This window comes from Geotrypetes seraphini, chromosome 9 (assembly GCF_902459505.1).
Source record: "Geotrypetes seraphini chromosome 9, aGeoSer1.1, whole genome shotgun sequence".
NCBI lineage: Eukaryota > Metazoa > Chordata > Amphibia > Gymnophiona > Dermophiidae > Geotrypetes > Geotrypetes seraphini.
In genome coordinates this window covers 21,924,984-21,985,494 of record NC_047092.1, presented here as the reverse complement: position 1 = coordinate 21,985,494, position 60,511 = coordinate 21,924,984, and the positions used below count along the sequence as shown (strand labels likewise).

At 43.8% G+C, this 60,511-nt stretch overlaps 1 protein-coding gene across 2 annotated transcripts; it reads left to right on the top strand.

Moving 5' to 3' along the window:
* The first annotated feature begins 8,171 nt into the window (after positions 1 to 8,171).
* Positions 8,172 to 55,716, top strand: ODF3B (outer dense fiber of sperm tails 3B). 2 transcript variants are annotated; one of them, XM_033957641.1, is made up of 8 exons: positions 8,172 to 8,304; positions 30,001 to 30,117; positions 32,582 to 32,759; positions 38,010 to 38,213; positions 42,200 to 42,301; positions 46,394 to 46,515; positions 52,621 to 52,761; positions 54,167 to 55,716. In XM_033957641.1, the coding sequence occupies exons 3-8, from the start codon at positions 32,651 to 32,653 to the stop codon at positions 54,257 to 54,259; spliced, it is 771 nt and encodes a 256-aa protein (XP_033813532.1). In that variant the 5' UTR covers positions 8,172 to 8,304; positions 30,001 to 30,117; positions 32,582 to 32,650; the 3' UTR covers positions 54,260 to 55,716. The 2 variants fall into 2 exon arrangements, with proteins under 2 accessions (XP_033813532.1, XP_033813533.1); XM_033957642.1 differs by lacking the exons at positions 8,172 to 8,304; positions 30,001 to 30,117 and having other exon boundaries at positions 31,189 to 32,759.
* The last annotated feature ends 4,795 nt before the right edge of the window (positions 55,717 to 60,511 follow it).

Sequence of the window (60,511 nt, the reverse complement as noted above, 5' to 3'; positions counted from 1 at the left end):
ACAGATATCAATATATCAATCAATTTTGGTTGACAGGTACAGGTTTTAAAGCAAGGATGAAGAGATCTCATAATTATGATGTCAAAAGATAAATCAGCAGTACAGTTAGTTACAAAGCTAATTAAGGACCAAATTTGCGTCCAAAAAGGTAATATCTTAGGGCAGTTGTACAGCATATGTGCTAAAGTACCTGGGGATTGTAGGCAGTGCCAACAGAGATCGTCATTTTTTAGATGTGCTAGTTTCATTCTGTGTGGAGTCCACACTACTCTTCTCATAAGAAAATATAAGGATTGTGTCATATTTGCTGAGAGAAGAGGTTTATTCACTTTCGTCCAAAACCTAATCCACTCCCTGTCAGAAATTTGTACATTAAGATCTTTTGACCATTTACGTTGGACTTCTATGTCAGATAAGGGTCGTTCCCCTTGTAAAATTTTATAGAAGTATGATATTTCTTTTCCTTGTGTCTCAAGCAGAGAACTCCATTTACTAATACAGGAATTATCTGAGTAATGTATGGAAGAAAGTACAGAGGACAATAGCATCCATTGAGCTTGTTTGCCAAAAAGGGTTGGATAAATTGCTATGAGATCTGGGAAAGTATATAAAGTGGTATTATGATAGAGCTGTTGGACCTGCCAGATACCCAGCTTACTCCAGGATGTCCAATTAAAAACTTTTTTGTTGTGTTTAATAGCTGGGTTATTCCAGAGGGCCATGTTCTTCTGTGTAAAAATAGATTGGGTGGCCTTACGATCTAGCATACGGAGTGCTGTGGTAGTAGCTGAGAGGAGTGAGAAGGGTTTAAGTCTGGAGGGAATAGACATTGTAGGAATGATATTAATAGGAATTGGATTGCAGACTGAGATTTCTAGTTCTAGCCAGGTGGGTAAAATTGAGACAATTTGGGAATGAGTATGTGTGATCCATTTTGATCCGTATTTAGCAAGTGATGCAAGTTGATAGCTACGAAAATCAGGGATATTTACTCCTCCATACATCCTGGGTGCCTTTAACTGATTTAAAGCTATCCTAGGTTTTTTATTATCCCATATAAATTCAGTAATTCGTTTATCAAGCCATTTATAGAAGGAGGGTTTACCTAGTTCGGGTAGCATAGTTAAGATGTAAGTAATTTGTGGTGTTAAGGTCATTTTGAGGGAGGATATGCGTCCCCACCAGGACAAATAAAGAGGTTTCCATTTAGATGTGGAGGCTATAACAAGGTCTTTTAATTTGGCGATGTTAGTGTTCATTATAATGTCTCGATCTTTGTGTATATGAATGCCTAAATACTTGATTGAAGAGGAGGACCATGCAAATGGAAATGAGGATAGTTCCGTTTGGGATATTTGATTATTGAGCGGTATTATAACTGATTTTTCCCAGTTGACTCTGTATCCTGAGTATGTGGAGTAGGTGTCCGTAAGTTGTATAAAGGAGGGGAGGGATGTTAAAGGGTTCCTGACGAAAAGCATTATGTCATCAGCATATGCTGCAACTTTGAGTTCTCTTGTAGCTAAGGGAATTCCCTGCATAGAAGAAGTTTGTTTAATTGCTAAAAGGAGAGGTTCCAGGGATAAATTAAAAAGGAGAGGGGAAAGAGGGCAACCTTGTCTAGTTCCTCTTTCTAGTGTAATAGGTGTAGAAAAAGATCCATTAATGGAGATCTTGGAGAGTGGTTTCCAGTAAAGGGCCCGAATCCATGAAATAAAAGATTCACCTAAATTAAACCATCTCAGAACCTGCAACAAGAACCTCCATTCTACCCGATCAAAGGCTTTTTCCGCATCGATAGCGAGGCCTATTGCAGGTTCCGAGATGGTCTTGGCGTAATCATTAACAGTGTGAAAAATGCGTAAGTTATCTCCAATATATCTATGTTTAATAAATCCTACTTGGTCGGGGGAGATTATATAATCTATAACGTTACTTAACCTGATTGATAAAATTTTTGCTAATATCTTATAATCAGAATTAAGCAATGAAATGGGTCTATAATTTTTGGGTTGTGTACTATCTCTGCCTGGTTTAGGAAATATTACAATATGGGCTTCTGAAAAATTTCTTTGGAGATCAGGATGTGCTTGAACAAAATTAAAGTAGGACAGTAAATGAGGAGAGATAATTGAGGAAAATGTCTGATAAAATTCGCTGGTTATGCCATCTGGGCCTGGGGATTTATTATTGGCCAGCGTTTTTATAATATTTCGGATTTCCTGAATTGTCAAAGGTTCGTCTAAGATATTTTTGAAGTTGGAGGATAATTTTGGATGACTAATGGATTCAAGATAATTTGAAATGTCCTCAGTTGTGGAGGAAATTTCAGATTGAAACAGTTTAAGGTAAAAATTTTCGAATTCAGTTGTTATATTTTGTTTATCTGTGGTTGGAGTGCCATTAGGGGTAGTGATAGAAGTAATATGGGATCGTTTTTTATTTTTCCCTTTGAGGTATTGAGCCAGAGCTCGTCCCATTTTGTTACCCCCTATATAGTGTCCAGATTTCATTAGGAAAATATCGTGATTGGCTAGTTTGGACGCTAGAGAATTATATTCATATTTTATAAGTTGGGAGTGTATGATGGTGTTGGACAAGTCAGAGGTATATTGTGGTTCTAGTAATTTGATGTCAGTTTCTAATGTAGTGAGACGTTGAGTTAATTGTTTTTTTTTCCAAGCCATTAGACTAATTATTTGCCCTCTCAATGTAGCTTTATAGGCTTCCCATAGCGTAGTCGGGGAAATATCAGGTGAAGAATTATGCAGGAAAAATTCTTCTGTGAAAGTATGAAGTTTTCGTTTCGCATCTTCATCAGCTAAGATGCTATTGTTCAATCTCCAGCTAGATGAGGATCTATTCGGGCCTTTCAGATTGATAGAAATAGATACTGGTGCGTGATCCGATATGAGAATGGGATGTATAGTAGCTTGAGTTATATCTGAAGCTAGGGAAGAAGAAAGTAGGAAATAGTCCAGTCTTGTGTAGGAATTATGAGGAGCTGAGAAATAAGTGTAATCTCTTTGTGTGGGATTCAGGAGTCTCCAGGGGTCTACTAAGGTATAGTTAGTAATTAGAGAATTAATTTCTGCCAGAGTTTTGGATTTTGTAGGTCTGCAGGAGGAGGTTCTGTCTAAGATATAATCAAGTGGTTGGTTGTGATCACCTCCAATAATGAGTGGATGTTGCGAGAAAGGTAGCAGGACAGATTGTAGAGAACGGTAGAACTCCGGGGAGTCAGATACCGGGGCGTAGACATTCAGCAATGTGAAACGGGAATCATAGAGTGAGACATGTAGTAAACACCATCTCCCTTCTAAATCTGTAGTTTGTGAATGTATAACTATAGGTAGAGAGGTTTTAATATAGATGGAAACTCCATTTTTTTTTTTCAGTGCTGGTGAAAAAATTGGAGCATTGTAACCTTGCAGGTTGGTTTTTATATTATCAGCATGGGAAAGGTGGGTTTCCTGAATGAATATAATGTCAGGATTCAATGATCTAATATAATTCGACACTTTTTTCCGTTTAATACAGTGGTTAAGACCATTGACATTGAAAGTTAGAATATGTAGATTAATCATAAGGAAAAATCAGTGCAGTTGCTATAATGATAATGGAAAAAGAGTATATATGTATATTAGCAATCATCAGCATGTACAGTGTCAAGGAGAAAAACCAATTCTGAACCTGTAAACAACAACAAAATGTCAGACCTATAAGAGGCAAACAGTGCCAGAGGAATGACAAGTGAAAGAAGAAAGAAGAGAACGGGAGGGCTTGAAACCTCATGAGCAGCCTGCAGCAGACTACTGTCTCCCTGCCACAGCGCATGTGTAAGAGAGACTAATGACATTAACACACCAGGGCGGTGAAATAACAATATCTTTGAATGTTAGAACATATTATGGAATAATAGAACAATCTAACAGAATCAGTGCATCTTAATAGACTCAATATATATCTGAAGCTCAGCTGGATCCATGTACGTTACTGTTTTGTTGTTGTGAGTTACAAGCATTTTCGCTGGGTAGAGCAAGCCGAATCGGGCTCCTATGTCCTTTAAGTCCTGTCTCAATTGCAGAAATAGCTTCCTTTTAGCCGCAGTGGTTTTTGCCAGATCAGGAACGAAGAGAATCTTCTTGCCTTGATAGAGAATCTGTTTCTTTTCTTTTGCAGAAGTCAGAATCTGCAAGGTGTGTTGATAGCGCAGCAGCTTGGCTACAATAGGCCGAGGCGTTTTTTGATTCGGGGAAGGTCTGGATGGAACCCTATGTGCGCGTTCCAGTTCCAGCGGTGGATCAAAGGTTATACCCAGCAAAGATGGTATTAAGGATTGTAAGAAGGTGATGGTATCCGATCCTTCAGAGGATTCTGGGATTCCCAGGATGCGTACATTTCCTCGGCGACTTCTATTAGCCAGATCCTCCAGATCCGCTTGCATTGTAGAAATGGCTTTATTGCATTGCGGTATGAGCAAAATGTTTGCCACGTGTTGGGTTTTGAAGTCTTCCAGTGCGTCGATTCTATGCCGAACATCAATGAACTGTGCGTTTAAAGCCTCAATTTCTGTTTTAATAAGTTGGGATTCCTCAACTTGTTGGGACATAAGGCTTTTAAACGCTCGCATCTCAGTTAGGATAAGCTCGAGCTGTGATTCCACTGAGTTCGGCGGCTGTTTTACGGGCGATGCGACCTCGTGCTTAGGCCTCTTACCACTAGTGGGTCCCGTGCCGGATTGCTCAGTCTTAGTGGGTTTATTTGAAGACATGTCGCTCAGCTATGATATAGTAAATAATGAGGATGCAATCTGGAGCGTTTCAAATCTCAAAGCGTGTTAGATATTTTTCGATTAAACGCAGCGCTGTGAGGAGAGTTCAGTCGGCACGTCTGGCGGCCATGATCGTCAAGCCACGCCCCTACATATAGCCATTCCAATGGATCCAAAGTCAGTGTATATACCGGTAAAAGTACCCTTATTTGTACACATCCGTTATAAAAAAAGGGCTCTCTTGTAAGCTTTCTTAATAATAGGGGCTGGATAGCCCCTTTGTCTAAACCAGGGATCTCAAAGTCCCTCCTTGAGGGCCGCAATCCAGTCAGGTTTTCAGGACTTCCCCAATGAATATGCATTGAAAGCAGTGCATGCAAATAGATCTCATGCATATTCATTGGGGAAGTCCTGAAAACCTGACTGGATTGCGGCCCTCAAGAAGGGACTTTGAGATCCCTGGTTTAGACAAAGGGGCTATCCAGCCCCTATTATTAAGAAAGCTTACAAGAGAGCCCTTTGATCTGGCTCTAAACCGATCCTTCATCTCTTCAGCTTTGTCAACAAATTCACACACATGCTGTTATTTTGTCTTATTTATAGCTATCTGGTGTGAATGGCATTCGGAATGTATCCCATTAAGCCATTCCTTAAAGTCTTTATCTGATAGTTGCCCCTTTGAAATGAGTTTGTGGCCCCATGCTGTATGCCAACAAATACTATAAAACAGGAAATGCCCTGATAGCCGCCATCTTGAAGGGAAGCGAGTGGGTGCAGCCTGAGCAGTTATTGTATTACTTCTTGTGATACCACCAAAAGGGGTGGGGTTAAGGCAGATACTCAATTCTGATTGGCTGACAACCCAGAAGTGGGCGTGGCAACTATTAAAGACAATTATGCAAATTAGGTTTGACAGAAGTTGGTGAACTACAGTGTATTACTAAAGTGTGTTTAGATTTCTTCCTACTGGTGGGTCCACTTAGCTTTTTTTTCTCTTAGGCTTGTCTCTCATGACAACAGTGATCATAATCAGTTCACTTGTACTGAGGCTCTATTGAATGAGCAAAGATGCACACAGAGTGAGATAGCCTTCATTTGATTATTTAACACTGCAAATGAGTGACACTTAGCATCTCTGCCCCTCCAACAGCATGCGTTGGATTGGATTGGATTTGTTTTCTTGATATAACACATATACCAAACTATTAAGCTGTTTACAAAGTTACAAACTTCAAATACACCAAAATATATCTATAAAGGTATCTTATACAATAAAGCTCAAAATCTAAAACAAAAAAATTGCAATAAAATCAATAATATTACTAAAATAGAAGACTTCAATCGTTTCAATAAAAAGTTTAACATTTTCAAAAAATCAGTAATATTACTAAAAATCAAAGATTTCAGTCATTTCAATGAAAGGTTAGCAACAAAATCTATAATGTTGTTTAAATAAAACTGAGTTCAGTTATCTAAATTTTCAAAAAATCTGTAATATTACTAAAATAAAAGACTTGTCATTTCAATGAAATGGTATCCATAGTGTTGCTGAAATAAAGCTGACTTCAGTTGTTTTTGAAATGCACAATATGACAGATCCTCAGAAAACACAGTATTTCAGAGAGTTGGCCCCACGTAGGAGAAAGTTCTCTTGTAATCTCTAGTTTAATTTGTCTTAATCCAGGTACCATAAATTGTTCGCCTTGTGAGGATCTTAAAGAGAGAAGGATGTTTAGAGAGATAGCTCTGATTTACAGTTTTTTCCTCCTGGATGTGCTTCAGTTTGGATTTGTTTATTTGTAAAAGTACAGTCTCTCTCTGTGAAAGCTTGAGATACAGTGGCCCCTGATACAGGCGTTTGTGTTTGCCGAAACATAGTATTATGTCGGGTCCTTATTACTGTTCAGACCCACAGAAATGGCAAAAATGTAACTTAGAAAATTAATAGTCCACTTATACCCAAGTTTCTAAGGTACTAATGTGCTATACATTAGCTTCCCCTTCTTACTCCAATATTCCGTATAGTTATTTTCTTTTTCTTTAAGACCTCAGAACCACCACTCCTTCGTCCCACACTAGGTGTTTTAACGGGGAGAATCATATGGTGAACTCCTCGCCGGTCTTACTTATTCATAATTTAAATTAGTGCATAAAGCTTCTTGTTCATTGTTTTTTTGTGTAATTTATGTTACTTATCTTTAGTAATGGAGGTGTGTCTGTATCTCACGATAAGTTAAGCGGTAGGACTCGACATGTTTCATCGAAGTTTCGTCAGGGATCCACACATAACCGCTGTCATCCAACCTACATATCCATTAAAACACCTAGTGAGGGACGGAGGAGTGGTGGTTCTGAGGTCTTAAAGAAAAAGAAAATAATTATACGGAATATTGGAGTAAGAAGGGTCCTTATTACTGTACATCCTAGATTGAAATAAAGAAGGCTTGACTTTATCCTCCTGGCTGTGGTGGATTGTTCATTGTCCATTCCCACTGTCTTCTCTGTTGCAAGAGAGATAGCTGTCATACAGTCAGAAGGTGTACTAGGCTAAGGATTTGAATCAATGTGACTTGCCAGTGCTCCAGAGCTTATAGAGGAGAAGGACCAGTTTTAGACATACAGGGGGCTCCAAAACCCACTTGCCCACAATCCCCTTCAGTAGTCAATTACCCTAGTTGTTGCCCTCTAATGCCAGTCCTGAAGTGGGGCATCATCTTGGTGGATCTCTGCAGGCCAGCTGTGTCGCTGTAGAGGTTCCTAACCCCAGAACAGCCCCAATTCTCTCCAATGCAGGTGGTCAGACAGTGGAACCTAGGGTTGACTTGACAGTAAATTTTGCTATTACATCCTCTGAGAAAAGCAAGATTATAAATGTATGTGTGACAGATCAACCCTAATGACTAAACCTGGAGCTAGTTGGCATTCTTATATAACCTTTAGCATGCCCCCCCCCGGGCCGTCCCCCTATTAATACACCTTAATCTCAAGGTGACCAGAATTCAAACGTTCCGTGGTATGTATTGGAGGAACTTATGTTGCTTTTTCAATGATTGGCAGTGTCTAAAAATAAATGGGAGTCCTCGAAAATAATGGACCTCTGGTAGACAGAAAACTAAAGGAAGGCAGTGTAGGGAAACAGAGGGACCTAACAAAGCATGAGGATGGCGAGAAAGAGCTGACGGTAACTAACGGATCGCATCGGGGAAATGAATGAACTTGGGAATTCACTTAAGAAGTCACCGCGGGAACACGTTTCGTTTTTTCTCCCTTCTGCCGATTGGCGGCGCCCGAGCACGCGTAAGAGTCGAGAGCGCATGCGTGGTTGCCAAGCTCCGGCGCAGCGTGCTTCACGGTTGCCTAGGTCACGGTTGACAGGGGCCGGAAAGATGGTTGCTAGGAGAGGTGTAAACAATGGTGCGGGTAAATCTCAGCTGGCCCGCTCTGCAGGGACAGTGCAGCGTCCGCAGCCGCGCGCACATCCGGGGCTCGAGACCCTGTATGGAAGAGCATCCCGCGGACACTGCAGACAGGTGAGTTCCCGAGGCGACCTCTGCCGCCTCCATGCTCTCACCCCAACTCCTGCTGTCCATGTGCAGGAATCTCTGTTCTCCTCTTTGCCATACCCTGCCCGTGGGTACCATAGAGAAATTGCAAAGAATGAAGTGCTAGGACTGACTTCTGCATAAACTCCATGTAACGTTCACATTTTAAAAACTATCCTGTTTCAAGGTACAGAAATATAACCAGTTTTCAGTTAGATCTGACTACAAAGTAACTATATATATATATATATATCTCAGCATTTTCATACTGCAACAAAGTAAGGTTTCGCAGCAGACACAGTGTTTGCAAATATGAATAATGACTCCTGCTGATTCTATGCATTCATTAGAAATTCAGTTTTCTTTATTAATGTTCCCAAAGACAGGCAGGACTCCATGCATGCAGTGCAGTAATGCCAGGGCTAGATATGCCTGCCCTGAGAAAATGGAGCAAGGTTGACAGCCCAGCAAAAATAATGGTTACTTAGACAACTGTCAGCATATATCGCTACAACTTCATATGGGCCTGATTCTATATATGGCACCTAAAAAAAAATTGGTGCTGATTAGAGCAGTGCTTAAGGTGCATGTACCTTTTATTGAATCACACTTAGCATATAAGTTAGGTGTATCCATTTAGTCTAGCTAAAAGCAGTCCTAAATGCCTGCATCTAGGTTGTGCATGCATCAGGTGTATTCTATAACAATGTGCATAGCTTTTAGGAACACCCATGAGATGCCCTGGCCACACTCCCTTTCAAATTTGCACACTGCAGTTGGCATATATACTTTTTATAGAATCGTGCTTTCTGAGTTCTATTCATAACTTTTAATTAGCATCAGTTGCACTACCTTAGGCACCATATACAGAATTTGGAGGTGTGTGAATAGAAAAAAAAATATTTATGTATAGCAAATATTGCATTCATATAGGAGAGGCCACTGAAAAGTTCTCAGCCCAACCAACAAAGTTAGGGCAGTCTCCATCAAGGGTGATACACTTAGTCCAGTGATTTTCCACTTTTTTCATTCCATCAGAAAAATACTGCCCAAAATGTGGAAAGTCACTGGATTAAGTGTATCACCCTTGATGGAGACTGCCCTAACTTTGTTGGTTGGGATGAGAAATTTTCAGCAGCCCCTTGTATTTTTACTGAAATCATAGAAATTTTTATGAACAGTTTTCAACTAGCACACATAATAGGTATCATATTGTGCAACTTGAGAATATTTTACTAAAACTGAGTTAAGCAGTTAGGGGTTGATTCTATAAATGGGCGTCCCAATTGTAGGCAGTGGTAGGTGTCCTACCGCCATCTGGCAGCCAATTGGGACACACGTTTTTAAAAAGATAAACCCTGAGGCAGGTCTCCTACACCAGTGATTCCCAACCTTGTCCTGGAGGAACACCAGGCCAATCGGGTTTTCAGGCTAGCCCTAATGAATATGCATGAGAGAGATTTGCATATGATGGAAGTGATAGGCATGCAAATTTGTTTCATGCATATTCATTATTAGGGCTAGCCTAAAAACCCAATTGGCCTGGTGTTCCTCCAGGACAGGGTTGGGAACCACTGTCCTACACTGTAGGCATTTGTCATGGGTCTAGGACAGACATGGGCAACTCCGGTCCTCGAAGGCTGGAATCCAATCGGGTTTTCAGGATTGCCCCAATGAATATGCATTGAAAGCAGTGCACCCAAGCCTGGGGATGGGGATGGTTTAGCCTGGAAGTGGCTTTGAGTGAGCTTAAGCGGCCATAGGCATCTCCCTAGAGCCATGAAAGATGCCTGAAATGTAGGCCAGCAAAATGCTGGCCTACATTTCAAAAGCTAAAAGTAGACATGGTCGGCTGAGTTGATTGTGGCAAGGGAATCCCTGATCATCTGAGCTGGCAGGTTTCCCCGAAGCTGCAGCTTCAGGGAGTCCTGCAGCTCAGCTGATTAGGGGGAAAATATCCCTGCCACAATCAGCTGAGTGGCTGCAGCAGGAGACTCCCAGTAGCCACCACCAAAATTGGCAGGAGGAATGCCCACTCCCTCCTGCCACCACCACCCCAGAACCCCCAACATTCCCCCTCTAAAGTAGCCCGGCAGGAGAGATGCCCACTCCCTCCTGCTGCCATGCCCACGGAACTCCCTCCACCTCCCCAACCCCCCAAACCTCCAGACCCTCACCTCGCACCCCTAAGCCCACCACAACATCCTCCCCATACCTTTGATGAAGAAAAGCTAGCTGGAGGGATGTTTACTTCCTCTGGCCGGCCAGCCCGCCTCTTCAAAATGGCAGGCCTTCCTTCCCCTTCCTGGTGCATTCTGAGATGCACCAGGAAGGTATGTAAGACCCTGATTGGCTCAGATGCCATAGGAGGGGCCTTATACACCTGGGTCAATCAGGATACACCGGGAAGGGGAAGACCCACCATTATGAAGAAGCGGTCTTCCAGCCAGAGGGAGCAAACATCCCTTAGGCCAGCCTTTCTTCATCAAAGATATGGGGCTTAGGGCTGTGGGATGGGGGTCTGAAGGTTTGAGGGGTATCAGGGGTTGAGGTTTTGGGGGTGTCACTGGTTGGGGGATTCCGTGAGTTCCGAGGGGGTGGCAACATCCCTCCTGCTGGGCTACTTCGGGGGGTGTCTGGGGTTTGGAGGTGTGGCAGCAGGAGGGAGTGTGCATCCCTCCTGCTGGGCTACTTCAGTGGGGGTAGCGGATTTCATGGGGATGGTGGCAGGAGGGAGTGGGCATCCCTCCTGCCGTGCAACATCGGGGGGGGGCTTGCGGGGGTGGCAGGAGGGAGTGGGCATCCCTCCTGCTGAGCTACTTCAGTGGGGATAGCGGATTTCATGGGGATGGTGGCAGGAGGGAGTGGGCATCCCTCCTGCCGTGCAACTTCGGGGGGGGGGTGCGGGGGTGGCAGGAGGGAGGGGGCATCCCTCCTGCTGAGCTACTTCGGGGAGGAGGGGGGTAGCGGGTTTCATGGGGGGTGGATTCTGTCCTCTCCTGGTTTTCTTCCTATCTCTCCCATCGCACTTTCAGTGTATGCAATGGTGGTTCCTCCTCCACAGCCCTCCTGCTATCGATTGGTGTACCTCAAGGCTCTGTCCTGGGACCACGCCTTTTTTCAATCTACACTTGCTCACTTGGAGCGCTGATCTCCTCCCACAGCTTCCAGTATCACCTCTATGCTGATGACTCCCAGATCTACCCCTCTGCTCCAAATATCTCTACTGAAATCCAGGCCAGAGTCTCAGCCTGCCTGTCCGACACTGACGTCTGGATGTCTCACCGCCATCTAAAATTGAATATGGCTTAAACAGAGCTGGTCATTTTATTTTATTTATTTAATTATTTATATACCACTTATATCCTAAGTGGTCTACATTCAGGTACTTTATCATATTTCCCTATCTGTCCCAGCGGGCTCAAACTCTATCTAGTGTACCTGGAACAATGAGGGGATTAAGTGACCTGCCCAGGGTCACAAGGAGCAGTAAGGGATTTGAACCCACAACCTAAACCTACCTCTCCGCTTCACTCCTTCTCCATCTCTGTGGACAATATTCCCATCCTTTCTGTTTTGTCTGCTTATAATCTTGGGGGTCATCTTTGACTCCTCTTTTTCCTTCACCGCCCAGATACAACATATCGCTAAAACCTGCCACTTCTTCCTCTATAATTTTACCAAAATTCTACCCTTCCTCTCTAAGCACACTAGCAAAACACTTATCCACGCCCTCATCACCTCACGCTTAGACTACTGCAACTCGCTACCTTCAGGCTTTCTGTTTAGCCATCTCGCTTCCCTCCAATATGTCCAGAATTCGGCTGCACGACTCATATTCCGGGAGAGCTGCTTTACTCACATTACCCCTCGCCTAAAGTCACTTCATTGGCTTCCCATCCGTTTCCAAATACAATTCAAACTCTTTGTACTTACTGAGGTCAGGATTAATTCATCAAGGGCCTGTAGGCACACAAGTACACTGGGCCCCATTCCCTGCCCCGCCCCCATTTATTTACTTACTTCTTTATTTTTTCTTTTATTTTAAAATTCAAAGCAAACAACAAAGATTACCATACCAGTGCTAGTGTACAGTTTTTCTTCTATGCAACCTCCAAACATCTCTGAACAAATCTCCCCTTCCTTCCTAGAGGAAGAGATCTTCAGCTGGGAGGGCTTTGGGAAGCCCACCAATTTATATTTTGCAAATGGGTAGGAGGCATGGGGCATGATGGGAAGAAAATTTAGTGCCTGTCATTTTATTGGACTAATACATTTCTCACTTAGCTTTCAGAAGTTAAAACCTCTTTCTTCAGGTCAGTAAACTATACTGCTATTACAGTTTCCCTGTCCTGACCTGAGGAAAGGAGTTACGGTCTCTGAATTAGTAAAAAATGTATTAAAATTAGTCCAATAAACAGGATCACCTTATTTCCAGTTTCTATTAATAAACGATTATCAACACAGCTACAATAATACTTTATCCTAAAGCAAAAAGAAATAAATAAAACAAATAGAAATATTTTTCTACCTTTGTTGTCTGATTCTGCTTTCCTCATCTTCTCATCATTCTCTTCCTTCCATCCACTGTCTGCCCTCTTTCTGCCTCTTCCATATGGCCTCTGCTCTCTTTCTATGCCTCTTCCAGAAATTATCTCCTTCTCCCTTCCATCTTTTCCTCACCCCCCCCCCCCCATTGTTGTGGCATCCATCTTCTTCCCTTCCCTCTCCCATACCCCCATGGTCTGGCATTTCACTCTTTCCTCTCCCATCCTCCCACTTCTATCAGTGTCTGTCCCCTTTCTTTCCCTTCAACCCAATTCCATCCAGTATCCTTCCCTCTTATCTCTTTCCCCTTTCCCTGCACACCAATTCCATCAGCATCTGCCCCCTTTCTCTCCCTCCACTACCCTTCTACGTCGGAAGGGGCCCGCTGAAGAAACAGAGGACTCAGGTGGTTTTTTTTTCCTTTGGCAGCACAGGTCCCCTGGGAAAGATCAGCAGCACTGCCCCCCCCCCCAGGAGATCGACATTGTAGGGTCCTCCCCCCCCCTCCCCGGGAGATCGACAACTCTGCCCTTCCCCAGCATCAACAGCAATGAATCGGCATAAGTGACGTTGGAGGGGGTGGACCGGCAGACACGGGGAGTTGCTGCAAGGTTCCACGATGACTGCACAGGCCGGTCCACCCCCTCCAACATCACTTCTTCCCTGAGCAGAGCTGGAAGACACAGTCATTGCGGGACCTTGCAGCAACTCCCCATGTCTGCCGTTCCACGCCCTCCGTAGTCACTTATTCTGGTTCGTTGCTGTTGATGCCAGGGGTGGAGGGCGGTGTTGTCGATCTCCCTGGAGGGGGAGCCCAGCACTGCCAATCTTGCCCAGGGGGCCCACATTGCCAAAGGAAAAAAAAACAAACACCTGAGTCCTCTGTTTCTTCAACAGGCCCCCCTGACAACTTCGGCCCTAGGCACATGCCTACTGGGCCTACCCATTAATCCGGCCCTGTACTTACCTACAAATGCACTCACTCAGCTGCCCCTCACTATCTCTTCCTATGATCCCCCCCCAATGAGCCCCGCTCAGCTGGTAAGATCCTCCTTTCTGTGCCCTTCTCTTCGGCTGCCAACTCCAGACTCTGTCCCTTCTGCCTTGCAGCGCCGCATGCGTAGAACAAGCTACCCGAATCCCTGCCTGTTTGAGCTTCTCATGCCTGCTTCTCATGCTAGCCTGGTTCCCCTCTGAAATCACTTCCAGGAAATGACATCAGAGAGAAAGCCAACGCCGGCACGAGCAGCAGGCTGGAGAATCTGCTTGCACTGGTGAAGATTTAATGAGGTAATGGAGAGCATGAGTGTGGCGGGGATGGAACGGAGTGTCAGAAAGCATGGTGCAGGGGGGGAGTGCCACCACTCCGACTGCTTCCCATCCTCACTATGCCACCGATGAAGACTAACCATTTTAGTAGCTGCCCTCCATCCTGTTTATATGTTATTCTATAAATGGCACCTAAATGGTGCCTTGTTTGAAATTGCGTGTACATATGGGCAGAATCTGAGCGCAACATAGACAGGGCACACAGTTATGCACATAAATTATAGAATACTGTACTAGAATTTACATATGTGTTTTTTAAACAATTCATTCTAGATGCAAACATTTACACTAGCTCTATGGCTATTGTAAGTTGTGCTTCAAATTTGCTCTGCTACACTAGTATTCTATTAAAAGAAAAAGTAGGCATCTATTCTAGTGCACAGGGTATAGTAGGCTTGACAAGTAGGTTTCTTCCCTTCACTCGTGAGGTTTGCAAAAGGCATCGATTACATTTTTCGGCTCCGCTTTTTTATGTCACTGGGCAGTGCCTCCGTTCCTCAGTTCTTTCTTTTGCAAGCGAGAAGAGATGCTCTGCATCTGTTTTATTATTTTGTGGGTTTTATCCGACCTTGGAGACTTCCTGATGCTATAGAGGTTCCCAGAAATCCTGGGACAGCTCTGCCTGGGAAAAGATACAGCCTCTGGGTTCAGAGGGCTGTAGCTGGGGTGGGGGGAGTAACCCTTTATATGGAACCTACCAAGCTGGCCCGCACTAATGTTTAAGGCAGCTTGGAAAGAGTTCCCCTGGGAGCACAGCTCACCCTGATTTTCATGTGCTGGAGTGTAGACTGACTGACCTCATGTTGGTCCAAAGGACTGTAATGAGTACCAGCTGCATTTCCCCCCTCCCGAGGACTCGTGGAGACCAGCGGGATAGTAGCGCACTCTAAAGAGGATGTAGGTGAACTTTTGTCCAAAACACCACATCTATGGTCACTACCATGGATGCTAGCAGCTGTAGGTAATGCCAAGCCTTAGGAGCCAACATTGACAGGATTTCAAAAATCTGGCATCTTAGCTTCAGTTTGTGTTCTTCCGGAAGGTAAACATGGCTTTCTGCCATGTTGAACAGAATCCACAGGTACTCCAGAGATTGGATGGGGTCCAGAAGACTCTTCTGGAAATTGATAATCCATCCCAGGTTCTGCAGGAGTTGTACAACTTATGCCACTGCCTGGCAACCTTCTGCTTTGGACAGGGCTCTGACCAGCCAATTGTCCAAGTATGGATGAACCTGGATCCCTGCTTTGTGCAGATGTGCTGCAGCTACCACCATCGTTGTAAAGATGTGAGACACCATTGTCAACTCGAAAACTGATAACACTGGACAACACGTTTTTCCAAAAGTTTTGCTTCTTAAGACAAACTGGTGATTATGATAGACCCCTTCAAAATAAACACAAATATAATTTCACACTGACTGTATCATGTAGAAATTTTATAAGATGGATGTTCCTTTGCTGCCATGCAGACGCTCATGTCCCTTGTTTTCCTGGTTCATAGACAACAACGCGGAAGACAAAGGTGCACGCCGACAACTGAGCGCAAGATGGAGGCGCGCGCTGAAGAAAATTACTGTTTTAGGGGCTCCGACGGGGGGTTTTGTTGGGGAGCACCCCCAGTTTACTTAATACAAATCGTGCCGGCGTTGTGTGGGGTTTGGGGGGTTGTAACCCCCCACATTTTACTGTAAACTTAACTTTTTCCCTAAAAACAGGGAAAAAGTGAAGTTTTCAGTAAAATATGGGGGGTTACAACCCCCCAAACCCCCCACAATGCCCCCACAACGCGGCGTGATCTATATTAAGTAAAGTGGGGGGGTTCCTCCCCCACGCCCCCCCCCCGTTGGAGCCCTAAAAACAGTAATTTTCTTTGGTGCGCGCCTCCGCGCTGCGCTCAATTGTCTGCTCGCGCCTTTGTCCCGGCGCGCTTTTGACCTGACACCGTTTTCCCGTTCATGATTTTGATTCTTCAGTTTGTAAAATGGATGTTCAGGCTGAATGTTTCCAGGATGTAAATATCTGTGAGATGGACATCCATTCTGAGTTGGATGTCCTTTCTAAACTACCCCTCCACATGTTTAAGTCTCTCTTCCAAAATTTGGAAGTTTCTCTGTACTACAGATGTGCTATCCAAAAATTAATGGGTGTAGATATAAGACCTTCTTAGATAGGACCCTAGCATTTCAAGCTGGTAGGCAACAAGGTAAATGTATTTAGCAAGCTATGTTATCTTATTGCAGTTTTCGGAAATTAATTAAGACCACTTTGTTCGCTAAGTTTATTACTTAGTGAGTTTTATTGTTAAAATTCTATTTTACAAATATTTGTATTTTTGACTGTATTATTGTACTTTGCTGATTGTCCAGCTCCTTTTAGTGTAAACCGCCTAGAACCTTTGGTTATGGCGGTATAAAAGAATAAAGTTATTATTATTATTTTCCAGATGGATAATGATATTTACTTTCATCTCTGATTTCACTCATAAATTGGTTTGTGTTCCTGCTGGCCAGGAGGCATTTAAACTGTTTCTGTCCCTTGAAATGTGATTTCAAGTTGATTCCTCTAGTAATGGAGTCTCTCAGCATAGCAGCTTTCTGTTTTGGTCTCTTTTGACATTACTTCATGAATTTCTGGTACTTTGGGTGCTGCTCTTCTCTATTTTTATATCGGTACTTAATACCCTATTCCCCTGCCAGATCTCTTCGATCGAAAAAAAATAGACTGACTCTGTATATTAACACATCTCAAGAGCAGAAACTGCTATGCAAAAATTTTTTGCTCAGAGAAATGTAACTCTAAAGAGGGAGAGGAAACCCCCTCTTGGACGAAAGAGTTTTATCTTCCAATCATTGCTTAATAGATGCAAAAGCAATTCCCACTCAAGGGTGCGAGTAGTAAAAAAACTGAATAAATCTCTTAATATTGCTGTATGCTTTCAAAAAACTTTCAAACAACTTCAATTCTTGCATTCAGGTTGACACTGGACACTTTACAGTCATGAGGTTGAAAAATAAATAAAGATACTTATCAGGGTCCCGACGCGGCCCCGTTTCAGTATCTGCTTCAGGAGACCCCGTCTGTGCAACAGAGATGTTTCATTTCAAGAACGATACTTTTTTGGAATTGTCTTATGGTTGTTACCCTTTTCAGCTTTGATCAGACGGGGTCTCCTGAAGCAGATACTGAAACGGGGCCGCGTCGGGACCCTGATAAGTATCTTTATTTTTCAACCTCATGACTGTAAAGTGTCCAGTGTCAACCTGAATGCAAGAATTGAAGTTGTTTGAAAGTTTTTTGAAAGCATACAGCAATATTAAGAGATTTATTCAGTTTTTTTACTACTCGCACCCTTGAGTGGGAATTGCTTTTGCATCTATTAAGCAATGATTGGAAGATAAAACTCTTTCGTCCAAGAGGGGGTTTCCTCTCCCTCTTTAGAGTTACATTTCTCTGAGCAAAAAATTTTTGCATAGCAGTTTCTGCTCTTGAGGTGTGTTAATATACAGAGTCAGTCTGTTTTTTTTCAAGCTACATTCTTTTCTGACTCCTTGGTTACTTTGTCCCTGCCATAGTGGAAACATAGATCTCTTCGATCGGCAGAACAAAATTTAATAACCATTCCAACGCTAAAAATAATAGGCACTAGAAGAAATACAACTTTTTCTATTTTTGGACCTCAGCTCTGGAACAAACTTCCTATCTTTCTACGCGCTGAAACCTCTCTAGAAAAATTTAAAAAAGAACTTAAAAAGTTACCTTTATAGAGATGCATTTGATTCTTAAATTAGATAATCTTTTCTTTTTTACCTTTCCTGTTGTTGTTCCTCCCAAATTTTAATTTTTGTAATACGCATTGAAAATATTTGATTTTGCGTGTAAATCAAAATCTTAATAAACTTGAAACTTCAGATCCTATTCTTTTAGCATTAATGCTTTTCAAGATAGAGAAAGCGTTTTATCAGGGGTATTCTTTGCAGGGTTGAACGTTTACATTTACATCTGGTTGTCCCCTGCCAGAGCCCACAGTAATCCATTTATTTCTAGGTTTTTTGATTCTTTGTGGGAATGGGAATGGCTTGTCGAATCTAGGGGAAGGCCCTTTTTATTACAGCTAAATATTTCTTCAGTTGCAAATTCACTTTTTTTTTTGTTTTTCCAAAGCAGAGAGATGGAAGCAGATAGTGTACGCTCTAAAGTTCCAAATGGATTACCTCATGATTAAGGCACCAACAGCTATTGGGTTTGATATAGAGCAATTATATTAGTAAAGGAAAAGGTAGAAAGATAACCTGAATAACGGCATGGACTTTTCTTCAAGGATATTGGCTAAACTTTTTTTAAAACCCTGCTACACTAACAGCTTTTATCACATTTTTTTGCATTGAATTCCAGAGCTTAATTATATATCGAGCGAAGAAATATTTCCTCCAATTTGTTTTAAATGTGCTACTTAGTAACTCCATTGCATGCCCACTAGTTCTTGTATTTTTGGAAAAAGTAGACAAGTGGACCACATTCCACTCATTGTTTTATATATGTCTATCATATCTCCCCTTAGCTGTCTCTTCTCCAAGCTGAAGAGCCCTAACCTCTTCAACCATTCCTCACAGGGAAGTCATTCCATCCCTGTCATCATTTCAGTCACCCTTCATGATGGCTTTTTGTGATGTGGTGACCAGAATTGCACAAAATATTCAAAGTGCAGCCACACCATGGAATGATACAAAGACATTATAATATTCTCTTTCTGCTCTCTGTTCCTTTCCTAATAATTCCTAACATGCTATTTGTTTTCTTAGCTGCTGCTGCACACTGAGCCAAGGATCTCAGCATATCAGTGATGACACCTAGATCCTTTTCCTGGATTGTGACTCTTAATGTGGAGCTCTGCTGCATCATGTAGCTATTCTTTGGATTGTTCTTCCCTACATGGATCACTTTGCACTTGTTTGCATTAAAATCATCTGCCATTTGGTTGCCCAGTTTCCCAGTCTCATAAGGTCTTCGTGCAATTTATATTAAACTCTAAAAAGAGACGTGTTTTAACTGCTAAACTAATCTGTGCTCCTAACTGTTTATATTTCAGACTCTAAACAGAGACTTTAAATGCTAAACTATACTCTAAAATGTCTTTGTCAAATAAAACCAGTCATTAAAAACACAACAATCAAATTGATTGTTGCAGTTGTCCGGTTCTCGCTACATGTGTCGGCCATTATGCTGTGGCTCTCTTCAGGATGTGCTGTAAGGGCTGCAGTTTATCTTTATATACAGTGTATCCTGAAACCTGATTGGCTGGGGCTTGAGGAAAGTCCTGCCCACTTAAATTGTGATCAGCTGTCCAGCTGCTGATATTCAGCGGCATTTAACCATGCAATATCAGCCTGGAGGTCTAACTGCATAAAGGAAAATTGGCAGTGGAGGGGTGTTCTGGGGGTGCAGTTATTTAGGATCCAGCACTGAATATTGCTGGTATCCACATGACTTCCGGAAAGCAGTGGGTTATGTTCAGGTTTACCCCTTCCTCCCTCTCTCCCTGAACAAGAGCACACTTACCTTGGTCCCCCAAGAGTATTGGACCCTCCCAACAATAATGGACCCCCGGTCCATCCCTCCACTAATAATTGGCCCCTCTTTCCAGACCCTCAAATGATAATAGATGCATCATTTCAGATCCCCCCCCCCCCCATGATAAGGCCTAGTACTGGGCCCCCTCCCCAAGAAAAACCCAGTTCCAGGCCCTCCTTCCAGAGAAGGAACCTCCTTTAGCACTCCTAACCCCATACAGGTCCCCTCAGGCCTACTGTACTATTATTCCCTTGTGGTCTAGTGCAGTGTTCTTCAATGCAGGTTAGAGACCCCCATTGACTTTCTGGGAGGGGTGGGGTGTTCTACTCTGCAACTCTACCCAGGCTAGAGTTACGTAGACGTCTGGATTTTCCCAGACATGTCCTCTTTTTTAGAGGACTGTCCAGACTTCTTTCTAAATTTGAAGAGTTTGTCCAGGTTTTCCTCTCCCATGTCCCCCCACTTACCTTCTCCACTGAATATTTAATCTTTGGGCCGACCGGCAGCAACAGCTACGAGATGAGCCTGCTGATGTTGGCCTGCCCCAGAAGCCTTCATGCTGCAGCTGCCCTGCCTACTCGGGAACAAGAAATGAAGGCTTCTGGGTGAGGCTTACCTCATTGCTGTTGCCAGCCAGCCCAAAGATTAAATATAGAAACATAATTGCAGATAAAGGCCAAATGGCCAATCCAGTCTGCCCATCCACAGAAACCATTATCTCTTTCTCTCTAAGAGATCACATGTGCATATCCCATGCTTTCTTGAATTCAGACACAGGAGGTAGGTGGGGGACAGGGAAGAGGCACTCGATTCTGGGCTGGGCTGGGCTGGGCTGGGGCTGGAGAGACAAAAAGCCTGCACCACCAGATCCTGCTGGGGGAGGAAAGAGAGAGAAGCACCCGCAAGAGGGGGGGTTGGGGGAAAAGAGAGCGAGCGAGAAAGAAGCACCCTTGGTGGAGGGGGGTTGGAGGGAGAGTGAGAGAGAGAAGCAACCATAGGGGGGTTGGAGGGAGAGAGAGAGATGCTCCTGCAGGAGAGGGGTTAGAGCAGGGGTGTCAAACTCAATCACATAAGGGGCAGAAATCTAAAACATAGGCTAAGTCGCAGCTGAATTTATATTTAAGATACTTAGCGGTCCTTTTATTAAGGTAAGCGAACCAATTTAGTGCGCGCTAAATGCGCCCCTTAATAAAAGGACCCCTTAGTCTTAGTCGAAGTATAGGGCTCCAACTGCTCCAACCCCACACCGGCTCTGTAATGTAAACAAAATAAATAAAAAAGACTTTTCCTCTCTCTTTTAGGTCCTAATTCACGCCTGCTGTCTAATACCAGCTCTGACAGGACACACATTTCAAATCTGACATATTGTAATCACAAAACAGAAAATAAAATGATTTTTTTCTACCTTTTGTTGTCTGATCATTATTCAAATCATGTTGTGGTCCCAGGCTCTGGTTATCTTCTGATTACTCACTTGCCAGAGTCTCCTTTTTTCTTCCCTTCTGTTTTCCTTCCCTCCCCTGGAGGTCCGGCATCTTTCCTTTTGACCCAAAATTTAACCCTCTGTTCCTTCCCTCCCTCCATCCCGGCAGCTGAAGACAGGCACCTCCACCCTGCGGTCTGAGACAGGAGGGAGCATCCACAATGCGTAGATACTGAGGCAGGAGAGGGCCAAAGTCCAAAGAGGGGCCCAACAGCTGAAAACAACCATCTAGGAAGAAGGCAGGCCACGAAGGTCCCCTGATGTCAGCATCAACCCACCGTATGATACTCAGGCAGGCCCCGCTGGCACCAATCAATCACACAGTCTCTGCTGTGGAGCAACGCACAACCATCTCCAGGTGCAGCGCAGCTTCGCCAATGTGAAAAAGAGCCATGTTGAAATCAGAGCACTGCCGCTGCCGCACCACGTTCCCTCTGCTGCAGTCCCACCCCTCTTCTGACGTACGGGTCCACAGCAGAGGGAACATGCTGTTGAGGCTACGGCAGCCTGCTAGGATCATTACAGCCGACCTACGATCCTCTGCATGCTGCTTTAATGTGAGACCGGGAAGCCGCGTGAACTTAAGCTGATGCGGGTTAAAAAATGTCTGCCAGTGGACCAGCTTTAGTTGCAAATTTGTTGTATAAATCTTTATTAATTTTCAATTTGAGAACAAAGTGCATTAAAATATACATACAATTAAAGTCATAGACAGCACTTGCAATCAATCAAAGAATACTATAAATTATTTCCCCCCTCCCTCCTACCCTAATTCGAGAACAAAAACAAAGTACATTAAATTATACATACAATTAATGTCATAAACCGCACTTACATTTGATCAAAGAATACTATAAAATATATTCCACCCTCCACCCCCCCACCCCCGGATGTGTGTGCAAATCAAAATGCCTTTGAGATCCATCCCTCCGGGGTGAGATCCATCTGTCCGTTTCAGGCTGGAGTCAGCATGGGTAAGAGTGACCGGGGATCACTCTTGCCCAGAAGATCCCACTAGACCAGTGGTCTCACACTTGCGGCCCATGGGCTGCATGCGGCCTGCCAGGTACTATTTTGAGGCCCGTGGTATGTTATCATTGTTCTGGATCGTTGCCCGCCTCACTGCTATAACCTCACGAAAGTGCTTTCCTGCGTCTGTACGCTATTGTGAGCTGGAGTGGGGAGGACAATCGTGTTACAGCAGTGAGGTTACAGCAGTGAGGCGGGCAACGATCCAGAACAATGGTAACATACTGAGGGCCTCAAAATAGTACCTGGCGGGCCGCATGCAGCCCGTGGGCCATGAGTTTGAGACCACTGGTCTAGTGGGATCTGGGCAAAAGTGATCTCCAGTCACTCTTACCCATGCTGACTCCAGCCTGAAACGGACAGATGGATCTCACCCCAGACAGATGGATCTCAAAGGCACCGCCTAATACACCAAACGACATCTCTAAACTCACAGGCCACTGCAAATATAATCTGAATTACCACCACATTCTCCGACAACAAAGATACACCCACCTGCTAGGAAAGCTATGTTACCTCCATGTTATATCTACACTGTAAACACTACAATTTAATCCACCCTATGACTACTAAGTCTGTATGTTATGTCTTCACTGTAAATGCTGTAATCTAAAAAAACCCTTGTCTATACTGTAAATGCTGTAAAGTCTGTATTTCTCACTAAAGTTTGTCCTACCCATACTATGAATGTACTCTTGTAACCTGTTCTGGGCTCCTTTGGGAAGAAGGACTAAATAGATGACTAAATAAATAAAATGACTGCTGAGCCCTCTAGTGGCAGTCTGCGGTATTGGGGAACACTCTTACGCAAAAGACCCTCCTAGACTACCAGTGGGGAGTATAGGAGTAAGGAGTCCTTCTCAGGAGGTGGGTCCAGAACCGGAGTCATTACTGTTGTGGGGGGAGATCTGGACCAGGATATTCATTATTGTTGGAGAGGTGGGGAGAGGCTTTGCTCAATATTGACCAGAAAATATTTGGAATCCTATACAAAGGATCTGTCCCACATAAGGGAATTAATTATGCAACAGAAAAACATCTTCAACAAGTAACCATTATGTGGGATATGCGTATGTTTAGATTCTGAAACTTTGAACAGGGTCTTAATACATTTTACACTGATAAATTCTTTCTGGCAAGCCCGAATGACAAAATTAAAGATTTATCGATTTCTTTGAATGATCAGGCCTTTCCAATTGACTATTCCATAAAAATTTTGGGAGTGACATTGGATCGATCCCTGACTTTAGATGAACATACGGATGCATTGGTTGGAAAATGCTTCTCGGTATTGTGGAAACTAAGATCTATCATAAAATATTTTGATGCTGTATCATTTCGTTTATTGGTTCAATCTTCCATTCTAAGTATGCTTGACTACTGTAATATCATTTACTTGGGAACTTTTAAGAAAACCCTTCAACGACTTCAAGTTATTCAAAACTCAGCTGTTAGATTGATCTTTGGTTTAAAAAAAATGGGAACATATAAGTCCCTATTATCAAAAATTACACTGGTTGCCCCTGGAAGCAAGAGTTCTGTTCAAATTCTCTTGTCTTGGTTTTAAATCAATATTTGGGTTGGCCCCTACGTATCTGGTCTCTCATTTTAAACTGAACTGTTCTAACAGGCCTACTTGTAGAATTCATATGTTCACTTATCCTACAATAAAAGCCTGTCGATATAAAAGATTCTTGGATAGAACTCTTGCTTTCCAGGCAGGTAAATTAAATGAATGGTTGGGCAAAAGGTAGATAGAGTAAGTGTGAGGATTGAAGCAAAGCCTGGGAGAGAGAAAAGATACCTTGGGGGATAGAACAAGGGTCTTGCTGGGAGTTAGGGGGTCAAACATAGGGATGCCAGTGAAGGCTGAGGGATGGGGATAGAGAGCTCAAATCAGAATGCTGCTAGAGGGTGGAGAACAGATGAACAAAAAGGGGGCAAAACTTGAGTTATTATATTCATCCTGGAGAAGGGGTCGAGAAAACCTGGGACAACTCAATAAAGGGAAGAAATATAACTAAGAAGTGGAGAAGCTGGAAACTGAAGAGGGACGTTGTAGTGGTGGTAGTGGGGGGTAGGGATATTTCATATGCATATTTTTTCTTTGTGGGAGAATTCTGCACAGGAAAATTACAAATAAAGTGTGCAGAATTTTCAAATATTGTGCACAAAAGTTTCACACTTTTTGCAGAATTTCCCTAGGAGGAATATGGTCTCCAAAACTCAACACTGTCTTCAGTCTGGGTCTCAGAGGTAATGACATCTGTCTCTTTCTTGTTTGGTGACTGCTAGGTCTTCCTTTTCAAAATGTGTTTGGCCCTTAGATTTCTGCTTTACCAATGCATGCTTTTATTGGTGGGCCTAAACCTAGGAGCCAACTTTTCAAAACAATTGGGGTGCTATGGAACGACTGGGGGTGCTAAGGAAATTACTCCTCCCTAAATATAGTCAAAGACTACTTTGTTTAATATTGGGGGGTGCTCAAGCACCCATTGAGCTGGCTCCTATGGGACTAATGGCTAGATTAACTAAGCAAACCGATTGTGTACCGATCGGTTTGTGACCCCATTGTGACCCGATTTTCCTCTGACCCAATTCACTAACCTCTGTGCCGTTCCGATTCCGATCCGTGCATGCAAATGAGGGGAAACGGCATGCAAAGCAGGCAGGGATGCGATTCACTAAACAAAAATCTTGAACACCGACTGGGCTGGCCGATCAAGAAGAAGCGACTGCTGGGGATCAGTTGCTCACCTCCTTTTCGACTGTCCTGCCAGCCCTGAAATAAACCTGCTCTCTGCCGCCCCGACTCTCCTGCTCTCTGCCGCCCCGACTCTCTCTCTCTCTCTCTGGCTCCATGGCTCTCCTGCTCTGCGCCACGATCTGCTCTCAGCCTCCCCCGACTCTCTCTCTGGCTCTCCGCCTCGACCTGCTCTCTGCCTCCCTTTCCTGCAGTGTGAGCCCGTGGTTTTAACCCGCTTTAAACCCGCGGGTTAAAACCACGGGCTCGCACTGCAGGGAAGGGCGTTAGAGAGCAAGTGAGTCAGGTCCAGCAAAAAAAAGTTAACCCCCCCCCCCCAGACAGCAAACACATGCGCAGACCATCTACAGACAAAGTAGATGGTTTGCGCATGCGTCGGGATCGCCCCCATTTGAATATTCTTCCTTCCTGAATCGATCGGCCGTGCCTGGATTGGACACGGATTGGGCAGGTTAGTGAATCAGGCCCTAAATGTATTAAAGTAAATGAACAACTGCACACAACAATATAAATCCCACATGAAAACAAAGAAACAAAAAAAACCCTGACGTGTTCTATATTATTTAGGAGTAAAGACCTCAGAACTCCCACTGTGTCTTTTATAAGTCTTCTCTGTATTAAACCAAGAGTGATCCTTAGTTTGTATCCCTCTTCCTGGAGTGGATTTATGGAGTCCAATGTATCTCATTTCATATTGGATTGCAACCTTAAAAATTTGAGGTGTAACCTTGTTTGGTTTTTTTAAAAATTCTTTATTCATTTTGAAAACTTACAGCAAGCGTACAGGAATATATCATTAGTAACAACAATAACACTTGTAATTCTCATATAATTCTACAAACATAAAAATTATATCCCGTCCCACCCACCTTCTTTCAAATATTATAATCAATTCTATCATAAATATAATATAAACATATAATTTAGTGAAATTTCCAGAAAAACTCCCCCCACCCCCCCCCTATGTGTACATATATTCAACCTTGGATGAAGAATGGTCTTTTACACAACACCTCTTATGTTTCTGTCAAGTCCGTTTTTACTAACACAACATTAAGAATACTGACCCGTTGCTATACTTATGAGGCCTATTGATTATATTGGCTCACAGGAATCTATTTATAGGATCTTCATTGGCTTCAAGTTCTTCAAAACACAGCAACGAAACTCCCAAAAAACATAAGTAAATGGGATCATGCCACTCCCTTACTGAGGGAGAAGCATTGAATCCTGGTATCCCATAGAATTACATATAAATTCTAACTCTAATGTCCAAAATTAACTCTTCTGGAGTCTCTCTTATGCTATTTCAATATATCTATATTCATCTACTAGTCTTATAGACCGTTACATTAACAGGTGCTAGAATATATGTGTGTGTGTCTGTCTTTATTTCTTTCTCTCTCTCTTTCCTTAGCCGCTTTCTGTATTTCTGTCTTTCTTTTTCCTCGGCTGTCCACCCATTCTCCCTTCCTTTTACCTTCCCTGTGTCCACCACCACCCCTTCACTGCTCCCCTTATCCAGCAGCAGCCCTTCTCCCTTTTTTTTAATCTCCCCCCCCCTGTCTAGCAGCACCTCTTTCCTGTCCCCCTATCCAGCAGTAAGCAGTAGACAAAGCCATGGGACCAGACAATCTACACCCCAGGGTACTCAGAGAGCTGAGTGAAGTTTTGGCTGAACCACTATCCGTACTCTTCAATCTTTCCATGCACACGGGAAAAGTACCCCTAGACTGGAAAACAGCTAACGTAATTCCACTCCACAAAAAGGGCTGCAGAACGGAGACAGGAAATTACAGACCGGTGAGTCTTACATCCATAGTGTGCAAACTCATGGAAACACTGATCAAACAGGAACTTGACAAAATTCTAGATGAAGAAAAGTTATGCGATCCACATCAACACGGATTTACCAGGGGAAGGTCCTGCCAATCTAATCTGATTGACTTCTTTGATTGGGTAACCAGTCATCTGGATGCCGGTGAGTCCCTTGACGTGATATATTTGGACTTCAGCAAAGCTTTTGATAGCGTCCCACACCGCAGGCTGTTGAACAAACTAAAATCGATGGGATTAGGGGATACATTCACAACATGGGTAAGGGATTGGCTAGATGGTAGGCTTCAAAGGGTGATGGTAAACGGTACCCCCTCCAAAACGTCAGCAGTGATGAGTGGAGTACCTCAGGGCTCCGTCTTAGGGCCGATTCTATTCAATTTATTCATAGGAGATTTGACCCAAGGACTTAGAGGAAAAGTATCACTGTTTGCCGACGATGCCAAACTATGCAACATAGTTGGCAAAAGCAGTGTGCCTGACTTTATGACGCAGGACCTAAGACAGCTTGAACAGTGGTCATCAACTTGGCAGCTGGGCTTCAATGCTAAAAAATGTAAAGTAATGCACCTAGGCAAAAAAAATCCACACAGAACTTACACACTAAATGGTGAAACCTTGTCCAGGACCACGGTGGAACGTGATTTAGGAGTGATCATCAGCGACGATATGAAGGCTGCCAATCAAGTGGAGAAGGCTTCATCCAAGGCAAGACAAATGATGGGATGTATTCGTAGGGGTTTTGTCAGCAGAAAGCCTGAAGTCATAATGCCACTGTACAGATCCATGGTGAGACCTCATCTCGAGTATTGTGTTCAATTCTGGAGACCACACTACCGAAAGGATGTGTTGAGAATTGAGTCGGTTCAGCGAATGGCTACCAGGATGGTTTTGGGGCTCGGGGAACTCACGTATGAAGAAAGGTTGAGGAAACTGCGGATGTACTCACTGGAGGAGCGAAGAGAGAGAGGGGACATGATTGAGACCTTTAAGTATATTACTGGGCGTATAGAGGTGAAAGATGATATCTTCAGTCTTACAGGGCCCTCGGTAACCAGAGGACACTCGCTGAAAATCAGGGGAGGGAAATTTCAGGGTGATGCTAGGAAGTACTTCTTCACTGAAAGGGTGGTAGATCATTGGAACGAGCTGCCTCAGCGGGTGATTGAGGCCAGCAGTGTGTTAGACTTCAAGAGAAAATGGGATATTCATGTGGGATCTCTAGGAGAGTAAGAATCAGGGAGTGGGTCATTGGTATGGGCAGACTCGATGGGCTATGGCCCTTTTCTGCCGTCAATTTCTATGTTTCTATGTTTCTATGTTTCTAAGCCTCCCTTCCTTTTTCTTCCCCCCCCCCCCGTCTCTTCCCTTGTCCATCAGCACCTCTTTCCTGCTCCCCTGTCCAGCAGTAGGCCTCCCTTCCTTTTTCTTCCCCCTAGCACCTCTTTCCTGCTCCCCGGTCCAGCAGTAGGTCTCCCTTCCTTTTTCTCTCCCTCCCCGTCTCTTCCCCTGTCTAGCAACACCTCTTACCTCGCGTCTGCCCTCCGCCGACAGCCGCCACAGCCTGCAGATGCCGACCGCCGCAGCGGCCTGCAGATGCCAAGAGCCGCCGTGGCCGACAGCCTCCACGCCGCCTGAAGCCGACATCCGCCTTGGGAGAGAGAGAGAGAGATGCGTGGAAGCGCGCATGCGCACTCCTACCTGCGGGAACCTACAGCGCATGGATAACGGGAACACGCTGGTAAGAGTGCGCATGCGCGCTTAGGCTTTTATTAGATGAGGACTCTGCGCTGTTCCCAGTAAAATCTGTTAGAACTACCATTCATTTTTAGTGTAGGAGCTCCCTACTTATGGAATTATTCTGTATGAACAGAACCATCATTCAAGAATTTCAAGAAGAACCTCGAGACTTTTTTCTTCAGAGACGCCCATAGATGTGAATGGCAGCGGAGGGAGTGGGAGGAGCAAGGGTGGTCTGGAAACTCACATCACCAGCTGTTCTTTATTTCTTTTCTGCATTGCTCTACTAAGAATTTTAAAATGTAACTCTTCTTTTTCCTCTTTCTTTACCTTTGCTTGTCATCTCTAAATTAAATCATTTATGCTTACACCACTTTTAACAAACAGCGGTATAGCAAACGTGGAAATAAACTGTTTCTATGGAAAAACTATGGTGTTGGGCAAGACCAAACTCTCACTCTGTCCTTGCACCTACCCCCTAAGCAAGCTTCCTTGTTACCCTTTAGTGAAGTGAAAATTCTTGAGCAGCTCCCACTTCAGTGCAAACTGCTTTCTAAGATAAAGGGCTGCTATGATTCTGGGAACCTTATCAGTCCAAGGACAGAGCACAGCAGTCTACATACAAGCAGGCTCTTGCTTCTTCTCCCTTCCTCATGCCAATGCTTTGCTTCTTTCTGCACTTAGGCATAAGCAGAGATGCCAAATTACCCAGTTCCCAAGTGGGCATTTTATGACCAGTCCTGGTGTTCAGTTTGCATCTCAAAGCAATGTGGGATTTGTAGTTTCTGATCCTGCTCATTGGAATCATTGCTGCGAGTCCCATGTTGCATCAGGATGGGGTGGTCAGAGATCCAGGACTATCCCAAAATCTCCAGCTAGAACTGGTGAACATGGGATCTCTGCATAAGCCAGTTTTGGGGTCTGATAATGTTAGGCTTCTACACTCCTTCAGGGACCCTACCCCGAGGAGAGCCAAACACCATGCAACAAAAACCTGACATAATGCAGCTATTACTTAGAATTAAAAAAAATAAATAATGCAGCTATTACTTTAGATGTAATGTAGAGAAAATTTATAAATGGTTAGATTTTCAAAAAAGGGGGCAGGGGTTCATTTATTATCTGCCTGGGGGGGGGAGGGAGGGGGGTTCCTCCTTGGGTAAAGTTTTGAGGTCATTCTCCCTAAAAATAATATTGAGAACTCACTGCTTGTGGTTCTTTGTTTTCTTGCGGGTTTTATATTGTATGTAAGGGTGTGTTATTCACACCTGCAAAGAATATTCTTTTTCTTATTTTGTCACTGAACTCTGTGCAGGACATGTGGAAATTAATTTTGACAGACAGGAGAACTTTCACAGTATTCACATTCATGTTTGCTTTCTCAGGAGTCCAAATCAAGTTCGTTGCAGAGGACACACGTCCCGCTAGGACGTGGCTACCAGGGAAGCATAAATTGTTGTTTGAAATGTGAGACAACGTCAACCCATCTGGAAACAACAGGGGTAGGATTTTCCAGGTTATTCCATGTTTCCAGCTGCCTGGAAATACATTTTTTCACACGTCACTTCATCCTAAAGGACATCTTCTCTCATAGAAACATTTGAACATTTTTCAGAATAGAATCTAAATTTATAAATTTATGACCCAGTAGGGACAGCTTTGAATAACATAGGCTCCAAATTGTTAAAGTTATCGGTGTGCTTGCCCATGCATTCAAGTACTCAATAGTTGTGTGAAAAAATGAGTGTAACACTTGCAAATATCTTTCTTTTGTTAGAATTTCTTCTTCTTCTCGAAGATGGGTGAGTTAGGGGTATACAGCATTAACCTTTTACAAAACCGCGTTAGTGTTTTTAGCACCAGTCAGGTGGTAACAGATCCGACACTCATAGAATTCCTGTTACCGCCATGGCCAGTGCTAAAAATCGTGCTACGGTTTTGTAAAAGTGGGGGGGAAGGGTAAGTGACGAGGTAGTTATAATAGCCATCTCAGAGACCTGGTGGAAGGAGAACAACCAATGGGAAACTGTGTTACCAGGGTATAAATTATATTGCAGTGATGATGGGAGTGGATTAAATTGGAAGGGGAGGTGTATGCTAAATGTTAAAGAGGGAATTGAGTTAAAATAAAAATTCCTCAGGAAACAGGAATGTGGAATCCTTATAGATAGAAATTTCATGTGTTAGGGTTATACTACTATCTGCCAGGCCAGAACAGAGAAATTAAGAAATGTTAACAGAAATTAGGGAAGCTAGCAAATTTGGCAACAGTATAATAATGAGGGATTTCAATTACCCAACCAATATCTATAACAGGAAAATTGAGTAGTATACTCATATATATATGAGGGGCCGCTGAAAAATTATCATCCCAACCAACAAAGTTGGGGCAGTTTCCATCAAGGGTTATACACTTAGTTCAGTGATTTTCCACTTTTTTTCATTCTTTCAGTAAAGTATGGAACAAAAAAAGTGGAAAATTACTGGATGGTGTATAGCCCTTGATGGAAACTGCCCCAACTTTGTTGATTGGGCTGAGGTCTTTTCAGCGGCCCCTCACAGAAGATCAAAAAACAATGATCTATTCAAACCAAAAAGTTTTATTATTAGAAGTTCTCGGTTTCAGAAGAGTCACAAACTTTCACAAATAACAACTCTTCAAACATTTATTCAATAAAAAGCATGGAGAAAAAAAGACTTCAGTTGAAACCCAAGACTGGGTCATGCTCACGATGGCGTCAGAGCAAGACACTTGTTGAAGCTGCTGTTGCATAAGGTTTCAATTTGTCTGAATATTTTTCCATGCTACTATGGAAAAACACAGAGGAAAAATCAGGAATCAGACCTCCACATCCCCTGGTGTTCCTGCTTGTCATCAAATCTCAATAGTGGGTTCCACGACGTCGACATCAGAGCCCCAGCATGGAAGACTTAGTCCAAGAAGCCCTGCTTCCTTTCTGGGTCAACCCATTGTCCTGAGCACTGTGTCGGTGGAGGCGCTGAGAGGTAATGGTACCAGTCCAGCAGAGGAGGGGTAAAGCTCGGTAAATGTCCTGGTGGGAGAGGCAGCTGTAGTTACTGCACCAGAAGGGCTTGCTTTGGTTCAAGCTCCATCAGTGCAACAAGAAGAGCCCTTGTAGGCCAGTGGAATTGTTGGTCCAAGTGTGGAGGGCGGTGGAAGTGTTGGCCCAAGTGTGGAGGGTGATTAGTGCAGTGGCGTAGCTAGGCAGCCAATTTTGGGTGGGCCTGAGCCCAAAGCAGATGGGCGCAAAATTCTCTGCTCTGCCCTATCTCCACCTCAAAATATAAATACTTTAGCACAAGATCAGTGGTGGAGACCCTCCATAGAGTGTGTTTTGTGGGCACTTTGTCTGCTAACTCCTCTTCCATTAAAACTTTACCTCGTGTGGAAGTCATGACAAGAAATTGTTGCAGGTGGGCTCTTCCATCATTCAGATAAAGACTCAGGGGAGCATGTAAAACAAGATATTTTGGTACTTCATCATAAACTTGAGAACTTGGAAAATGGGGCAAAGGCATGAAACTTAAGAATACTGAATTTTCCAGTTTATGACACTTTTAATAGAGTTTTGAAAGAAGTTCTCAAATATCCTGTAAATGGATTACCACCTCTACAAAATATCTATTTGTTGCCTGGATCGTCAATGCATGAGGTGTTGACCCTACTCATCTTTCAGTAGCTCAGGATAGTGTTAAGGGTTGTTTTACAGGTTGAGTAGTTGTCCATCATAATCGGGATGTATTTCATCTTTTCACACCACAGTACCATGGAAGGTAACACCATTCTAATGGAGGTACTGCCTTTCATAATCATCTGAAGACAAATACCCTTATCCATAGCAATTTGTTCTATATTTTGGGCTCTTTAAGTCAGTCTTCCTAGCTACTTTAATGTGATGGGCTTGGCTAGAAAACTAATACAGATCTCTCTCTTGTTGGTCACAGCCTGTTCCCTTCATGCTGAGGCCCTCTGTCCCTGAAGTGTATGAAATCAGATAAATCCAAAAGTTCAGCATGGGGACAGATCCTTGGGTGGGAACATGGAGACCTCACCGACCCAGAGGACCCATCGCTGCTATGTACAGCAGCCCTGGGCCCAAGTATGCCCTTCCTGCAAACACAGGTATGTTCTTCCACCAAAATTAGCAAGAATAAAGTTTTTGCATGGGATCCCTCTCTCTTTTTGTTGTTAAGTTTTACGTTTTAAGTTTTTTTTTTTTAAGTTTATTTAACTCTTGATGGATCGCCTATTACAAATATTCTAAGCGATGTACATAATATAATAAAACAACTTTAAACATAATAAACCAATAATAACTAACATGAAAAGAAGGAAAGGGGGTGTAGTTACAATATGGGAATGGGAAAAAGGAAAAAACAAAAGGTAGGGTAAAAATTACAAAGCACTTTTGTGAATATTAATGAAAACAAAATAGATAATTTAGAATTATTAAAGGTCATAGGCATCCTTAAACAAATAAGATTTTAATAGTTTTTTAAAGGTTGAAATATCTTGTTCTATTCTAATGTATTGGGGAAGAGAGTTCCACCATTTTGGACCTGCGACGGTAAAGATGTCCGCTCTTCTCGTTCCGATAACTTTTAAAGAAGGGACTGATAGTAAGTTTAACTCAGATGAACGTGAAGATCTTTGGGGATTGTATGGGATCAATGATTTAGATATGAATAGTGGTTCACTAGATTTGAGGGTCTTAAAAATTAAGAACATCAATTTATACAGGATCCTATGGTTAACAGGTAACCAATGTGCATCCTATATATAGATTATATTTAGTTAAAATGGCCAACCTCTTTAGGAGGAGTAAAAATATAGTGTACTTAGCTGCAATAGTAAATGTGTACGTAGGACGATTGATGTGATATAAACCTATGCATATAAGTAGTAGGATGATTGTAATACCACCACAGAGCTGCGTGTATTTCAGTTTGATTTATAATTTGAAGATGTCTGATCATGTTACACCTTTTTACTGACAACTGCATTGACTACCAGTTGAGGCTCGGTTTAAGTTCAAATTTGGATGTATTTGCTTTAAGGCATTATTCGGCTTAATACCTGAATATCTCTTGGATTCGTTTACATTTACTAGCTCAAAACATTCTCATGCGCTATTCACCTTTCCGTCTGCTAAGCGCTGTAAATTTAAAAGATTTCATCAGTGTCTTTTGTCCTTTCAATTTCGGCATGCCTTAAAAACATATCTCTGTATCAAATCCTTTGGAAATTAGGTAAATCCCGTTTATTTTATTTTGTATATCCTTTACCTTTTGTGAACCGCATAGAACTTAACGGTACTAAAGTGGGTTTTGTATTATGTTATGTTATTGTAACACCTCGCAGAAGCTCTTTGTTACTCTGTATAGTAACATCTCTACAGAAGCTCTTGTAAACTGCTCTGAATTGACTCCCCCACTCATTAGTAACATAGTAGATGATGGCAGATGTTCAGAAAAGAAATAAAAACGATACTCTTCAAGAAATCCCTGAAACACTCTTAACATCACAAATACCTTCCTTCCTCCCACCTTCTTCCTGCCCCACAGATACTACCTGTCCTACTCCTTAACTTCTCTTGAATTCACCAATGATCTTCCATTGTAACCCACTATTTATAACTCTTTTGTAATCCGCTTTGAACCGCAAGGTAATGGCGGAATAGAAATCTCTAATGTAATGTAATAAAGACCCGAATTGTCCATCCAGTCTGCCCAACCTGATTCAATTTAATTTTTTAAAATTTTTTCTTCTTAGCTATTTCTGGGCAAGAATCCAAAGCTCTACCCGCTACTGTGCATGGGTTCCAACTGCCGAAATCTCCATCAAAGCCTACTCCAGCCCATCTACACCCTCCCATCCATTGAAGCCCTCTCCAGCCCATCCTCCCCCAAACAGCCATATACAGACACAGACCGTGCAAGTCTTCCCAGTAGCGGTATAGAAGCTCTCAATAAACACAAACATATGGCTAGCACTTGCTCAGGGCTTCTTGCTTCTGTATTGGCTTAATCCTATTGCATACAGGGACTGGTAGTTCCGGATTCTCTCTATTATTGTCTAGCCAGTTGCAGAATACATCAGTAAGGATGGAATGGAGTCAAGCCCAGACTGGAGCAGCAGTGCTGACATAGCCTGCTAGGTGAACAGGCAACTATGGAGACAGTGTTCTCACAATGCCGTCAAGTCCTCTATGACCGCAAGGGCAAAGTCTGGGCTTTCTTTACACCACCTTAATGGTTCTTGAGCAGAAGCAAACGGGAAGGCTAGGTCCTTCCTCTTCTGTGCATTCATGATCTGGCTTTCTTTTGTTTTTGTTGAATTTAGTTTTATTTAGTTGATTATGGGGCCCGTTTTCAAAAGAGAAAAACATCCAAAAATGGCTTAAAGTGGCATTTGGACATTTTTCTTGCCAAAGGGCCTGATTTTGGAAGCAAAACGGGCGCCTGCCATGTGTCAATCACCAGCAGGCAATGCATCCAGAACCGTGTCTTTTTTTTTTTTTTAACATAGATGCCTTAAATGTAGGCCGGCATTTTAAAGGCCTACATTTAAGGCACTGGTCTCATGCCCGCAGAGGCGCATAAGGACACCTACAGATACTTAAGGCCACTTCCAATGCAAACCATGCCCATGCTGGCCTTAAGCATCCCTATGCACCTCCTTAGGCATGAGACAAGCACCTAAGAACGACACCTGCATTTTTTAAAATATGTCTCCTGATTGGGTCGTTAGATGGCAGTATAGGAATTCTATGAGCGTTGGAGCAGTTACCGCCGCTGCTGGCGCTAAAACCCATGCTATGCGCTAGTAAAGGAGGGGGAAGATATTTTTCTGATTGGAAAATAGTCATTTTCTTTACTGGATTTTTGGATGTTTTTCACAAAATGTCCAAAATCGGATTTAGACATTGCATTAAAAATGCCCCTCTATATAATTTAATATTCTATTACAGGGGTCTCCAAAGTCCCTCCTCGAGGGCCGAATCCAGTCAGGTTTTCGGGATTTCCCCAATGAATATGCATGAGATCTATGTGCATGTACTGCTTTCAATGATTGGATTCGGCCCTCGAGGAGAGACTTTGGAGACCCCTGTTCTATTACATCTACTCCGAATTCCTTATGAATGGATGCTGAACATTCAGGTCTCCCACCTCTAAAACCCCTATTTTTTTAGTTTTTAATTTGGTCTCCACAGGCTGTTTTTGCATGATTTTTCTGGTGGCAGCTATCTTGGATTTTTCTCTAAAGCTTTTTTCTGCCTCTAAACCCCTCGGTTTTTTCAATAGGGATGGACTCTTCATAACGTGCTAGCATGAATCCATGTGATAGTTGCACCAGATTGCCGGTGGAGGAGTGTCCATGTACTGTGTGCCATATCGTGCATGAGTAGGGGGCGGGAGCTTCGAGCTTAGCCCCTTCCACATCTTCCAGAGCTGGGGAACCATCCTGGGACAGGGAGATGGGGAGAAAATTCCACATGGTATCCAAAACTGGTGAGGGCGCAAAGCGCCGGTGCATGGATCCCATGAAAGCCTCACTAGTAGTTGGCATTTGTTTATTTTTGCTTTATGTTTATGTTTATTTTATTAATTTGATGAATTGCCTATCCATAATTTACTAAGCGATTTACAATAAGATACATAAGCATTTTAAAAAACATACAAATAATATTGAGTAAAAGGTAAAAAACAGATTCATGAACAGACGAAAACAAGAACACATAATGATAAAAGGGGAAAAGTTACATAATAAATGTTTTGAAAAGAAGAAAGGGAACATTCAAGGAAAAAACATAAGGAGGGATGACTTAACTACAGTAATTAAAAGTATTTGTGTTAAAGACTAAAAGCATCTTTAAAAAGAAAAGTTTTTAATTTATTTTTAAAGAGACTGAGTTCCTTTTCATCTCTTATGTATTGTGGCAAAGAGTTCCAAGTCTGGGGGGGCCACAATTGAGAACATGTCATGACGTCTGGTACCTACCACTTTTAAAGAAGGGACTGCCAGTAATCCTTGTGCTAAAGATCGAAGAGAGCGTGATAAATTATATGGGATAAGCATCCGATTTATCATTTTGCTTTGACTTTGGGCTTCTTTTATCAAGGTGCGCTATGGGGGTTAGCGCGTCGGACATTTCATCAAGCGCTAACCCCCACGGCAAGCCCAAAAACTAACGCCTCGTCAATGGAGGCATTAGCGACTAGCGCGGCAGGCGGTTTAACACGTGGTATTCCGCGCGTTAAACCCCTACCACAGCTTGATAAAAGGAGCCCTTTATCTTGTTCATAATTCACAAGTCACATGGACTCCTGAGGAAGGCATCGTGCTGAAACACAAAGCGTGTTGGGTCCTCTTTGCTCATACTGAATCCAACTATTCGCCTACCCCTCCCTTAAACTCTGCCACTCTAAAAGATTCCTCGACAAAACCCTCGCCTTCCAAGCCACTAAGCTAAACCCATGGTTATCCCAAATGGCCCTCAAGGCCCCCAACTACCTCGACTTTAGAAAACTACTCAAAACCCGCCTCTTCCAAGACCAGGATCCCAACGCCCCTTCTATCTAACATCCACTCTCCCCTCTACATCCTTCCCTCACCCCCCCCTGGCAACTTTGATCAATTTGTTATTGAACCGCTCATAACCCCGCTCAACTGCTGTAAACCACTTGTAACCTTATTTAATTGATGTGAACCGCCTAGAACTCTTCCGGGTATGGCGGGAAACAAAAATAAAGTTATTATTATTATTATTATACTGCTTTTCTGTTACGTATTGAATATTTGATACATCGTTTTTACTGATTATTTTATTAAAAGCACTTTTATTTTTATGTGTGTGTTAGCCTCTTTTGTCTTTCCTGTGTTCATCCATGTACCACGCATTTCTATCCACTGGTTTTCTTGTATATTGGTCTCTTTAGCTCATTTTGTTGGGGGGATTTCTATGAGATGTAGAGTGCCAGGGTTCTCTCTCATTCTGTATAGTTTTGGGTAGTGATGAACACCAGGCTTCACAAGAATTAATTGAATGGTGCTATCTAATTTTTTAATAGTAATTTTACTTTGGTGTTGCAATTAACTAGAAACTCTTTATTGCCTATAGGAATCTCATAGCTTTTTCTTGTAGGCTTTATAGCCAGTTCAAGTGCCAGATGTACTTTCAGTATCGCTCTCTCTTCCCCACTCTCTGTATTGTTCACTGTTTCTCTGTATCATTCATGCCTTCTCTCACTCTTTCTGTATAACACTACATCATTCTGTTCTGCTCTCTCTCATTTATCACTGGCCGAATATGCTCCTTTTTCTTCTCTCTCCACTCTCTCCTTACTCTGTTTCCTCTCCTGTCTGATGCAGGGTATGCAAATCATGATCCATCAAGGTTCCGAGCACCAGCCTATAGTATTGCCAGCCGGCATTTAAAATTTGTGGAGGATTGCTCACCAGGGCCCGGGTATATGGTTCCACCTCACATGACCATGAGGGGCAAGGACGGAATCCCCGCTTATTCCCTCTATGGTCGTCCAAAAGACATCTCGTCATTCAAAACTCCTGGTCCAGGTTTGTGCTTCATAACATCTGTGAGAAATGTTCGGTAGCAACAGCAGTAGAGAGAGATGGTGCAAGAGTGGAGATGGTGTGCATTGTTGTCTGAGCTGGGAATAAGAGAGGGCACGGGAGTTTCGAGATTTCTAGAGGGACTGGCTTAGGGTGAGGGTAATAGAGTGCTGGCTGTGAGGTAAGAGGGTGGAGGAGCTCCAGCTTTGGGGAGGAAGGAATATAGAAGCGTATATTGTAAAGGGAAAAAAGCAGGAGCACTGAATGTTGTGAGGAGAGAGAAAAAGTGGATGGGCAGGCATCGGTCTTTGGGAAAGAAGATGGAAGAGTGCTGGTTTTAAAGGAAAAGAATGCTAGAGCAAATCATCCAGGATTTCCAATCACTGCATGAAGAGCTAGGGGGGGGGGGGAGTTAATACTGAGTGACACAGGCACCATTTAATTTGAAATGTGAACTTATGCATTTAAAAATACAGATATTTTCAGGGTCACTAGCTGTTAAGTGCCGCAATTGAAAATTACCATATGAATATATCTTTTAAAAAATTGTTGAAAACCCTTCTATTTGTTAAAGCTTTCTATAAATAAGGAGATGTCGGTAGTTCTCTCACAAAGACCACATTCTGAATTACATAGTAACATAGTAACATAGTAGATGACGGCAGATAAAGACCCGAATGGTCCATCCAGTCTGCCCAACCTGATTCAATTTAAAATTTTTTTTTTTTTTTTTTTCTTCTTAGCTATTTCTGGGCGAGAATCCAAAGCTTTACCCGGTACTGTGCTTGGGTTCCAACTGCCGAAATCTCTGTTAAGACTTACTCCAGCCCATCTACACCCTCCCAGCCATTGAAGCCCTCCCCTGCCCATCCTCCTCCAAACGGCCATACACAGACGCAGACCGTACAAGTCTGCCCAGTAACTGGCCTAGTTCAATCTTTAATATTATTTTCTGATTCTAAATCTTCTGTGTTCATCCCACGCTTCTTTGAACTCAGTCACAGTTTTACTCTCCACCACCTCTCTCGGGAGCGCATTCCAGGCATCCACCACCCTCTCCGTAAAGTAGAATTTCCTAACATTGCCCCTGAATCTACCACCCCTCAACCTCAAATTATGTCCTCTGGTTTTACCATTTTCCTTTCTCTGGAAAAGATTTTGTTCTACGTTAATACCCTTTAAGTATTTGAACGTCTGAATCATATCTCCCCTGTCTCTCCTTTCCTCTAGGGTATACATATTCAGGGCTTCCAGTCTCTCCTCATATGTCTTCTGGTGCAAGCCTCCTATCATTTTCGTCGCCCTCCTCTGGACCGCCTCAAGTCTTCTTACGTCTTTTGCCAGATACGGTCTCCAAAACTGAACACAATACTCCAAGTGGGGCCTCACCAATGACCTGTACAGGGGCATCAACACCTTCTTTCTTCTACTGACTACGCCTCTCTTTATACAGCCCAGAATCCTTCTGGCAGAAGCCACTGCCTTGTCACACTGTTTTTTCGCCTTTAGATCTTCGGACACTATCACCCCAAGGTCCCTCTCCCCGTCCGTGCATATCAGCTTCTCTCCTCCCAGCATATACGGTTCCTTCCTATTATTAATCCCCAAATGCATTACTCTGCATTTCTTTGCATTGAATTTTAGTTGCCAGGCATTAGACCATTCCTCTAACTTTTGCAGATCCTTTTTCATATTTTCCACTCCCTCTTCGGTGTCTACTCAGTTACAAATCTTGGTATCATCTGCAAAAAGGCACACTTTTCCTTCTAACCCTTCAGCAATGTCACTTACATACATATTGAACAGGATTGGCCCCAGCACCGAACCCTGAGGGACTCCACTAGTCACCTTTCCTTCCTTCGAGCGACTTCCATTAACCACCACCCTCTGGCGTCTGTCCGACAGCCAGTTTCTGACCCAGTTCACCACTTTGGGTCCTAACTTCAGCCCTTCAAGTTTGTTCAACAGCCTCCTATGAGGAACTGTATCAAAGGCTTTGCTGAAATCCAAATAAATTACATCTAGCATATGTCCTCGATCCAGCTCTCTGGTCACCCAATCAAAAAATTCAATCAGGTTCGTTTGAGGCCTTGATGTTTTTATCTTATTTTAGATTCTGCATAGATGTAGAATTTGTACATTTTGGGGCAAATTCTATAAACGGCGTCCCGATTGTAGACGGTGATAGGCGTCCTACCACTCACTGTCTAACTGGGATGCATTTTTTTTTTTTTTAACCTCCCGAGGCAGGCTGCCTACATTGGAAGCTCCTCCGGGAGCCTAGGAGGTGAACAAGCCCACCTAAACCCACCTAAGTCTAGGCGTGGGCAAAGTTTGGCATGGAAGTAGCCTTAGGCGGACCTAGGTGGCCTTACACGTCTCCCTAGGCCAGCGGGAGATGCGTACAATGTAAGTAGACACGCACGCTGAGCTTATCGCGGCAAGGGATCCCTGCTTTGATAAGTTTAGTGGCCACCCGTCCCCACCGAAGGATCACGGCAGGAGGGATGCCCAATCCCTCCTGCCAGAATCCTCCCACTTCTCCCATAGATCGCCGGCAGGAAGGATGCCCAGTCCCTCCAGCACAGCACCTCCACTCCCTAATGATCGCAGCAGGAGGGATGTCCAGTCTCTCCTGCCTGGCACCCCCACCCCTAACGATTGCAGCGGGAGGGATGCCCAATCACTCCCACTTCCCCCATAGATCGCCGGCAGGAAGGATGCCCAGTCCCTCCAGCACAGCACCTCCACCCCCTAATGATCGCAGCAGGAGGGATGTCCAGTCATTCCTGCCTGGCACCCCCACCCCTAACGATTGCAGCGGGAGGGATGCCCAATCACTCCCACTTCCCCCATAGATCGCCGGCAGGAGGGATGCCCAGTCACTCCTGCCGAACACCACCCCCACTCCCCTACTGGGCAGCCCAGCCCACCCCTGGAAATCCCCCCCCCCCCCGGACACTCCTCTAACCTTTGTTTGATGGCCTGCCGGGTCCTCCTTCCGTCTGGCCGGCAGGCCTGCACCTTCCTGGTGCACCGGGAGGGAACTAAGGCTTGATTGGCCCAGGCGCCTAAGGCCATGGGTGGGGCCTTATATGTTTAAACTATAGCTACTAGTTCCCCATCAGCAATTTACACATATTACACATCCAGTGGTTTAATTTTGCCCTGAACATATACTGCTATTTACATGGTCTAATTTTCCAGTTAGGTATGTGGTTACCAACACTGAATATCGCCAATGAGAGCAAAACTTCCAGGGCCACCCTCATACTGACTGGACAGTGCTGTGGTGGTCAGAGCAGATATTCAGGGACATTGTCCAGTTATGTGCCACTAAGTATTGGCACCCAGACAGCTCAGTGACCTTTTGTGCCCATTTAAACTACATTAGATATTGATCCCCTGATGGGGTTTTTTCTGTTCTTGTCCCACCCCAATCCATACCTCTATTTCATTCAGACTTATATAAATTTAATTGTAAGCAAATGCAAATTTAATTGGCTGTGTTATAGCCAACTAGGTTTTAGGCAAATTTTCAGATGCTGAAAATTCTGAATTTATCTAGGTATGACATAACTGGCTAATTTGGTGTAGACCCCCCAAAACCAAAAGTTTCCCCAAAGTTTTTTTGGCCACTTGTTTTTTACACCAGGACTTCCATTCCTTCCAACACAATCACTGTTCACAATATATCCTAGGAGCTATCTCCCACATGTATCACTTAACTCACCCTGTATCATGAGAGGAAGTCCAGTGTGGGTTAAAAAGATAAAAGCAAAACACTGGATGAAATGTAATAGTAGGGATTCCATCGCAATTTACAGTGCTTGCTATTCAGATATTGGTGTGGGCAGAAAATGGTTCCATTGCTCCAAGCAAGGATGACTAATGCTCAAAATTTCTGTATACCGTAGTGAGAATGATTGCAGTATAGGAGTTGTAGACCTATTTTTAACTCCTGGGTTATCCATATCTCTTCTCTGTAGGCACTTATTCCCCAGAACGCTCAGGGAAGTCAGCCTACTATTCTGCCCCCATGTATTCAATGGCTTCTCGGACAAAGGGCTTAAATGTTGATCAAAGCCCAGGTGAGAATCTTTTGTAATGACTACACCTCCGTTTAAAGCTCTGCAGTAGCGAGAAGACTCTGGTAAGAGCTTTTAGTAACAAATAAACCTTCAGTAATGACCACATCCCAGGTAAGACATTTCAAGCATTGAGATTGTGAATTGAGACATCAGGGCAGGATGAAGGCACAGACATAGAAACATGTGAGAAAGATAGAAAATGATGACAGATAAAAGAATATAGTTTTCTTTAGTAAATCAAACAAGCCAATAATGTATTTTCACCAAAGTGCATGCTGGCTGGAAAAAAGATATAAAAATGTTAAAGGGAAAGTGTATTAGGTTATGATTACCAGGGAGAGCTGTGTGGTGAATATTTTGAATTGGTACAAAAGGGGATTTTATTATTGAAGCAATTTTCATAACACAGCCCAATTTCAGTAGTTAAAACAAAATACAATACCATTACAGTATTAATTTAACTCTTAAGAAAACAATATTATCTTGTGCAATATTAACCTTGGCCACATACCTCCACCATTTAAAAATATTGTTTTAAATTCTGTACCAATAAAATATATTACTCTTAAAGAGAGTTTTATATTAAATAGATGTTAATTTGGGGAATGCACTGCCTATTTACAGCTTAGCTCTGTATACAGTGGTGCCTCACACAACGAACTTAATCCGTTCCAGGAGCAAGTTTGTTATGTGAAACGTTCGTTGTGTGAAACGCGTTTTCCCATAACAATACATGTTAAAAAAAATAATTTGTTCTGTAGCATAAAATATGCTAAGATGACATAAAAAAAGATAAATTTTTGGTTATTATTTTTATTTAGATACATCTAAAAACATAATTGTTTTTTAAAACAACACACATTTTTTAAATTTAAAGACAGACTAAGTAGAGTCTAATTTTACAGTGAGAGGGCAGAGTCTCAGCGGCAAAAACTGGGACTTAACTGTTCATTTTTTTTTTTTTTCTACCGTGTTTCCCCGATGATAAGACAGGGCCATCAAATAAGACAGCCCCCCCTTTTTAGAAAAAAATGTAAAATAAGGCACCCCCCCGCAAATAAGCCACCCACCGATACCTGCGCTTACCCGAATCGGGTGGTACGGTGGGTGACTCCGTGTGGTCCCTGGCACCCCCGACACGATCGGGGCAAGAGGGAGCTCAAGCCCTCTTGCCCCCCCGACTCCCCGACACGATCGGGGCAAGAGGGAGCTCAAGCCCTCTTGCCCCCCCCGCCCCCCCGACACGATCGGGGCAAGAGGGGGCTCAAGCCCTCTTGCCCCCCCCGACTCCCCGACACGATCGGGGCAAGAGGGAGCTCAAGCCCTCTTGCCCCCCCCCGACTCCCCGACACGATCGGGGCAAGAGGGAGCTCAAGCCCTCTTGCCCCCCCCCCCGACTCCCCGACACGATCGGGGCAAGAGGGAGCTCAAGCCCTCTTGCCCCCCCGACTCCCCGACACGATCGGGGCAAAAGGGAGCTCAAGCCCTCTTGCCCCCCCGACTCCCCGACACGATCGGGGCAAAAGGGAGCCCAAGCCCTCTTGCCCCGCCGATTCCCCAACTCCCCGACAATATCGGGCCAGGAGGGAGCCCAAGTCCTCCTGGCCACGGCGACCCCCTAACCCCACCCTGCACTACATTACAGGCAGGAGGGATCCCAGGCCCTCCTGCCCTCGACGCAAACCCCCCCTCCCCCCAACGACCGCCCCCCCCCAAGAACCTCCGACCGCCCCCCCAGCCGACCCGCGACCCCCCTGGCCGACCCCCACGACACCCCCAACCCCCTTCCCCGTACCTTTCTGTAGTTGGCCGGACAGACGGGAGCCAAACCCGCCTGTCCGGCAGGCAGCCATCGACGGAATGAGGCCGGATTGGCCCATCCGTCCCAAAGCTCCGCCTACTGGTGGGGCCTAAGGCGCCTGGGCCAATCAGAATAGGCCCGGGAGCCTTAGGTCCCTCCTGGGGGCAGGGCCTGAGGCACATGGTCGGGTTGGGCCCATGTGCCTCAGGCCCCGCCCCCAGGAGGGACCTAAGGCTCCCGGGCCTATTCTGATTGGCCCAGGCGCCTTAGGCCCCACCAGTAGGCGGAGCTTTGGGACGGATGGGCCAATCCGGCCTCATTCCGTCGTTGGCTGCCTGCCGGACAGGCGGGTTTGGCTCCCGTCTGTCCGGCCAACTACAGAAAGGTACGGGGAAGGGGGTTGGGGGTGTCGTGGGGGTCGGCCAGGGGGGTCGCGGGTCGGCTGGGGGGGCGGTCGGAGGTTCTTGGGGGGGGCGGTCGTTGGGGGGAGGGGGGGTTTGCGTCGAGGGCAGGAGGGCCTGGGATCCCTCCTGCCCGTAATGTAGTGCAGGGTGGGGTTAGGGGGTCGCCGTGGCCAGGAGGACTTGGGCTCCCTCCTGGCCCGATATTGTGTGGGGAGTTGGGGAATCGGCGGGGCAAGAGGGCTTGGGCTCCTTTTTGCCCCGATCGTGTCGGGGAGTCGGGGGGGGGCAAGAGGGAACCAGGCGGAGAGAGGGCAGTTAAGCGCAGTGCCTGCGCGGAAGGATGCAGCTCGGGCGACTTCGTTGTGTGAAACGAAGTTCGTTGTACGGATCAAGACATAAAGTTCGTTGTGCGCAGCGTTCGCTGTGCGAGGCGTCCGTTATGCGAGGCACCACTGTAATATTAAAGAACAGAAACTTAGAACATTTAAAGGCAAACTAGAGTTTTATTTCTACAGAGTAAATTTATTGATAAGATTAGACAGGCAATGCAGTAAAGGCAGTTACAATTTAGGATCTTTAAACAAGGGAAATGTGCCACAAGATAAAATATTACTAGAGAGCAGAGTTCTCCAGGAGCACATGCCATGTTGACTGTCCAGCGATGATCCCCAAGAGAGAGAGCATGGTGAATTTTCCTCTTTTTATGGATTCTAGGGGATTGAGGTCGGTAGGAAGGAAATGTCCAGTTCCAGAGGGGTCTGGCATAGAATCCAATCATAGCTCGGGGATTCAATTCAAAACTCTATCTTTTGCTAGATGCATGAAAGTTTCTGATTGAATTGTAATAGTATCTTTGCTAAGTATTGATAAGGTCAAAGACAGTCATTGTTTTGAAACTGCAGGTGAATGGTCATTCTTTCAGCCTTGAATGGTTTAAGTTCATGTCTTTTGTCTTGAAAGTTTCAGTGGTTTTTGTCTTCTCAGTTTTGAATGGCTTAAGTTCTCTGTCTTTTCTACTCCAACCTCTGTTTGCCACTGATACACCTTGTATTATGGCACAGTAAAGTTCTGTTTAACACTGATACCAACCCTAGCTGTCTTTTATCTTCTCTGAAAGGTGGTACACTTCTCTCTCGGTATTTGTGGGGGTTGGGTGCAGAGCTGGACCGCGAAGTGTGAAAAATCGCGAATAAGCTTTCGGCCAGCTCTGACCCACCCCCGCCTCATTCCAGACTTTCCCGCCTCCCTCCTTTCGGGGCAGGAGCAATCTTCCTATGCTCCTGCCCTGTGCAGATCACTCATAGCAAATGGCTGCCGTGAGATCCCGTAGTCTCTCGAGGCTACGATGGGAGCTCCCTGCAGCCATTTTCTATGGGTGATCTGCACGGGGCAGGAGCGTAGGAAGATCGCTCCTGCCCCGAAAGCTCGCTAGACCACCAGGTAAGGTCTGGGATGCTAGGAGGGAGGCAGGGAAGGTCCGGAATTAGCTTTTAAAAAAAAAAAAAAAAAAATTAAAAATCGCGAATAGCCAAATCTGCGGATACTGAAACCTCAGATTCGGAGGGAGAAGTGTACTTAACACCTTCTGAAGGCAGATGGCTAGAGTTACTCAGAGTTCCAAGTTGGGAAATACATTTTATTTCATATTTTATAATGCTAGATCCATCAAAAATTAATCATTTCATACTATTAACTTTTTTTTCCAGATACAGATTCATGCATGTCCTTCCTCCTCTCACATACCCTTTAGATCTTGATGCTTTTCCCCCTTCCCCCTCACCATTACCTGGAGACATCCAGAGAACCAATGTCCTTCTTTCCACAGGAGTCCAAATTTTTCCTTCTGATTCCGATACCATCTGATGCCTCCTCTTCTCCTATCTCCAGGACCAGCAGCATACATGCTTCCCAGCATGTTGGGGCCAAAGGTCGTGAATAAGAGCTCTGCTCCCAACTATTCTTTGATAGGACGCAGCAAGACTGGGGGCTTCCATGATGACCTACAGAAGGTGAGACTCTCGAGTGGCACATTCTATATAGCAGTCACTTATAATATATTTAGTCATCAGTATTACATAATTACTTTAATAAATAATGATCACGTATTCATTATTACAACTGCTTTTTCTTTTAATTTATTAATACTCATTTGGTTGGCTGAGCAATCATGCTTTATATTTGTTAGTTTGGTCTTCTGGTTGCATCATTAGTTTCCCCAGTTGGTCTCAAAGTGTTCTTTGGTAATCTTCCATCCAAATACAAGCCAGGCCCAACTCTACTTAACCATATACTAAGTGGAATAGAGCTGGGATTAGACGTGCTGAGGCCCAGGACAGAAATTAAGGAGGGAGCCCCAATTCCTCTCCTTCCTGCCCCTCCCCTGATTTACCCATCTACCAAATGCTCTCCCATCCAGCATCTTTCCCTTCTCCTCCCTCCCCCTCCCCACCCTCACCCCTGGGTCAACCACATGCTTTCCCATCCAGCATCCCTCACCTTCATTTAAAAATCAGCTACTCTAGGAGGACCTGTAGACCTGGATGTCCTTCCCTTCTCCCCACCCATTCCAAAGCCCCATGCACCTTTTAAACTGCCAAGGGATCACTGGCATGGCAATGATTTTCTAGCACCATTCATAGATTCCTTGGTATTGTTCTCCTGCCATGATCCACCCAAGTAGAAATAGGAAGTTTCATCAGAGGGGGGGCAGACCATAGCCAGGGAACAGTGCCGAGAAATCTATGAACAGCACTATAGAATTACTGCCTCCCTGGTGACCCTTTTGCAGTTTAAAAGGTAAGTAGGGCTTCAGGACGGGGTGGGGAGAAGGGAAGGACATCCCAGCCCACGGGGGTTCCCTGAGCTGTTGGGCCCAGAGCAGTTGCCCTGTTTTATAAGGGACTTGGGTGTGCAGAACAGCATGTCCCATATTTAAGTGGGTCTTATAAAATTATGTGGGGTACAAATATGTACAAAGTAGGGATATAAAATGTCTAAGGGGTAATTTTATAAGGAGGGCACTTAAATAACCTGAGTAGTGACATTTTGTGCACACAGAGGTGTATAAATGGCAATATTCTGGCTACATGCTTAGATATGATGTGACGTAATATGCACTGTGTATGTAAATTTTTTAAGGGTGTAAATCTCACACAACTGGTCATCAAAATAGTAGTAAAACTTATCCACTATTTTGTCTACAATCCTTATATATACAAATTCTTTATAGGATCCTCAGTGGCACCACTTAGAGCTCGTCATCAGGTCCCTTTTTCTTTTCTAAATCTTATTTGTCTGTTTAATTTTTACTTTTACTTTTGTTTATATTAACTTATTTTAAAGTGCTTTAAGCATATACAGTAAAACCTTGGTTTGTGAACATAATTCGTTCCAGAAGCATTCTTGTTATCCAAAGCACTCGTATATCAAAGTGAATTTCCCCATGGGAAATAATGGAAACTCAGACGATTCGTTCCACCACCCAAAAACTTTAATACAAAATACTATACGCACTTGTATTGCAAGACCTCGCTTATTTAGAACAATCACTACACTCCTGCAGCATCAGAGAGAAGAACCATCGGCGCAGTTGTGATGATGTGACGTGTGTATACAGTATGTACTCGTATTGCAAGACTTTGCTTGTTTAGATCAGTCACTACACTCTTACAGTGTCAGAGAGAGAAGAACCATCGGCTCAGTTGTGATGTGTGTATACTGTATGTACTTGTATCGCAAGACATTGCTTGTATATCAAGTTAAAATTTAATTAGATGTTTTGCTTGTCTTGCAAAACGCTTGCAAACCAAGTTACTTGCAATCCAAGGTTTTACTGTACTTAGTTTAGATCATGTGGTCTCTGGCTAGGGATTTGCAAGCCAACATGTTTCGCTTTCTCAGCTTTGTCAAGGCTTAACCCCTATGACAACAAAAGCCTTAGTTATTACTTATTCATTTCATAACATAAGAACATAAGAAACGCCTTCACCGGATCAGACCTAGGTCCATCTAGTCCGGCGATCCGCACACGCGGAGGCCCAGTTAGGTGCTCCTTGTTGGAGACCCAGATTTCCCGTATCCCCCGATATGATTTGCAAGAAGGTGTGCATCCAACTTGCGCTTGAAACCCTGAACACTAGTCTCTGCCACAAGCTCCTCTGGGAGAGCATTCCAAGCGCTCACCACTCGCTGTGTGAAGCAGAACTTCCTGACATTTGTCCTGAACCTGCTGCCACACAGTTTCAGGCTATGACCTCTTGTCTGTGTCACATCTGAAAATGTCAGTAATGCTTCTTCCTGGTCTATTATGTCAAATCCTTGTAATATTTTAAAAGTCTCTATCAAATCCCCTCTCAATCTTCTCTTTTCGAGGGTGAACAGTCCCAGTTTTCTGAGGCGTTCTTGGTAGCTCAAATTCTCCATACCTTTGACTAGTTTTGTGGCTCGCCTCTGCACCCTCTCCAGCAGAGTTATATCCTTCTTGAGGTATGGAGACCAGTGATGGACACAGTATTCTAAGTGTGGTCTGACCATTGCTCTGTAAAGTATAAACTTCCACTAAGCAACAATGTATCTGTTTTCATTCTTACCTAACTGTTATACCGCCAGAAGTTGTGACAACTAAGTCCTCAGATATGGCGGCGGCATTCTTTTTTCAGTTTTAAATAGAGCGAAAAGCCCAATCAACTGAACCCACGTCATCACGTAGCTCAGAATTCAAAGGCCCACCCCCTTTGTTCTCATAGAATGGTATACATAACTTCTTGAAAATCCTCCCCCCAAGCTTCGTGCTAGACCAAGGACCCCCACTCAAGCTCTGCGTTTAACCCATATGGAAATACTGTATTCAAAACATAAATCCAGCGTTGTTCTTTGTAGTTCAGAAAATCTTCACTATTGCCTCCCTCCCGCCCGCATTCCACACTATCAATTACTCGCCACTGTAACTGATCCAAATCATGCTGTAAACTCAAAAAATGCTCTACCAGAGGAGCTTGTAAGTTTTTTTATTTTATTTCATGATTTATGTTCGTTCAATCTTATGTGTATGGTCCGTGAGGTTCGGCCCACATAAACCAGATTACATGGACAAATTATAACATATATTACATTAGCTGACTGACAATTTGTATTAACTGTAGTTTTTATGATTTTCCCCGTCTGAGGGTCCATCCAAGAGTCGCCTTCGATGCTCATGGCACACCATTGACTGTGTCCACATTTAGTATGACTTCCAACCTTTTTTATTTTAAACTTTCCTAATTTCTGCTGGATCAAAACCTGTCCTATTATTTTGCCTCTTTTGAAGGCAAACATTGGAATTTCGCTAAAGGTTCATAGACAACGGCGCGAAAGACAAAGGCGCGCCCAGACAAATGAGCGCAGCGCGGAGGTGCGCGCCGCTCAAAAGTACTGTTTTTAGGGGCTCCGACGGGGGGTTTTGTTGGGGAACCCCCCCACTTTACTTAATAGACATTGCGCCGGTGTTATGGGGGGTTTGGGGGGTTGTAACCCTCCACATTTTACTGTAAACTTAACTTTTTCCCTAAAAACAGGGAAAAAGTGAAGTTTTCAGTAAAATGGGGGGGTTACAACCCCCCCCACCCCCCCACAACGCCCCCACAACACGGCACGATGTCTATTAAGTAACCCACGCCCCCCCCCGTCGGAGCCCTAAAAACATTAATTTTGAGCTGCGCGCGCCTCCACGCTGCGCTCAATTGTCTGGGTGCGCCTTTGTCCCGGCGCGCTTTTGACCTGACACCCTCACTAAATATGGTGTGTAGCTGTAATCCATGGCAGTATTTTTTAATCTGGGCTATAAGTTCTTTCGCTGTTATTGAATATGGTAGAACACAAATCAACTGATCCGAATTGCTCTTAGCATCTTTTTCGGCCAGTAGTAACTCTCTGTTAGCATATTTTGCCCTTGTATAAGCTCGTTGTATGTCTTTTGGAGAATACCCTCTAGTTCATTGTTTCCCAACCCTGCCCTGGAGGACCACCAGGTCAATCGGGCTTTCAGGCTAGCCCTAATGAATATGCATGGAGCAGATTTGCATGCCTATCACTTCCATTATATGCAAATCTCTCTCATGCATATTCATTAGGGCTAGCCTGAAAACCCGATTGGCCTGGTGGTCCTCCAGGACAGGGTTGGGAACCACTGCTCTAGCTTTAAAATGCAGTTTCAATTTATCAGCTGCTTCTTTAAAATCTCTCTGATCAGATGACATCCTACGTAATCTCAAAAACTGGCTAACTGGAAGATTGAACTTTAAATGGTATGGATGATGGCTGGAGAAATGCAATAGAGTGTTCCAAGCTACTGATTTCCTAAATAATTGAGTTTTTAAACAGAATTCTTCCTTCATTATTATCCGATCTAAAAATTCTATTCTTTCTGTATTATAAGAAGGAATAAACTGTAGGTAAGGGGCAGCATCGCCTATGCTCCACCCTTGTAAATGCCCCCCCCCCCCTCCGCATTTACACCCTGTGCCATTTATGCGCAAATGCTCTTGGTCTCTTTGCTGCTCCTTACTCACACGCATACCCTTACCCTTGAAAGATCTGGTATTTTGTACATTTGCAAATGCAAGTGGCATAGACGTGCTGGTACCAAGTTTCAGAACTGCCCTTCACATGCGTGATGGATCCTGGGAGTGGAGAACGGGAGGCATGGGGTATAGGATTGACATTTAATCCTGTATATTATAAAATATGCCCATCTGCATCTATCCTTTCCAGCACATAGCTGTCTCAAAGCAGGTGTGAAAGGGTGGGCCCACTCTCCCTAAGTTTAGGGGGGCACATAGGGATGTACCGTATTTGCCGGCGTATAAGACGACTGGGCGTATAAGACGACCCCCCAACTTTTAGTTAAAATATAGAGTTTTGTTATATACTCGCCGTATAAGACTACCCCTTCTTCCGCACACCTTCTCTACCGCCCCGGGTGCAGCACAGCCGGCCAGGTCCCCTTACTTTTGTGGCACTTCCCCGACCGACCGACAACAGCATTAGAGAGCTGCACGGGGACGCCCCTAGGGTCGCGGGGATCCTGTGGGGACGCCCCCTAGGGTCGCGGGGATCCCATGGGGACGCCTCCGAGGGTCGCGGGGCTCCTGCGGGGCTGGATGCTCAGTCTTCTGGATGTACGCTGCTCTTCTTCTCCCTACCTTCTCTGCTTGCAGCACAGAGCCGAACGGAAGTCTTCCCGACGTCAGCGCTGACGTTGGAGGGGAGGGAGGGCTTAAACAAAGTTTAAACAAAGCCCTCCCTCCCTCCGACGTCAGCGCTGACGTCGGGAAGACTTCCGTTCGGCTCTGTGCTGCAGGCAGGGCAGATAAGGAGAAGGAGAGTAGCCTCGCGGTACCAAGAGAGAGGGGCGGCCGCCCCGCCCCGGTTGCAGCACAGCCGGCCAGGTTCCCTTACTTTTGTGGCACTTCCCCGACCGACCGATAACAGCCCGGGTCCGACAATCCTCCCTGCCCTGTAGCCGCGAATCTAAATTACCTTCTTACAGCAGCTGTAAGAAGGTAATTTAGATTCGCGGTTAAGGGCAGGGAGGTTTGTTGGACCCGGGCTATTATCGGTCGGTCGGGGAAGTGCCACAAAAGTAAGGGAACCTGGCCGGCTGTGCATGCAACAAGGGCATGTAAACAGTACCCGGCGTATAAGACGACCCCCGACTTTGGGGAGGATTTTAAGGTACTAAAAAGTCGTCTTATACGCCGGCAAATACGGTATGTTACCTTTAGGAAACAAACTTTAAAAAAAGCAAAAATACTAATAAGGGAGTGGAATAAATTGTAATGATTGTGCTGGCTTTATGCCCCCAGGGATAATGGAACAACCAAATATTTCCGAATCTCTGGCAAAATGACAGCAATAAATTTGCTCACTCACTGTTGCAAATAAATTTAAATGCAATTAAGGGACAGGACACTTTTGAACCTGTAGTAATTATCAAAGGGAAAATATGCGCAAGCATTCCTTTTGGAAATTAGGTACACAGGCTTTAAACCCAGGCAAAAGGTTGAAAATTGTCTTTGCGAAAACATCGTTGGCTTGGCTACAGATGCCCTCTTTCTATGTCTTTCATTCTTCAGACACCAGGCCCTGGAACTTACCGTATAGTGGAGCCTGGAGTGTATAAATACAGACCTCCACACTACAGCATGACAGCACGCACTTTCCTGCCAGGTGACACTACCCAGAAACCAGGACCAGGAGCGCACAGCCCAGAGAAGGTAAGAAATGGGGGAGGGGGGAAGGGATGGGTAGAGAACAGAGAAAGAGAATGGATGGATGAGAAAAAAAAAGGGGAAGAAGTGTTGTGAATTAAGGAAAGGGATACAGATGAAATGAGATAGACTAGAGAGAAACAAGAAGAGAGATAGATAGGACAGTTGAAGGGAGAAAGATAGGTGGCCAAAAAAAAAAATGAAATAAGATGGAAAATGTGAGTGAAAAGAGAGAACTTAATTGTAGCAGGGAAACCCAGTAAGATGGGTAGGAGTAAAGGAAAAGGACCAGTCGCTTGAGCAAAAACCCTTCTCTCTGCCCCGATCTCCTGCTTCTCCTGCTCTCTGCACTGACTCCGGGTTTTTAACCCGTGGTGCAGCCCCACTTTCAACCCATGGGTTAAAACCACGGGCTAGCGAAAGTTTCCAGCTCTTAACAAAAAAAAAAAAAAAGTTTTAAGCTCATGCGTCAGGATCGCTGGAGAGCGATCTGTGCGGTTGTTGGGGATGGGGGGTGGGTGTTTTTACGATCGCCCTCATTTGCATGAGGGCACTTCATGAATCAGCCCCTCGGCCACGGATCGTATCCGATCTGTGACCTTAGTTCATCTAGCCCAGTGGTCTCAAACTCGCGGCCCAGGGGCCACATGCGGCCCGCCAGGTACAATTTTGAGGCCCTCGGTATGTTTATTATAATCACAAAAGTAAATTAAAACCGTTTCTTGATCATATGTCTCTTTAGCTCTAAATTACAATATTATTATTAAGACTTAGCCAAAAAGAAAGATTTATAAACTATAAAGAGTTTTACCTCATGCAAAATTGTCATTTCTTTAATAAGACATTAACTAATTTTTCTGAGGCCCTCCGAGTGCCTACAAATTCAAAATGTGGCCCTGCAAAAGGTTTGAGTTGGAAACCATAGATCTAGCCCTAACATATTAGACCATAGAGTGATCTTAGAGTGAACTTCAAAAACTCGAAACAAAATAAAGGACTTATTTGCCCCAGGGGTCCACTTCAAACAGCTTGTTTGTAGGAAGGTAACAAGGATACCGGTGTTCTTATTACATTAACTTCTCTTGTGCAGGGAAAAAGTTCAAACAACTTAGCGAGTTCCCAACAGGGCCCCTGTTTCGCTAACCAAACACTTCATCAGGGGATAATGCTAAAAAACTAAAACAATGCTCATCCATTTTGCCACCCTTTTGGGAAATTGCAGGGGCTCATTTACAACTCTTTTTTCTTTGAATGCTGTTTATATTATTGAGCATTCTATTGTATAAGACTTTTTTGTCACCTGTAATTAGTGGCCATTTTTCTTGGCGTTACATGATGACTGATATACTTTCTCCTGTTGATATATGATGTGCATATTCTTTACTATCATATAATACCATTTATTTTTTAGGTGGTTATAAACAAGCACCAGGCTCCGAATTTCTCATTTGGAATCAAGCATTCGGATTACCTGGCCCCTCTCATTGTGGATGTGGTAGATTAGCTAAGAAATGCACCCTCACATCTCAGAAGTCCAAGTCAGATGCTGCAGTTGACTTCATTGACCTCAAGATATTAGAGAGAAGGGTGGGGCAAAGGCAAAAGAATAATGGGTGGTTTCTTTTAAACTTTCTTTTTCTGTCCAGCTCTATACTCTGTTGACTTTTTCCTTTCATTTCTTTGAGCCTTTTCTCTTATAAAGAACACTCTGGGATCTATCCTGGTAATCAGATGCTCCCGTGTGCTATATAGCCTTTGGTCTGCTGGGTCCATTGCTAAGGAATCCTGAACCAGAAATGCGCATTTGTGTCGTGCATGCTACTGGAAGCAGGTGACCAAGATAACTCATGCCAAAAATGTCAAAGCATTCTGGGATTTGTAGTTCTAGCTTTCCTCTTAGGTCAGAAAGGCTGCAGACTCAGAATAATTTGTGATTAAAGTTTAACATGGACAAATAATTTGACCTCTCCCCCAAAGTAGCATTGGGTAGATGAAGTTACTTAGAGTGCCAAGGATTGAAGGGGCAGTAGGAAACCAAGATTAGCTAATCTATGTACAGTATTGCCAGTAGGACACAGGGTATGTTATGTCCTTGTGGAGAACTGGTAGAATCTGAAGATTAGCCAAATACAGGAAGGCTCCAATTTACACATACAGATATCAATGTTAGAGAAATTACTGATATAATGTGCAGCTGTGTCATATGAGAAGGAATGAAACGTGAAAGACTAGCAATGTGAATCTGAGAATAGAAATCGCTGAAGTTTAACAGGACCGCTCTCCCTATCCTTTCCTACCAACTCACCACACCTGGCTATTGTCGCTTCTTTAAACCGAGATCTCATGAAACTAGTATCAATGCACTCTCATCTTACTCCTTCTCATCAGTCTATCAGGTGTGTGGCTTCCCTTGTTCTTCTCCTTCTGCTCTCTTCAGAAGCTATCATGAACGGTCTCCACTTTGATTTTGCCCCATCTGCCTTTCATGAAGGGATCAGTCATATGTAGCCTTTGTGGTAAGCCCTTCCCATAAGGCTGTCAACAGGGATTTATCAAATGTAGTCTCTGTCCTTAATTACTCCCTGCTAACTCTCTTCAGAAAAAAATTCATGGGCAGCCTCTCGTCATAGGCATCTCTACCTGTCATCAAGACGCTGTCATGCACTGTCTCATGCTCTTTTAACTAAGGCTCTTCTCAGGCATGGCATCTGGCCTTCCTCCTGCTCATGTGCCTCTTTTCAGAGATTATCATGTATGGTATGTCACTTCTCTTTCCCATAGAGCTCTCATCCAACAAGGTTTCTCGCCTAAGCCACTCTTAAAGCCACCTTTGTTTTCATTAATAATAATAATAATAATAACTTTATTTTTGTATACCGCCATACCCCGAAGACTAGGCGGTTCACATTAGTTAGACAGAGATTACAAGTGGTTACATATCAAATTGATCATAGAGTTGCAAACAGCAAGGAGAGAGTAGTTACAAGTGGTTACATATCAAATTGATCATAGAGTTGCAAACAGCAAGGAGAGAAGTAGGGGGGAGAGGAGGGAGACGGGGGAGGGGAGTAGATCAGAAGGGGGGGAGGAGGAGGATTGAAAAGGGGCATTAAGGGTCTTGGTCTCGGAATAGGTGAGTTTTGAGTAATTTTCTAAAGTCGAGGTAGTTGTAGGCCTTGAGGACCATTTGGGCTAGCCAAGGGTTTAGTTTGGTGGCTTGGAAGGCGTAGGTTTTGTTAAGGAATTTTTTTGAGTGGCATAGTTTTAGGGAGGAGAAGGCGAAGAGTTGAATTTTACAGGAGTTCTTATAGTTGTGGTTAAGGGTGAAGTGAGGGGTGATGTAGCTTGGGGATAAACCAAATATTGTTTTGTAGCAAAAACAGGCGAATTTGAATATGATTCTGGATTCTAGTGGGGGCCAGTGGAGTTTGTGGTAGAAAGGGGTGATATGGTCCCATTTTTTCAGGTCTGTATTGGACAATGGGGCCCTTAATCAAAAAATCATAGACGTCCAAAAAGCATCCTAAATCAGCACTTGGACATCCTAATCGCCAGGACATCTAGCAAGATGTTCCAGCCTCTGTACGTTCAGAGCATGAGATGGACGTGGTGGAGGTGTGTTATAGGAGGACTTTGCTCAGTCTAATAGGCAGAGTAGATATAGACGTCTTGCAGCGATAACGAAACATTTTGCAAGACATCCTGGATGGAACTTATATGTTTGGAACTAGAACTGTTTTAGAAAGGTCTAAGTGCCCTCTTCCACCACACAAAATGAGAACAAAATGGTACATACCTGTGTCTAAAACAGCAGCATCTGGTATGGGGGAAGCCTAGTAGAGGTGCACACAGATGTCTTAAGTAGCCTGGGGGAGGGGGGGGCGCTAGTGAACCATAGAGAAGAGGACCAAGGCCCATAAGCCACTCAAACCAAATGTGAGCCCCCAAAACCCTACTCTACTGCCATATAGGTGCTACCTGTAGCCATAAGGGCTATTAGTGTTGTACACAGGTGGGTATAGTATATTACATTACATTAGGGACTTCTATTCCGCCTATACCTTGCAGTTCAAGGCGGATTACAAAAGAGCTACCTGGACATTTCCAGTGAAGTTACAACAGTTTGGGGGGTTGGTTTGTTTTTTTGTTACAAGGGAGGAGAGGTACCTGGATTAATTCCGGAAGAACTTGCAAATTGGATATTAAATTGACTGTACGTTACTGTGTGATATAACAAATAGATTACAGTTAGAGTACAAATAAGATTACGTTACATTTCAGGGATCTGAATACTTGGTTGGTGTTTTGGGGAGGAAGAGATTATTTAAGTGGAGGTTTTGGGGGATAATTTATCTAGGAGGAGGGGGAAGGGTTGGGTTAAGATATCTGGATAAATTTTTTGAAAAGTAGGGTTTTGATTTCTTTTTGAAAAGTTTTGAAGTCGCCCGTTGCCGTCAACAGGTTGGAGATGGAGTGGTTAAGTTTTGCTGCTTGCGTTTGGAGGGGCTCACCATAACCTATAAGGGAATACTGGAGAGATGTTTATCTGGCATCCTTTTTGTAAAGTTCACAGCAGTGCCCTCTAAGGTTCCCCACTGCTCTGTTGCCATATCTGGGTGGCTAGGCCATTACAGGACTGGCCCCTCTCACATCTAAATGTTCTAGGTGTTTGGGACTTGGACAAAATTTTGTTCGAAAATGTGGCATAAAGATGGTCTGGGTGTCCCAATGGCCTGGACATCCAGAAAGAGGACTTTCAAAAAATATATATTTCTAGATGTATGGTGGTTTGCTTTTCGAAAATAGGTATTTTCTTACTACTGACTTTGGATGTCTTGCGCCATATGTCCAAATCGGGCCTAGGCGTATGTTTTGAAAATTCCCCTCCATGGCATAAGATAAGCCAGGCTGAGTCAGACCAAGGTCTATCCAGCCCAGCATCTTGTTTTAATAGTGTCCAGTTCAGGAAACAAGTATCTGACACATCCCCAAAGTAGATCTACATAGTAGCATAGTAGATGACGGCAGATAAAGACCCGAATGGTCCATCCAGTCTGCCCAACCTGATTCAATCTAAAAATTTGTTGGGCTTTATTTCTTCTTCTTCTTAGCAATTTTTGGGCAAGAATCCAAAGCTCTGCCTGGTACTGTTCTTAGGTACCAACTACCGAAGTCTCCGTCAAAGCTCACTCCAGTCCATCTACATCCTCCCAGCCATTGAAGCTCTCATAGATCATTTCCAGGGATGAGCAATTTTTCACCCAAGATTAACTGGCTAATATTTTAATGGAATTTTCCTCTGGGAACTTGTCCAAACGTCTTTTGAATCTCGCTGTTAGTTTCATGGAGTGTCTTTTTATCTTAGTGTTGTGTGAAAAGTTAAATAACTATTCCTAGTCAACTGTTCCAACCCATTCATGATTTTATAAATGCCATAGCCGATCTGTTGTTTCTTCAAAACCGAAGAACCCTATCCTATTTAAGAGGTGTTACATCCCCTTTATCATTATTGTGGGTTTTTTCTGAACTTGAACCTTTTCTAACTCCACTGTATCCTTTTTTGAGATAAGGTCATCAGAACTGCATACAATACGAACGTAAGGAAGTTCTTCACCCAGAGAGTGGTAGAAAACTGGAACGCTCTTCCAGAGGCTGATACAGGGGAAAACGTCCTCCAGGGATTCAAGACAAAGTTAGACAAGTTCCTGCTGAACTGGAACGTTCTCAGGTAGGGCTAGTCTCAGTTAGGGCGCTGGTCTTTGACCAGAGGGTCGCCGCATGAGCGGACTGCTGGGCACGATGGACCACTGGTCTGACCCAGCAGCGGCAGTTCTTATGTTCTTATACCCAAGTTGCAGGAGCACCTGAGACTTATACAGAGGCTCAAGGATATTTTTTATTCATTTTCAAATAATCCTTACATTCTTCTCACTTTTGTAGCAGCCACAACAAATTAGGATGAAAATTGCCAACATCTTTCATTTAATGACGAGGAAATTTCATTATTTTGCACTTATGCACAATGCAGTTATCTATAGAAGCCATATTTTCAAGATTATTGAGGGTGCTAATCTAACAGGAATCACCTGTCCTTGGACATAATCAAGGCGATTTTTCAATATTGGGGGTGCTTGTTTTGTTCTATTTCTATCATTTAAATTTCTCCAGAATTCTACTGTTCAACGGCTCCCCCTTCTGCTTCTATTCCTTTCTCTCCTCTCTTCTACCTTCCAAAGTATTTAGATCAATGCTGTCTTGTTAAAATGTTTATTTTATTTTTATTTTTCCTCTAACTCTACTTTTCACTTCTCTATTACCCTCCAGGTACTTTAGTTAGATTGTGAGCTTTCGGGACAGTAAGGGAATTTTTCAAGTACCTTTCTTATTTCTAATCTTAATGTATATTTTCTGTAAACCGCTTAGAACCTAACGGATGTAGCGGTATATAAGAAATAAATTACATTACATTAAGGTACCCACAGAGCTGGCTCCAATGCAATAACGAGCATCTATTCCGATGGCATTAACTGCACTGCATTATATGCTGCTTTAATCATTGACACAACATAGTAAACAGGCCCTGTGTGCATCACAAAAAGTATAGACTTGTTTCATCAGTGATACATCAGTTTCTGTTTCCTCCTTTTACCGCCATTTGAAACAAAAGGCTTTAACATGAGGATTATTGTACATAAATTGTGTTGGGTTTTTTTCAAAATGGACACAAGTGTGGTGTGCTGGCTTTCTAACAATCAAAGACTCCCGAGGAAGGTACTTTTTGAAGTACCGAAATGCTGACCGTGTCGATCTGCCAATAAAGATCCCATTTGGAACATAAAAATTGCCCTACTGGGACAGACCGAAGGTCTATCAAGCCCAGTATCCTGTTTCCAAAAGTGGCCAACCCAGATCCTAAGTTCCTAGCTAGATCCCAAGTAATAAAACAGATTTTATGCTGCTCACCCTAGGAATAAGCAGTGGATTTCCCCAAGCCATCTCAATAATGGCCTATGGACTTCTCTTTTAGGAAATTATCCAAACCCTGCTAAGTTAACTTATTTCTCACCAAAATACCTCTCTCCCCACTTCACTATGAAGTGCTCCAACAAGAAATCCCGCAGAATTCAGCTGTTTGCCTTCCCCTCCATAAAATTAGTTCAGCTCAAAAGATTCCTCGACAAAACCTTCGCCTTCCAGGCGGCTAAGCTGAGCCCTTGGCTAGCCCAAATGATGCTCAAGGCCCTGACCTACCTCGACTTCAGAAAACTTCTCAAAACATACCCATTCCGCGAACAGGACCCTTAACCCTCATTCCCCTGCCCCCCCTCCCCTCCTTTGGTTCTCTCTCCCTCCCTCTTTCCTTCCAATCCAACCTTGTCGCTGCCTGTAACTGATAAATTTCTGCTAAAATGTTCCAACATTTCCTTCCTCGTTGCTTGTAATTCCGACAAAATGTTGTAAATCCGTGTTCAGATCGGATCTTAATTAATTTGATGTGAACCGCCTAGAGCTCATTGGGTATGGCGGTATACAAGAACATAATAATAATAATAATTTCATCACATTTTCCGGCAACTAATTCCAGAGTTTAATTACACGTTGTGTAAAGAAATATTTTCTCTGGTTTGTTTGAAATCCACTACTTAGTAGCTTCATCGCATGCCTCCCAAGTCCTAGTATTTTTGGAAAGAGTAAACAAGGGATTCACATCTACCCTTTCCACGCCACTCGGCATTTTATAGACCTCTATCATATC

Bases quoted from the DNA above. Each gene is read 5' to 3' on its own strand.
- ODF3B (XM_033957641.1), top strand. From the start codon at position 32,651: ATGGGGACAGATCCTTGGGTGGGAACATGGAGACCTCACCGACCCAGA. The intron at 38,214-42,199 runs GTTTGTGCTTCA...TCTTCTCTGTAG, and splicing joins ATTCAAAACTCCTGGTCCAG to GCACTTATTCCCCAGAACGC. The intron at 52,762-54,166 runs GTAAGAAATGGG...TTTATTTTTTAG, and splicing joins GAGCGCACAGCCCAGAGAAG to GTGGTTATAAACAAGCACCA.